Below are 72,089 nucleotides of genomic sequence, written 5' to 3' on the forward strand. Positions count from 1 at the left end.
ACACGTGTCCGATCACATTCTGTATATTGTCACCACCGTAACTCTCTGTTCTATAAGTTCAGACCAACACTGTATGAATGATTTGAACTCGGGATTTCCTTTACACAATTCCCCTCCATGATGTCTGTGGAGATTCTATTGTGTCCATTGTCCTATGTATCCAGCAATGAATTGGATTATCATATATATGTATATAATAAAAACATTTTTTTACAAAAAGCTTTTTACAGTGTTTTTCATCCCAACTCAATTTTGTACTATATATTGTTGCAGATAGAAATGTGACCGCTGATGAAGGTCTGAAATGACCGAAACGTCCGGTCTAGATACTTTGTACATTGAAGAAAAATATTGGGCAATTGGATGAAACTACTGCGAAACAAAAAAATAAAAAAAGTTTGATTGCAACACTAAAAACCTGTGTGCCTCAATTTCCCCATAACAATCCCAGTGATGACCCCACTGAAGACCGAAGTGATGACCCCACTGGTGAGCATAAGGATGGTCCAGTGATGACCCCATAACAATCCCAGTGATGACCCCACTGAAGACCGATGTGATGACCCCACTGAAGACCGAAGTGATGACCCCACTGCTGAGCATAGTAATGGTCACAGTGATGACACCATAACAATCCCAGTGATGACCCCACTGAAGACCGATGTGATGACCCCACTGAAGACCGAAGTGATGACCCCACTGCTGAGCATAGTAATGGTCACAGTGATGACACCATAACAATTCCAGTGATGACCCTACTGAAGACCAAAGTGATGACCCCACTGGTGAGCATAAGGATGGTCCAGTGATGACCCCACTGAAGACCGAAGTCTTGACCCCAGTGGCCGGATCCTGCAGACCCCAATGCTCGCCCTCACACGGCTGATATCATTTAACCCTTACTCAGACGTCAGTGAATCCTGGGCAGCACACGTAGCCATTGATTTTAATGTGTATTCTCACACCCGTGATTTGCCACGGTCCGGGGGGCCGGCACAGACGCACGCCTTATTTGTATCTGTGTGTACGGATCCATCACACATTATCATATACGGGTTCGTGAAAAAACATGGACACAACGCGGATGGAATCCGTGTTTTACGGATCATTGATAGGAGACGCTCTTGAAATGACTTCTCAGCGGAGCAGCGTCCTTCGAACACGGATCCTTCACTGTCACTGACGTGTGAATGAGGCCCTATACTGGGAATCTTCCGCACTGGGCATCAGGCACTGGTGGGGTAGGGAAGGGACAATCTTATGGGGGCGCCTCCTTGTGGATAGGTTTTAGACCCCGGGGCTGGGATTAGTTCTTGCCACAACAATCCCAGATCAGCAGGTGACAGCGACGGGATCCATCACAAGCACAGTGTGGGGCCATGCTGGGACTTGTAGTTCTACAGTACAGCTCTGCATTATTGAGAGCCCCACTGACTGACTCCCAGATCTCCAGGGGACCCTGTGGGCTACAATAAAGGGCCCCAGCGGTGCACAATGTAACAGAGCTTATGATGTGACCAGTAGGGGGCGTGTCCTGTAGAGATGGGTGGGGACCTCAGAATCCGGTCCGACGAGGGCCCAAGGCCCCCCAGTCCCCCACTGCCCATGACTGTGGAGCCTTCACTGACTGGGAGGTCTAGTAGGGGGCCGGTGAGGTTCAGTGTGCTGTGATGTAGCAGAGCCGGCGCTTCCCAGGAGGAGAGGAGTTTGTTCTCTTCCTGTCGCACACATGGATCTCATCAGCAGAGTCTGTGAGGCGGCATCCAATGCTTCTGCGTCTGATCAGCGTCTCCTCCGATCGTGTCAGGAACATGTGCGCCGCACTCGTCATGATTACCGGATGTCGCATACTTCACATTTTTCGGAATCGCTTTGGCGCAATATAACCTGCCCCCCGGCGATATTTTTAGGAGAATAGAATAATGTGATTAGATGATTATCATAAAATAAATGGAAAATTCCAGCACAGATGAAAGAGGCGGCGAGCAGTCTGGGAATCAGCGCAGTTGTCAGCGCAGTTGTCAGCGCAGTTGTCAGCGCTGTCAGGGACCAGAAATGACTCAACGAGCTTTGCCTTGAAAGGAAACAACCGATGAGAAGGCGTTTTCAGGACGCCGGGGGACCGCGCCGGAAAGGACTGTAATCCGACAACTGCCGGATTATCAGACGCTCTGGGTTGTCAGAGTAAGGAGCGGCACTGTACACGTGAAACCTGCTTCTGTCATTTAGTGAAGATGACTGGGGGGGGCTGGGGTCCTCGGGCAGCTTGTGGGGTCCTCGGGCGGCTTGTGGGGTCCTCGGGCGGCTCCTCCGGAAGAACATATGGACCATGCAGGCAGTGGTCATAGGGCCCTGGAAAGGAAGGGGCCCCATTCACATACCAGAGGGGGAGCCCAGACACTTGTTTTCCCCTGTAAGCCCCTCCGGCCCAATGCGCAGGGTGGCGCCCCCCAATGTATGGGTATCCGCTCAGTATTCAGCCGGACACATAACCACCCCATTCATCAGCCGCTGGCCCCAGGAGCTTACAATCTAAGGCTACTTTCACACCTGCGTTTAGGTGCGGATCCGTCCCTATAATGCAAATGCTGGTATCCGTTCAAAACGGATCCGTCTGCATTACTCTGTCCAAAGAAATTTACGTCTAAGTGTAAGAGAAACGGATCCGTCCTGACTTACAATGTGAGTCAATGGGGGACGGATCCGTTTTCACCATATTGTGTCAGTGAAAACGGATCCGTCCCCATTGACTTACATTGTGTGTCAGGACGGATCCGTTTGGCTCCGCATCGCCAGGCGGACATCAAAACGCTGCAAGCGGCCTCCAGAGCGGAATGGAGGCGGAACGGGGGCAAACTGACGCATTCTGAGCGGATCCTTATCCATTTAGAATGCATCGGGACTGAACTGATCCGTTTTGGATCCCACAGGCGGACCCAGAAACGGCAGTGTGATCGTAGCCTGACCCTCCCCCATACTAACATTAGGTTCATGGACGTCGCAGAATTCATATGAATCAAATGTAAAGATTTATAATTCAGGATAACACCCATCATCCACTCAGAAGTCATGTGACCTGAAAAGGGGTAAAATACAAAGTGCTACATTGTTTCATTATTGTAGAGGAGACGCCCATCACTGGTGTAATATTAGGGGGCGTATATGGGGGACCCCAATATAAGGAGGTAATGGGGGGGCTTCAGGACCTTCACCTATTATCCAGAGGGGAGGGATGATGGAGGGGCGGCCACCTGGACCCAAGAGCGGAGGGTTTGTTACAGTGTATCCACCAGTCTAGACAAGACTGATACATTATAACAAATCATCTGGACAGGGATTGTGCAGCTCACAGATGATTATGTGACTGGACACATTGTAACAGACCCTCAGCTATGAGAGCAGGACCAGGTCACTGTGTTATGGTCTTCTATCTACAGACGCAGTGACATCATCAATGTCTGATTGTCTTCTGCAGGATCCGGGGGTCCAGGGCGGAGGGGCAGCGGGAAGCCTCAGGACGCTGCAGTCACCGTCTCCTCTGTGTCGTCCTCACTCTTGGGGCTCGTCCTCTTGTAACTTTTTGGGGTGTCACCAACCCCCACTGTCGGAAAAACACAAAACCAGTAATGTGGGGTCAAGGGTCACAGACTGGAGGAGATCACATCAGCTACTGGATGCCAGTGATTCCCACCCTGAAAGGAGCCCCCCCCCCCCAAAGAGAGACTTCTATACCCAGAACCCCCCAAGAGACATCTTCACCCCCAGCCCCCTGCAAGAGACATCCATACTCAGAGCCCTCCGCAAGAGACATCCATGCTCAGAGCCCCCCGCAAGAGACATCCATGCTCAGAACCCCCCGCAAGAGACATCTTCACCCCCAGCCCCCTGCAAGAGACATCCATACTCAGAGCCCTCCGCAAGAGACATCCATGCTCAGAGCCCCCCGCAAGAGACATCCATGCTCAGAACCCCCCGCAAGAGACATCCATACTCAGAGCCCCCCGCAAGAGACATCCATACTCAGAGCCCTCCGCAAGAGACATCCATGCTCAGAGCCCCCCGCAAGAGACATCCATGCTCAGAACCCCCCGCAAGAGACATCCATACTCAGAGCCCCCCGCAAGAGACATCCATACTCAGAGCCCCCCGCAAGAGACATCCATACTCAGAGCCCTCCGCAAGAGACATCCATACTCAGAGCCCTCCGCAAGAGGGACATCCATACTCAGAGCCCCCCACAAGCGACATCCATACTCAGAGCCCCCGCAAGAGACATCCATACTCAGAGCCCTCCGCAAGAGACATCCATACTCAGAGCCCCCCAAAGCGACATCCATACTCAGAGCCCACCGCAAGAGACATCCATACTCAGAGCCCACCGCAAGAGACATCCATACTCAGAGCCCCCCTCAAGAGACATCCATACTCAGCAGAGCCCCCCGCAAGAGACATCCATACTCAGAACCCCCCACAAGAGACATCCATACTCAGAACCCCCCGCAAGAGACAGCCATACTCAGAGCCCACCGCAAGAGACATCCATACTCAGAGTTCCCCGCAAGAGACATCCATACTCAGAGTTCCCCGCAAGAGACATCCATACTCGGAGCCCCCCGCAAGAGACATCAATACTCGGAGCCCACCGCAAGAGACATCCATACTCAGAGCCCACCGCAAGAGACATCCATACTCAGAGCCCCTGCAAGAGACATCCATACTCAGAGCCCTCCGCAAGAGACATCTAAAATATACATCTTCACCCTCAGCCACCTGCTACAGAGATCTCCACCCTGAGCCGCCTCTACGAGAGATATCTATACCCAGGGCCCCCCGGAGGAGAAATCTTCACCCCGAGCTCCCCTGAAAGAGACATGTTCACCCTCAGGCCCCTGCGAGAGACATCTACAGCCGGAGCAACCCCACAAGAGACATCTCCGCACTCCTACATTGGGGGCCACCCTCGCAGATGCTCCTTTGCCCAGTCTCTGCTCAGTGCACATTTAGTGGGCATGCTCAGTAGCTCCCGGCCACCTGTCTGCACAGCAATAGAAGTGTCACGGTCCCTCAGGTGACTGATGCCTGGAGATCAAGGAGACTGGCTGAGCGTGGAGGAATCTAACAGCCTCCTTGATTTCTCTTGATTCATTGTTGATAGGGTTAATGACCACTTCCCTTGTCTCAGCTGTTGCTCAGTGGTGATCTGTCATGCCACGCCCAGACTATGTGCGGAGGTCGGCCACAATAGCAGCACGAGTTTAGTGTTTTGTTTTGGAGCCGTGCTGGAACCGCCTCTCATCAGGTGCACTGGGTGGGGTCATTTTTATTTTTTTTAATAGGGTGGGGTCATTAGTTTAAATAGCACTCCACCCCAGTGCTCTGAGTGGATTATAGGAATCACTTTGGTCTTGGAAGCTAGGAAGGAAGGTTGTCTGTTCCAGCTCAGAAAGATAAGTGTGATTTCTAGTTTGATTGTTTTGTGTCATCTCTCCCATCCAGGTTCTGTGCGAGCAGGCTGCTCCTATTTCCCCTCTTCACCATATCAGGGAATTTAGGGTGTTTCAGCCCAGGTACGGGGACACATCATACCTACCATCAAGGTCTGCATGTGGGCTGAGCAGTGCAGGGAGAGAGGTCAGGGATTAGCTAGGAGGTGACCTTTCCCCTGCCTCTCGCCTACAGCCTGGTTGGTGGTTTATCTGTTAGTCTGAGTGCACGTCCGTCATGACATTATAATCCGCCCAAAACTTTGACTGTCATTGCTCAGCGGTTTTGTGATGGCGTCAATTGAAGCATTAGTTGACCGCATGCAGGGGCTATCCCTAGAGGTTGCGGAGCTACGTAGTTCGGTCACACGGTGTCAGAATGCTCTGGCATCAGGTGCAGGTCAAGTTTGTGTGGAGCCTAAAGTGTCTCTTCCTGATAGATTTGCAGGGGGTGTGGATGACTTTATCCGTTTTAGAGAGTCTTGCAAATTGTACTTTCGGCTGCGTCCATCGTCGTCAGATGATGAAAGTCAGAGGATAGGTATAATCATTTCTCTGCTTAAAGGGGACGCGCAATCCTGGGCCTTTTCTTTGCCACCTGGTTCTCTGGCCCTCCGGTCGGTGGAGGAAGTTTTTAAGGCCCTGGGATTAATCTACGATGATTCAGATCGGGTCTCGATGGCGGAATCGAGATTACGTAATTTATTTCAGGGTGAACATACTGCAGAGGTTTACTGTGTTGAGTTTAGGAGATGGGCTACAGAGTCAGAGTAGAATGACCCCGCGTTACGTAGTCAGTTTTGTCAGGGGTTATCTGAGAGATTGAAAGATGCCCTTGCTTTTCATGAGTACCCAGACTCTTTGGAGAACGCCATGTCTTTGGCAGTACGGTTAGATAGACGTATTAGAGAGAGGTGTAAAGTTCCCTCCGCGCAAGGTATCCCTTCTGTGAGTGGTTTCGTCTCTACTGCTTCCCCGGGTGATGTTACAGGTAACTCTGGGGTAGGGGAGGAACCCATGCAGCTGGGTCAGGTATCTTGCCATTCTGATAGTAGAGACTTTAGGAAAGTGCACAAACTGTGTTACTATTGTGGTAAGAGGGGTCATTTTATTTTTGCTTGTCCTTATGTTAAACCACAGGTGGAAGAGAAAAAGAAAAAAAAAACTTCCCTGACACTTGGTAGCATGAATGGTGTGGTGGAGCAGACAGGTATGCAAGCTCCCTGCAGTTCCCGTTTTCTCCTTCCAGCCATGGTGGGGCTAGAGTCAAGAAATGTTTTTGTTGAGGTATTCCTTGATTGTGGTGCTGGGGTAAACCTAATTGACTTTCTTTTCCTTCAAAATCTGGGTCTAAGTACTTGCACTTTAGAGAACGAGATTCGTGTTTTTGCAATTGATTCTTCCCCTCTTTCTCAAAGGAGTCTCACTCATATTGCTCATGGTATTCTGTTAAGGGTGGGTGATTCACATGTGGAAATTATGTCTTGTTTTGTCTTGAAGGATTTGCCGGCTCCTATAGTTTTGGGGTTACCATGGTTGACTAAACATAACCCAATTATAGATTGGCAAGCGAGACAAATCATTGGTTGGAGTGAGTTTTGTTTGGATAATTGTCTTGGCACATCTATCTCTGGTGTGTCCACTACGGCTTTACCTCAGTATCTCACGGATTTTGCGGATGTCTTTTTGGAGGGAGGGGCTCAGGAATTGCCCCCTCATCGTGACTATGATTGTCCAGTTAATCTCATCCCAGGGGCTAAGTTGCCAAAGTCTCGGCTTTACAATCCTTCTCAACCTGAAAGAGAGGTCATGCGGAAGTATATCGCCGAGAGTTTGGCAAAGGGTCATATTAGACCATCTAAGTCTCCAGTGGCAGTAGGTTTGTTCTTTGTGAAGAAAAAGGATGGATCACTGAGACCTTGTTTGGATTTCCGGGAATTGAACCGTATTACAGTCCGGGATCCATATCCCCTGCCTTTGATCTCTGATCTTTTTGATCAGATTGTTGGTGCCAAGGTGTTCTCCAAGTTGGATTTGAGAGGAGCCTACAATCTGATCAGAATCAAGGAGGGGGATGAGTGGAAAACGGCCTTCAATACGCACGAGGGTCATTTTGAGAATCTGGTGATGCCTTTTGTGTTGACGAACGCGCCAGCAGTATTTCAGCGATTCATCAATGACATTTTCCATCATTTGGTGGGGAGGTTCATGGTGGTTTACCTGGATGACATTTTAATTTACTCTCCTGATCTGAAGACCCATCAGGATCATGTGAGACAGGTTTTGACGATCCTTCGGGAGAATAAATTATATGCTAAATTGGAGAAATGTTTGTTTTCTGTGCAGGAGCTTCCGTTCTTGGGATATCTGCTTTCTGATTCTGGTTTTCGTATGGACCCCGAAAAGGTCCGGGCGGTTCTGGAGTGGGACCGACCGGAGAATCAGAAAGCTTTGATGCGGTTCTTGGGGTTTACGAATTATTATAGAAAATGTATTTCGAACTATTCTACCATTGTAAGACCTCTCACTGATATGACCAAGAAGGGCGCCGACGTTTCTGTCTGGTCGGATGAGGCATTGCAGGCCTTTTCGGCTATTAAGGAGTGTTTTGCGTTTGCTCCCATTCTGGTGCAGCCGGATGTGTCTCAGACATTCGTGGTGGAGGTTGATGCATCAGAGGTGGGGGTTGGAGCTTTGCTGTCACAGGGTTCATCTCCTGGCAAATGGGTCCCGTGTGCCCTCTTCTCCAAGAAGCTCTCGGTCGCCGAGAGGAATTATGATGTTGGAGATAGAGAGTTGCTGGCCATCAAGTTGGCCTTTGAGGAATGGCGTCACTGGTTGGAGGGGGCGTCTCACTCCGTTACGGTATATACTGACCATAAGAATTTGGCTTACCTGCAATATGCCAAGCGTCTGAACCCTAGGCAGGCCAGATGGTCACTGTTTTTTACCAGGTTCAATTTTGTGGTTACTTTTTGCCCAGGGGTCAAAAACATCAAGGCAGATGCCTTGTCTCGCAGCTTTCCTGGGGGATATGATTCAGAGGATCCTGCTCCAATTTTGGCTGATGGGGTGGTGGTCTCCGCTCTGTACCCCGAATTGGAGATGCAGGGAGGTTGTTTGTTACTGAAGGTCTGCGATACAAGGTATTCAAGGAACATCACGATACTGTCCTTGCTGGACATCCTGGTGGTAAGTCCACCTGTGACCTGGTGTCCCGGAGGTTCTGGTGGCCAGGGTTACGTAAGAGCATTGAGAATTACGTGACAGCTTGTGAAACCTGTGCACGGTCAAAGGTTGCTCATACTCGACCGCCTGGTTCACTTCTTCCATTGTCTATTCCGTCTCGTCCTTGGACGCACTTGTCTATGGACTTTATTACGGATCTGCCGGGTTCCTCCGGGAGAACAGTGATTTTGGTGGTAGTTGACCGTTTCAGTAAAATGGCTGACTTTATATCATTAACTAGTCTGCCTAACACCAAGACTCTTGCGCAGATTTTTGTGGATAATATTGTGAAATTGCATGGTATTCCTTCGGATGTGGTCTCTGATAGGGGCACGCAGTTTGTCTCCAGGTTTTGGAGGGCGTTCTGCTCTCGGCTTGGCATTCAACTTTCGTTCTCTTCGGCTTTTCATCCGCAGTCGAATGGACAGACAGAGCGTACTAATCAAAACCTGGAGACCTACTTGAGGTGCTTTGTGGCTGAGAATCAGGAGGACTGGTCCTCATTCTTGTCCTTAGCAGAATTTGCGTTCAATAACCGTAGGCAGGAGTCCACGGGTAAGTCGCCATTTTTTGGCGCATACGGTTTCCATCCTCAGTTTGGTACCCTTTCTGGGTCTGGTTCCTCCGGGATGCCAGAGGAGGAGAGATTCTCTTCTGCCTTATCCTCCATCTGGCGGGGGATTCAAGGGAATTTGGAGAAGATGGGTGAGAGGTATAAACGAATAGCTGACAAGAGACGTGTGACTGGTCCGGACCTGTGTGTGGGTGATCTGGTGTGGTTGTCTACTAAGAATATCAAATTGAGAGTGCCATCTTGTAAACTGGGTCCAAGATTTATTGGTCCGTATAAAATTTCTGCCGTGGTCAATCCAGTAGCGTTTCGGCTGAATCTTCCGCAGACTTGGAGGATCCATGATGTGTTCCACAGGTCGTTACTAAAAAAATATGTGAAACCGGTGGAACCATCGCCATTGCCTCCTCCTCCTCTTCTAGTCGAGGGAAACTTGGAGTTTGAGATCTCCAGGGTTCTCGACTCTAGAATTATTCAGGGTTCCCTTCAGTACCTGGTGCACTGGAGGGGATACGGCCCTGAGGAAAGGACGTGGGTTCCGGCGCTAGATGTCAGTGCCAGCCGACTGGTGAGAGCCTTTCATAGGTCCCATCCGGATAAGGTTGGTCCGGGGTGTCCGGAGGTCACCCGTAGAGGGGGGGTACTGTCATGCCCCACTCTGGCGATGTGCGGAGGTCGGCCAGGATTGCAGCACGAGTTTAGTGTTTGTTTTGGAGCCGTGCTGGATCCGCCTCCCATCAGGTGCACTGGGTGGGGTCATTAGTTTAAATAGCTCACCATCCCAGTGCTCTGAGCGGATTATAGGAATCACTTTGGTCTTGGAAGCTAGGAAGGAAGGTTGTCTGTTCCATCTCAGAAAGATAAGTGTGGTTTCTAGTTTGATTGTTTTGTGTCATCTCTCCCATCCAGGTTCTGTGCGAGCAGGCTGCTCCTATTTCCCCTCTTCACCATCTCAGGGAATTTAGGGTGTTTTAGCCCAGGTATGGGGACACATCATACCTACCACCAAGGTCTGCATGTGGGCTGAGCAGTGCAGGGAGAGAGGTCAGGGATTAGCTAGGAGGTGACCCTTCCCCTGTCTCTCGCCTAGAGCCTGGTTGGTGGTTTATCTGTTAGTCTGAGTGCACGTCCGTCGTGACATCATCACTTCTACCCGGTATAGTCTGACCCCACCCTTCTGACTATTGGTTTTAGAAAGAGCTGGAGTGTGGTTCTCCCTGAGTTCCTGCTCCTCTTTCTACATCAGAAGCCAAGTGTCTCGCTTGTTTGTATTTTGGCTTTTCCCCTTGGTTGTTACTTGGCCTCAGGGAGACGCTTGTTCCTTCTTTTGGGAAGGAACGGGTTGTCTCAGTCCTGCCAATATCTTTAGGACTTCTCAGGGTCTCCAGGGCTTCCAGGTTCCTGTGTATGGGCATCTCTACCTTCAGGGGGTGCCCATACGGTTAGGAGTCAGGGCCAGGAGTAGGGTTCTTTAGGTGGTGACCCTTTCCCTTCCCTAGCGTTGAGGCCTAGTGGCTTTTCCCTTCCCCCCTGGTTGTCGGTGTGGTGTTTCCTCCTATACCTCATCCGAGACAAGAAGTGAATGGGACGGGGGCTTTGGGGCAGTGATTTATCTGTCCTGGGGGGCAAGTGACCTCTGGCGAGAGGTCATCAATATTTAAGTTCTGGACAACCCCTTTAATACTGAGCCGCAGTGTGTAAGTCTGAATGAGCCCCAAGCTGGACGATCCCATGCAGGGGTGCACCACCAATGAGGCCGGGAGAGGCGATCGCCAGGGAGGGGCAAGCAGGAGAACCAAGGGCAGTGAGCGCTTTCATTGTGGCAAAGAGGTTAGGTTGGGAAATTGGCTTTGGGGGGGGGGACGTTTAAGTTTTCGCCTCAGGCAGCAGAAAGGCTAGGTGCACCCCTGATCCCATGAGATGCCTCCTCTCCGATCACTCACCAGTTAATGAGCGCAGTAATTTCGGCCTGGTCTCGGTTCCTCTGTAGATCACAGACGCGCTCTGTAAAGAAAAGAGCTTGTGTGACCGTGTGTTATACTATACCTACAGGACACGGCCGTCACCTCGGACCCCGCTACATGCAGGAAGCATGGCGGTCACATTCAGCCCCCCCACCTTATCTGGTTGCAGGTTTCTCAGTGACAGGACTCCCCCAAGGGGCGACTATTGGGGGTCTGCACCACCATCGGACAGTGCTCCCTGCAGAATTGCTGCTGCATACAGTGCAGAGGAGAACCTGCAGATCCGCACTGCTCTGCCACCATCTAGTGGTCAAAGTGCAAACTGACACCAGGAAGGTTCACCGTCCACATCTGTCAATGAGCTGCAGTCAGTCAGTGTATGGGAACCCACTCAGCTGAGGGTTTGTTACAATATATCCTCTAGGACAGGTAAACAGACTGATACACTGTAACAGAACCTGCTGCTGCAGCAATCTCACCTGCTTCCTGCTGTCACTGGCACGGAGGCTCTGGTTGCGGCGGATCAGGATTTCCTTGGCTTGTTTGGCCCCGAGATCTGCAGACAGTGTGTGTCTGCTGTACAGCGTGTTCTGTAAGGACAAGAGGAGCGTTCATTAACTGAAAATGCTCCACTCACAGCCAGAGCTGCATTCACAATTCTGTATGCTGCTTATAGCAATGTGTGGACAGATACGCCTCTGACACCTCCAGATAGGCTTTATATCAGCCACAGTGCATTGTGGGAGCCACCAGGGGGCCACAGAGCCATGTGAAGACATACTGCTTCAGAGCTAGCAGGAAAACCAGCAGATTGCAGCTCTGGAGGTAACTGGAGTATAAGATATGATGCAATGTCAGAATTATGACTGCAGCAAAAGACGTGATGTTACATCAGATTTGTAGCTGCAGCTCTGGAGGTGACTGGAGTATAAGATATGATGTAATGTCAGAACTGTGCAGCTCTGGAGGTGACTGGAGTATAAGATATGATGTAATGTCAGAATTGTGAATGCAGCTCTGGAGGTGACTGGAGTATAAGATATGATGCAATGTCAGACTTGTACAGATTAACACAACCAGGTAGATAGATAGTAGTAACCCAATAACTAATGCAGGTGACCTTATGAAGACTTGTATTAACTATACATTCAAATTGGTGAAAAAAGTAAAATACGAGCGAGCACTCACTCTATGGCATGAAATAATTTATTATATATCATATAAAATTCATGCAATGAATAACATCAACTGACATATACACTCAAAATATTAAAATTCCTAGGAAATTGGTCTGGTGTGACCATAGACAATGAATTACAACCACAATAGTGTCTAAATAATATCACTTGTAGCAATGAACAGCAGCAACTGTTAAACAGTAATAATGTGGCAATAAATTAGCAGCTATTACACAAAGGATTATGGCAATATGGAAGAGCTATAATAGCGACAAATAGCGCAGGTACGCAATCGATATCCAAGGATGGCATGTGATGAGGACCACAAAAATTAGTGAAGGTGAAAAAGTGTTCAGTGGTTTATGTCCAAACCAATAGTGGTGGGAGCAAAAATAAAAATAAAAATGAAGATAAATCCCTTTTGTGTCCGTGAAAAAATAAACGAAGTGAAAATAAAGTCACAATATCAAGGTGAATTATGTTGCGGTCCAATACACATCAATGTGCTTAAACCTTCTGTAGTTAGCAGTAATTGTCACAGACACTGTCCCAGTTAATGTCTTTTCATACGGACCATATAATAAGAAACTCTGTGGACTTGTAATTTTTGAACAAGGCTATAATCAGCCGTCTGAAGCAAGCGGTTCACTCAGATGTGAGTGCGGCTAATGTTATTAGGAGAGGAGAAAACCCTTACCTCCTTCCACATATGATTCCGAAATCCCATTCCTAGCTGTGTGCAGCCGATGAAGAGAGGACGCCAATACTTCCTCGCTATTCGTGCTGATCGACAGTCCAGTCTCGTGGTAGCAGGCGCGGGACTTCCGTCCGGTAAGCTAAATCACTGCGCTTAGTTCGTCGATTTATTTGCTGGAACAGCTTGGATTCGGTTCATAGAAACAAAGTCTAGCATGGCCATGCACAGATTAGTTGTTGCGGAGGTTTCACCAGAGTGTCCGATATCCCAGACGCGTTTCGGGATGATTCCACATCCCTTCCTCAGTGGTCATATCCGGCACTCCCAACCTCCTGTTCCTTAAATGCTCCCAAAGTCATCCACAAACCATGGTTAGATAATCCGGGATTCCAAATTCTCAAATTAACTACCTCTTGCGGTTTATGTGCGGTTTTATAGCGTTTTTTTCTTATGGATGCGTTTCTAATGCGTTTTTCCTCTTTTTAAACTTTATGCCTTACGATTTCATAATATATAAAATATGGGCCATATCTGATATTTGTAGATACTTAAAAATATGAAAAATATGAAAATATATATAAACATGTTTATTACAAGGGTTAAAAACATAAATAGTATATTCAATATAATTGTATGAATCACAAGATAAACCTAAAATTAATAAAATGTAGGGTTGAGTATAAAACATCACAATTAGAATGTAAAATAAAATAAAATCTACTTGCAAAATGGAATTGGTCGGAATAGGTCGGGTTCCCAAACCAGAGAGCGGGTCCCAGTGCCGATAAACGGCCAAACATGGGATCCGCCATCGGGAATGGGACTCCGACCTCATAAAAATCCAAACAGCTCCATATCAGAATTCAATCCAAATGGTAATATGGATCCAAATTCATAGATCTGTCTAGATTCTGCTCTAGACATTCTTTGGATAAAATCACCTCCCCTCCAATGTTGCTCTATCTTCTCTAGTCCCATAAATTTTGATCCTTCTGGATTACAGTTGTGTGTTTCTTTGTAGTGTTTCGATAGTGCATGTTTATCATAACCTTTTTTAATATTCGCAATATGTTCATTAATCCTTATTTTCATAACCCGTTTTGTCCGACCTATGTACTGACGGTTGCATGGACATTGAATTAGATATATTACCCCCAATGTATTACAGGAAATACAATCTTCAATATTCCATGTGTAATTGTTTTGGGTTGAACATACCTCTACCGTTTTGCGTGGTAGGTTATTGAATTTGCATCCTATGCATCTCCCACATTTGTAAAATCCTTTCAAGTTTAAAAAGGAACCTAAAGTGTTTGTTTGTTTAATTTTCATTTTATTAGGGACAGACGGTGCTACCTTTAAGCCTAAAAGTGACAAGATGATTGGACACCTCCTACCTCATGCACCAAAAATAACCTTCACTAAAGCCACTAATTTAGGCTTAAAGGTAGCACCGTCTGTCCCTAATAAAATGAAAATTAAACAAACAAACACTTTAGGTTCCTTTTTAAACTTGAAAGGATTTTACAAATGTGGGAGATGCATAGGATGCAAATTCAATAACCTACCACGCAAAACGGTAGAGGTATGTTCAACCCAAAACAATTACACATGGAATATTGAAGATTGTATTTCCTGTAATACATTGGGGGTAATATATCTAATTCAATGTCCATGCAACCGTCAGTACATAGGTCGGACAAAACGGGTTATGAAAATAAGGATTAATGAACATATTGCGAATATTAAAAAAGGTTATGATAAACATGCACTATCGAAACACTACAAAGAAACACACAACTGTAATCCAGAAGGATCAAAATTTATGGGACTAGAGAAGATAGAGCAACATTGGAGGGGAGGTGATTTTATCCAAAGAAGGTCTAGAGCAGAATCTAGACAGATCTATGAATTTGGATCCATATTACCATTTGGATTGAATTCTGATATGGAGCTGTTTGGATTTTTATGAGGTCGGAGTCCCATTCCCGATGGCGGATCCCATGTTTGGCCGTTTATCGGCACTGGGACCCGCTCTCTGGTTTGGGAACCCGACCTATTCCGACCAATTCCATTTTGCAAGTAGATTTTATTTTATTTTACATTCTAATTGTGATGTTTTATACTCAACCCTACATTTTATTAATTTTAGGTTTATCTTGTGATTCATACAATTATATTGAATATACTATTTATGTTTTTAACCCTTGTAATAAACATGTTTATATATATTTTCATATTTTTCATATTTTTAAGTATCTACAAATATCAGATATGGCCCATATTTTATATATTATGAAATCGTAAGGCATAAAGTTTAAAAAGAGGAAAAACGCATTAGAAACGCATCCATAAGAAAAAAACGCTATAAAACCGCACATAAACCGCAAGAGGTAGTTAATTTGAGAATTTGGAATCCCGGATTATCTAACCATGGTTTGTGGATGACTTTGGGAGCATTTAAGGAACAGGAGGTTGGGAGTGCCGGATATGACCACTGAGGAAGGGATGTGGAATCATCCCGAAACGCGTCTGGGATATCGGACACTCTGGTGAAACCTCCGCAACAACTAATCTGTGCATGGCCATGCTAGACTTTGTTTCTATGAACCGAATCCAAGCTGTTCCAGCAAATAAATCGACGAACTAAGCGCAGTGATTTAGCTTACCGGACGGAAGTCCCGCGCCTGCTACCACGAGACTGGACTGTCGATCAGCACGAATAGCGAGGAAGTATTGGCGTCCTCTCTTCATCGGCTGCACACAGCTAGGAATGGGATTTCGGAATCATATGTGGAAGGAGGTAAGGGTTTTCTCCTCTCCTAATAACATTAGCCGCACTCACATCTGAGTGAACCGCTTGCTTCAGACGGCTGATTATAGCCTTGTTCAAAAATTACAAGTCCACAGAGTTTCTTATTATATGGTCCGTATGAAAAGACATTAACTGGGACAGTGTCTGTGACAATTACTGCTAACTACAGAAGGTTTAAGCACATTGATGTGTATTGGACCGCAACATAATTCACCTTGATATTGTGACTTTATTTTCACTTCGTTTATTTTTTCACGGACACAAAAGGGATTTATCTTCATTTTTATTTTTATTTTTATTTTTGCTCCCACCACTATTGGTTTGGACATAAACCACTGAACACTTTTTCACCTTCACTAATTTTTGTGGTCCTCATCACATGCCATCCTTGGATATCGATTGCGTACCTGCGCTATTTGTCGCTATTATAGCTCTTCCATATTGCCATAATCCTTTGTGTAATAGCTGCTAATTTATTGCCACATTATTACTGTTTAACAGTTGCTGCTGTTCATTGCTACAAGTGATATTATTTAGACACTATTGTGGTTGTAATTCATTGTCTATGGTCACACCAGACCAATTTCCTAGGAATTTTAATATTTTGAGTGTATATGTCAGTTGATGTTATTCATTGCATGAATTTTATATGATATATAATAAATTATTTCATGCCATAGAGTGAGTGCTCGCTCGTATTTTACTTTTTTCACTTGTTTTATCAATTGAGGCAGGGTGTCCTCAATCAGAGCTTGTTAGCACCGTACCACCCACAATCAGCGGTGAGCCACTCCATTATATTATACATTCAAATTGGCCCATATTAATTGATACAAATACAATGAAAATTTTTAAGAAAAAAAAATATGAAAAAGAATAAGAAATCAGCACGACCCAACAGGACCAAGACTGAGGACAGTACATAAACTTGAGAGGGGTTAATACCAGGTCTCTACCCTAAGGGTCCGCACCTCCAGAGTGTATCTTCCTATGTGACCCTGGTGGTCCCTTTGCAATGCGGCGATTAAAAGGGATGAAACAAAGCGAAAGCAAACGCCAACTCCACAGAGAGTTCCAGCGCGTTTCAATGGCACGTGCCAAATCACCAGGGGACAATATGACGGCCGCGGCGATGTAGTGCCCAAATCGCCCTAGTGTGGGCTACAAATACCCTCAGCCGTTATACAGTAACATCGTCACAAACAGGTGCACGGTGACATAACGAGCGGTGACTCCTCTGTCCAAGGGTCATATATGTGACATCTCTTCTGGATGGAGTAACTGCCTCAATCCCCATGAACCTCATTTTAGATGGATCGCCACCATGCAAAGTTTCTACCAATCTGTCCCGTAGACTGGGACCCCTCGATGGATAATTTGCGGGGTCTCTGAGACCACTTTTTTAACATCTGGGTCTAGTTGGAGAATGCCCCAATGCTTCGATAGGACCCCCCTCACCTCTCAGTATCAGATTGCCCTCCACTTCCTTGTCTTTAGGATGCAAGAGTTCTGCGCGATCCGCAGTGCGGACCCTCTTTAGGATACCCCTTTTCACGGAATCTCTGCTGCAGGTCAACAGCCTGTGTCTTAAAATCCCAAAAGGCTGAACAATTCCTTCTCATCCTGAGGTATTGTCCAAAGGGTGAGGTCCCATTCAGCAGAGAGTTTGTGGATGTGTTTGGATCTCGCCGTGAGAGTCTCTTATAATGTCAATGTCAAGAAACGGAAATGTCTCGAAAATCGGAGGTAAATCTCCGGCCGATGTTATTGACGTTCAGCGCTCTCACAGATTCTTCAAACTGACCCTCATCACCTTTCCAGATCAGATCGACATCATCTATGAATCTGACTCCTGATGTGTGCAGTGGGCGCGTCTCCAAATACAGTAGTCCTTTCCCAGGAACAGATGTGCGTACGATGGGGCACATGAAGTCCCCATCGCGGTGCCCCCGAGCTGGTGGTAGAAGGTGGCACCAAACAGACAGAATTAGAGGTTAAAGTAAACTCTGAGTGCGTTCCGCATCCGTTGCTCCTTTCCGTGGCCCTGCAAAAATTATGAGTCCTGTCCTATTCTTGTCCGTTTTGCGGACAAGAATAGGCATTTCTATAATAGGCCTCCTGTTTTGTTCCACAAATTGCAGAAGGCACACGGGCGGCATCCATTTTTTGCAGATCCGCAATTTGCGGACGGCAAAAAACAGCACGGTCGTGTGAACGAGCCCAAAGTGAGGGTATACCGCAGAAAGGCCCCTTTACAAACCTTACAAATACAAAAGTCTTAAACTTCCACCCCTGGGAGACCCAACTGCATAGAGGTCTTTGCGAGTCAGGTCTCCCGTGATCTGGAGAACCTTACAATCAAACGACCGTGTTTCAATTCTACTAAACCTGAGTATAAAGGACAGAACAATACAACCCTCTGACAAATGGGGGGACATTGTGATTATGGACACTACAAGAAGATGTGTCTCATCCTGTTGGGGATAGAAACTCCTCGGAGAAGCTCACGTCTCATCCTACCCCATCTCAGCAAAAGAAATTGTTGAAAATCCTACATGCGGCCAAAGCGGACGATTTAATTTCGGAAGAATAGTTTGACTTCATGTATAAAAAACATCCCACGATAGCAACCTTTTACAGCCTACCCAAAATCCACCAGGGAGTGCCCCCGTTATATGGCCGCCCCATTGTGTCAGGCGTAAATAGCCTTAGTCAAAATGTAGGGATTTACGTGGATCGTGTTCTCGCATCGATTGTAAGAGCACTGCCCTCATGCATTAGAGACACAGGCGATCCTGGATGGTGTCTCATTAGAACAAGATGCATCCTTTGCATCTACTGACGTTGCGGCGCTCCACTCCTCTGTCCGGGGCGCTCCACTCCTCTGTCCGGGGCGCTCCACTCCTCTGTCCGGGGCGCTCCACTCCTCTGACCGGGGCGCTCCACTCCTCTGTCCGGGGCGCTCCACTCCTCTGTCCGGGGCGCTCCACTCCTCTGTCCGGGGCGCTCCACTCCTCTGTCCGGGGCGCTCCACTCCTCTGTCCCGGCGCTCCACTCCTCCTTCCGGCGCTGTACTCCTCTGTCCGGGGAGCTCCACTCCTCTGTCCGGGGCACTCCACTCCTCTGTCCGGGGCGCTCCACTCCTCTGTCCGGGGCGCTCCACTCCTCTGTCCGGGGCGCTCCACTCCTCTGTCCGGGGCGCTCCACTCCTCTGTCCGGGGCGCTCCACTCCTCTGACCGGGGCGCTCCACTCCTCTGTCCGGGGCGCTCCACTCCTCTGTCCGGGGCGCTCCACTCCTCTGTCCGGGGCGCTCCACTCCTCTGTCCGGGGCGCTCCACTCCTCTGTCCGGGGCGCTCCACTCCTCTGTCCGGGGCGCTCCACTCCTCTGACCGGGGCGCTCCACTCCTCTGTCCGGGGCGCTCCACTCCTCTGTCCGGGGCGCTCCACTCCTCTGTCCGGGGCGCTCCACTCCTCTGTCCGGGGCGCTCCACTCCTCTGTCCGGGGCGCTCCACTCCTCTGTCCCGGCGCTCCACTCCTCCTTCCGGCGCTGTACTCCTCTATCCCACACAATCTGGGTCTTAAGGCGGTGGAAACTCTTCTTATGACAAGAGGTTGTCACTACTATGCACATAACCAAGCGGTATTACAACTCTTGGAGTTTACTTTAACCTCTAATTTCTTTCTGTTTGGCGGCACCTTTTACCACCAGCGATGGGGCACCACGATGGGGACTTCATGTGCCCCATCGTACGCAAATCTGTTCCTGGGCTGGTGGGAAAGGACTATTGTAGCTCTGGAGGTGACTGGAGTATAAGATATGATGTAATGTCAGAATTGTGACTGCAGCTCTGGAGGTGACTGGAGTATGAGATATGATGTAATGTCAGAATTGTGAGTGCAGCTCTGGAGGTGACCGGGGTACTCTGAATCAGCACGGGCTTCGCACATTAGTAGCTGTAAGAAATATTGACTTTCACCCGCATCCAGTTTTGCGGCTGTTCACACCATGCGGTTCCAGTCACATAACTGCGCTCACCGTTTTCCTGATCTTGTACAGACTCGTGGACAGGATTTTCTGGATGTCGTCCTTCTCCCTCGCAGAAAATCGGATTCTGCTCTGTGACTTGTCATAATGTCGCCTAAAAGGAACAGAAAAAAGAAAGATTTAAAGGGCCGGTACAAGTAACACAGCTGGATCACTGACTTCTGCAACTTTCTAATTCCTTTTTAGAATCTCTGCTTGCTGGAAGTGAATAGGTGCATTCTTGTTTATACCCAGAGGCTAAGAACCCGCAGTAACCTCATACTAGTAACAGCTGAGGGTCTGTTACAGTTGGATCCAGTTTGGACAATTATCCCCTCTTCCTGGTACCTCTGTACGTACAGCACCTGCCGCCGTGTCGGGTGTTTGACACCTGACAACCCTCACAATAAAATGTAATAGGAAATATGAACTTTTCTTATGACTCATTCCCCTTTAAGACCAGTGGCACCAGGTGACTCGCTGGTTACAATGTATCATCAGAAGGCTCCGCCCACCTGACGGCCGCAGCAGGCGACATATATGACAGCTGTCCGCTCTCGGCGAGCTCGATGGCGTGCTTCTTCTCCAGCTTCTCGTACAGGAGGACGATGCTGGACTTCGGCTGATGATCTCGCAGTAGAATCCTCCTCAGACACAGGCTGTCAAACTGTTCAAACCTGGAGACCCAATCAACAGGCGATCAGCCCGATCAGTGGCATAGATAGCATTGCCTCAGCTAGATACCCATGGTGCCAATCCCCCCTGCTGTACCAGTTTACCCGGCTGCAGCAGTGATGTACCCTATACCCACAGCAGCTGATAACTGGCCGGGGTGGTATATGGCACAAGACCACTGATACCAGTGACTGGCTGCAACAGTGAGATGCCCTTATACCCACATGACCCACGGAACAAGACGAGTGACTGGCTGCAGTGGTGACATGCCTGTATATCCACATGACTGCAGCAGCTGATAACTGGCCAGGGTGGTATATGGCACAAGACCACTGATACCAGTGACTGGCTGCAGTGGTGACATTCCTGTATACCCACATAATCGCAGCAGCAGATAACTGCCCGGGGCGGTATACGGCAGGAGACCACTGATACTAGTGACTGGCTGCAGCGGTGACATGCCTATATACCCACATAACCGCAGCAGCAGATAACTGACTGGGGCGGTATACGGCACGAGACCACTGAAACTAGTGACTGGCTGCAGCGGTGACATGCCTATATACCCACATAACCGCAGCAGCAGATAACTGCCCGGGGCGGTATACGGCAGGAGACCAATGATACCAGTGACTGGCTGCAGCGGTGACATGCCTGTATACCCACATAACCGCAGCAGCAGATAACTGCCCGGGGCGGTATACGGCAGGAGACCAATGATACCAGTGACTGGCTGCAGCGGTGACATGCCTGTATACCCACATAACCGCAGCAGCAGATAACTGCCCGGGGCGGTATACGGCAGGAGACCACTGATACCAGTGACTGGCTGCAGCGGTGACATGCCTGTATACCCACATAACCGCAGCAGCAGATAACTGCCCGGGGCGGTATACGGCAGGAGACCACTGATACCAGTGACTGGCTGCAGCGGTGACATACCTGTATACCCACATAACCGCTGCAGCAGATAACTGACTGGGGCGGTATACGGCAGGAGAACACTGATACCAGTGACTGGCTGCAGCGGTGACATGCCTATATACCCACATAACCGCAGCAGCAGATAACTGCCCGGGCGGTATAAGGTGATTGCGAAGCGGTATTGGTATCATGTCGGAGTCTTCCTCTTACTTGTCTCTCCAGTACATCTGCCCCCCGCGGCCGCACACGTCCTCCATTCCGGCGATCAGGTGATCCATCAGCTGCGGACAGGACAAAATTTATATCTCATGAGGGGACAATACCAACAACTAGAGGGGGCATGGTGGGAGTAGTAGTTCTATGAAATCTATAAGCATGGTGGTGGTAGTATCTCTTTAACAGCTGGAGACATGATGGGAGTAGTATCTGTAACAGCTGGAGACATGATGGGAGTAGTATCTGTAACAGCTGGAGACATGATGGGAGTAGTATCTGTAACAGCTGGAGGCATGATGGGAGTAGTATCTGTAACAGCTGGAGGCATGATGGGAGTAGTATCTGTAACAGCTGGAGACATGATGGGAGTAGTATCTGTAACAGCTGGAGACATGATGGGAGTAGTATCTGTAACAGCTGGAGGCATGATGGGAGTAGTATCTGTAACAGCTGGAGACATGATGGGAGTAGTATCTGTAACAGCTGGAGGCATGATGGGAGTAGTATCTGTAACAGCTGGAGGCATGATGGGAGTAGTATCTGTAACAGCTGGAGACATGATGGGAGTAGTATCTGTAACAGCTGGAGGCATGATGGGAGTAGTATCTGTAACAGCTGGAGGCATGATGGGAGTAGTATCTGTAACAGCTGGAGACATGATGGGAGTAGTATCTAAAATAATTTTAGACATGTGTGAGTAGTATGTCTAAAACAGCTAGAGTCATGGTGGGAGTTGTAGTTCTAATGGATATAGAAGCTGTAGCGTCTGCAGATCTGTCCCGTGACACTGGCTGACCCGTGTTGGTCCCGTGTTCCTAGATGCCCGCATTGCTGAGAAAGACAATGTTTTATTATGTGCAAATGAACCTCTAGGAGCAATAAGAGCGTTGCTGTTACACCTGGCGGCGCTGCTTTCTCTGCACTTTGACAGGATTACTAGGTGTAACGCCAACGCCCCCATTGCTCCTAGAGGCTCATTTGCATATATTTTTCTCAGCAATGCGGGTACATATGAACATGGGACGCCTTCAGCTGCCAGGAGCACATGTAACAGGTCAGCCGGTGTCATAGGGACAAAACTGCTGACAGATGCCCTTTAAATTACATTTAATAGACAATAGGGCCACGCTGAGAGTTGTAGTCTCACAATCTCAACGTCACAGGTTGGCTCCAACTGTCCAACATCAGAAGAGCTTCAGTCTGAGGACATTACAGAAAACAACCAGAGGGCAGAGGGGTGACCACAGGGTGGACACCAAATCCAAACCCTCACCATACAGGATCCCTACTGTGCAGTCACTGGGGGAGGGTACTGGTGTGAGGCTGCCCACCGCAACTAATCAGAGGGAGCCTTCCGTTTAGGAGCTGTGACAGGTGGCATCTGATTGGTTGCTGTGGGCAATGAGACAGTTTTAGTTTTTTGCTTTTAAAATCCCCCATTATGTGGAGGCATGCATCCAGATCAGGAGTCGGGGCTGAAGTCAGGGCAGGAGTCAGTGTAGGAGTCAGGGGCAGTAGTCGGTGTGGCGAAACCAACCTCGCCACTGGGTTTTGGAGAGGACTGGCTGCTGGCCTCTTGCCTCAGGATTATGGGCCATATACTAACTTTTAAACCCCTGCACCGATTCAAGTGAATTTTGGATAGGTTTGTCCCCAAGTTATACTGTTTGAATTGATGTTAGATATATGTATGGCCAATGTAAACTCACAAAGTTGTAACAATTTATAATAAGTGTAACTTGTCAGCTTGGGAGGAATATGCTGGGTGTGTTTCTATTGTGCCATTGTCCCATTGTGTGTTTAAAGGGTGATGTCTGTTCTGTTGTCCTCACATGTGTATTGGCGATTTCTCTTTGTCTTGAGAGATAATTGGATTACGCCTCGGTTGTCTCGAGGGCAGAGAGGAGGAAACCATGATGCATTGTGGGGATGTGTTGTGTCTGTGTGTCCTAAGTGCTGTTTATCTGTCCTATGTCACAGTCTTCATTCTGGTCCCCTAGGGGCGTGTACACCAGATGGGCTGTACTTACATTGTATGTGTTGTAAATTACTGATTGGTTGCATTTCAAACCCCTGTGGGCAGTACTATGTTTGTGGTTTATGAATAAAAGAGGCTGTACGTGAAGTACAGTCAGACCACTGTTTGACCCTCAACACGGAGCCTTGTCTCGTTATTGGGGGGATTCACTGTATGCTGTTAGAGGACCGATTGCCAGGATTGTATGCTTTTCCTGTTCGTCTGCTAGCAGCTATTCGTGAGGTTCCAGTTTGGAGTGCTACTTTGTATCCAGTTCGGGACATTGGTGTATCCTGCAGTAGCTGTGCCTGTCTCTCAGAAAGGGGCTTATCGCCTAAACGGATTTTAACCCCTTGTCTGCTGAAACGTGCCGTTACAGTCGGTATTGTAGTCTGTGCTGTAGTCAGGGCTGCAGTCAGGTGCTGTAGTCGGGGCTGCAGTCAGGTGCTGTAGTCGGGGCAGTAGTCAGGTGCTGTAGTCGGGGCAGTAGTCAGGGGCTGTAGTCGGTACTGTAGTCTGTGCTGTAGTCAGGGCAGTAGTCAGACCTGTAGTCGGGGCTGCAGTCGGTGCTGTAGTCGGGGCAGTAGTCAGGGGCAGTAGTCAGGGGCAGTAGTCAGGTGCTGTAGTCAGGTGCTGTAGTCAGGGCAGTAGTCAGGTGCTGTAGTCAAGTAGTCAGGGGCTGTAGTCAAGTAGTCAGGGGCTGTATTTGGGGCAGTAGTCAGGACTGTAGTCAGGACTGTAGTCGGTGCTGTAGTAAGGCCAGTAGTCAGAACTGTAGTCAGGGGCAGTAGTTAGGACTGTAGTCAGGAAAGTAGTCAGGTGCAGTAGTCAGGACTGTATTTGGGGCTGTATTGCGGGAAGTAATTAGGACTGTAGTCAAGGGCAGTAGTTAGGACTGTAGTCAAGGGCAGTAGTTAGGACTGTATGGATCACTTTGACCTTTGTTTTTTATTTTCATATTTGAGACAGATGTTGTGATCCGTGAATAAACTATTGCGAGTAGCGGGTCGGGGTCAGGAGCTCAAGTTCAACAGGAGAGGCGTGAACAGTATCCTTTGCTTCTTCGCAGAGGACCGCACCAACACAATGGCACATTCTGCTTTATGGAGACTGCAAATAATGGGGTGGATGAGAATTGAGCAGAGGAGGATGAGAATATAGCAGAGGAGGATGAGAATATAGCAGAGGAGAAGGAGAGTATAGCAGGGGAGGAGGAGGAGGAGAATACAGCAGAGGAGAAGGAGAATACAGCAGAGGAGAAGGAGGAGAATACAGCAGAGGAGAAGGAGGAGAATACAGCAGAGGAGAAGGAGGAGAATACAGCAGAGGAGAAGGAGAATACAGCAGAGGAGAAGGAGGAGAATACAGCAGAGGAGAAGGAGGAGAATACAGCAGAGGAGAAGGAGAATACAGCAGAGGAGAAGGAGAATACAGCAGAGGAGAAGGAGGAGAATACAGCAGAGGTGGAGGAGAATTGAGCAGAGGAGGAGGAGAATATAGCAGAGGAGGATGAGAATATAGCAGAGGAGGAAGAGAATATAGCAGAGGAGGAAGAGAATATAGCAGAGGAGAAGGAGAGTATAGCAGGGGAGGAGGAGGAGAATACAGCAGAGGAGGATGAGAATATAGCAGAGGAGGATGAGAATATAGCAGAGGAGGATGAGAATATAGCAGAGGAGAAGGAGAGTATAGCAGGGGAGGAGGAGGAGAATACAGCAAAGAAGGAGGAGAATACAGCAGAGGGGAGGAGAATACAGCAGAGGAGAAGGAGGAGAATACAGCAGAGGTGGAGGAGAATATAGCAGAGGGGGAGGAGAATATGTAACTCCCTCAAATGGCATTACCACTCCTACACCCTGCTTCTGCCTGTATATGCAATAACCAATTCATCTTAAGCCTTTATTCCAGGTCCTCCAAGTAGTGTGCATTTCCTCCTATGCATTTGTATTGTTCATGCAATAACCTGGTTCCCCAGCGGGTGGCTCTCTTTTACTCTCCTCCAAGGAGCAAGTACGATCTTGGTAGAACCAGTTAGTTCCTGTACTCCATGCTATAGGGAGAAAAGCAGACACTCGTCCCTGGTGGGACTGAGCTCTGCCTAAAAGCCGACCAGGACCAGAAGTTCCTAGGATCATAGTGGGAAACAGACTTAGAACAACAGCATTAAGCAAAAAGGAAAGCATTCCAATTTAATATTGCTGACATAGCAGGACTGAGAGAGTACACTACAGATTCAGCAGAGAGGTTTGTTTTGCAGAAGTTGTTTGCCTGCCAAAGTCCTGCTAAAACCTGTTGGGAACCAAGACAAGTTATGTGGATTGTTTGAATTATCATTTTTTCAAAGTAAAGCAACTTCCATACAACCAAGTCTGGACTACACTTTATTTCTACACTATCCAAGTTAACTACCCTTTTGCACTGCTTCGGACGGCCACGTCTGGGATCCAACCGTATCCAGGTAAGGAACACCGTGACACGTGCAACATAACATCTTCAGGGATATTGTGGTCACTTCTACACTGCCCTGGCAATCCTACAGCTAGGTACCAACACTTCACTCAAAGGGAGGTTTGTTCTTCCGTTGCTTCACTGCAACTGGTGTCACGACAGCTTTCTCTGTCAGAGGGAACTTCTTAAAGGGTAAGGGATACCCCAGACGCTGAACTCGGCTGTTGCAGATACAGCAGAGGGGGAGGAGAATATAGCAGAGGAGGAGGAGAATACAGCAGAGGGGGAGGAGAATACAGCAGAGGGGGAGGAGAATACAGCAGAGGGGGAGGAGAATACAGCAGAGGGGGAGGAGAATACAGCAGAGGGGGAGGATAATACAGCAGAGGAGGAGGAGAATACAGCAGAGGAGGAGGAGAATACAGCAGAGGGGGAGAAGAATACAGTAGAGGAGGAGGAGAATACAGCAGAGGGGGAGGAGAATACAGCAGAGGAGGAGGAGAATACAGCAGAGGAGGAGGAGAATACAGCAGGGGGGAATGAGAATACAGAAGAGGGGGAGGAGAATACAGAAGAGGGGGAGGAGAATACAGAAGAGGGGGAGGAGAATAAAGAAGAGGGGGAGGAGAATACAGCAGTGGGGGAGGAGGAGAAGACAGCAGAGGAGGAGAAGAATACAGCAGAGGGGGAGAAGAATACAGTAGAGGGGGAGGAGAATACAGAGGAGGAGAAGAATACAGCAGAGGGGGAGAAGAATACAGCAGAGGGGGAGAATACAGCAGAGGGGGAGGAGAATACAGAGGAGGAGAAGAATACAGCAGAGGGGGAGGAAAGTCTTCATATTGTTAGCAGATTTTTGCTACAATGTGGCAGCGTCACTTACCCGGATGTTGACCTGTTCGCTGACGGTGGAGGAGGTTTTGTTCCGTTTCTTCACTTCTAGCAGCTCCACCAGCGGCCGGATGGTCATTCCCTGTGTGAATACGACCCAGAGATGAGATATTTGCACAGTATAGGGCGTCACCCTCTCGTCTAATCATTCAGGCGGCATCTCTGTGAAATCACTGACGGCAGCCTCGTTGGTTCATGTATAAAGCCGATGAACAGGTGCGTCTCGGGGCCCCACACTGGGCTCTGCACAGAAGCACGTGGATGGCTCCTTTCACATCCTGAGCCCTTATTTTACAAATAGATTCCTGAGCCTCCATGATTTAATCCGTAGCTGGCACATCCACCCATGAGGGTCTCTGCGGATCGTGAGGGTTCGCTGCATTTGTGGCTATTAAATGGAATAGGGTGGAATCGACTGCAGCATCAACAGAGCAAGTGAGTCAGTGGTAGAAACAGTAAGAATCGGGAGAAGGTTCCTGCAGAGGATAAAGCAGCAGACATGGAGGGGGGCAGACTGCAGCTCCTCAGGGGAGGGGCTAAAGTACATGCTTGTGAAGGAGGTAGAGCTCCTTTGTAGTAACCTCAGCCCTACCTGCTGTGCTCTCCTTTACTCTAACACATGGACATTTAAACAGCGGTTCAGAACTGACCTGGACGAAGACGGTGAAGAGGATGACCGCGCTGGTGGCCGCAGTAAACATATGCTTTGGTTTTATCTCGGGAAGAAGAAAAACCAGTGAGAAGCAGATGGCTCCACGTAGACCACCATAGGAGATGATGAACTGATCCTTCCGGGAGACGATGTTCAGGCAGAACTTGTTCAAAATGCTTGTAAGTACTACTACCCCTATAATAAATGCAATCATCAGTACTACTACCCCTATAATAAATGCAATCATCAGTACTACTACCCCTGTAATAAACACAATCATCAGTACTACTACCCCTGTAATAAATACAATCATCAGTACTACTACCCCTATAATAAATACAATCATCAGTCATCAGTACTACTACCTCCGTAATAAATGCAATCATCAGTACTACTACCTTCGTAATAAATGCAATCATCAGTACTACTACCCCTGTAATAAATGCAATCATCAGTACTACTACCCCTATAATAAATGCAATCATCAGTACTACTACCCCTGTAATAAACACAATCATCAGTACTACTACCCCTATAATAAATGCAATCATCAGTACTACTATCCCTATAATAAATACAATCATCAGTACTACTACTACCCCTATAATAAATACAATCGTCAGTACTACTACTACCCCTATAATAAATTCAATCATCAGTACTACTACTACCCCTATAATAAATACAATCATCAGTACTACTACTACCCCTATAATAAATACAATCGTCAGTACTACTACTATCCCTATAATAAATACAATCATCAGTACTACTACCCCTGTAATAAATACAATCAGTACTACTACCCCTGTAATAAACACAATCATCAGTACTACTACCCCTATAATAAATTCAATCATCAGTACTACTACCCCTGTAATAAACACAAAATAATCAGTACAACTACCCCTGTAATAAATGCAATCACCAGTACTACTACCCCTGTAATAAATACAATCATCAGTACTACTACCCCTGTAATAAATACAATCATCAGTACTACTACCCCTGTAATAAATGCAATCATCAGTACTACTACCCCTGTAATAAATACAATCACCAGTACTACTACCCCTGTAATAAATGCAATCACCAGAACTACTACCCCTGTAATAAATACAATCAACAGTACTACTACCCCTGTAATCAATACAATCAATGATCAGTACTACTACCCCTATATTCAATACAATCATCAGTACTACTACCCCTATAATAAATACAATCAGTACTACTTTCCCTATAATAACTTGCCTACAAAATGATCTCCCACAAAATACCACCATATAGTGACCATATAATACCTCCATACAGTGCACACATACCACCATACAGTGACCATATAATACCTCCATACAGTGCACACATACCACCATATAGTGACCATATAATACCTCCATACAGTGAACACATACCACCATATAATACCACCATACAGTGCACACATACCACCATATAGTGACCGTATAATACCTCCATACAGTGCACACATACGACCATATAGCACCTCTATACAGTGCACACATACCACCATATAGTGACCATATAATACCTCCATACAGTGCACACATACCACCATATAGTGACCATATAATACCTCCATACAGTGCACACATACCACCATATAGTCACCATATAATACCTCCATACAGTGCACACATACCACCATATAGTGACCATATAATAGATCCATACAGTGCACACATACCACCATATAGTGACCATATAACAGCTCCATACAGTGCACACATACCACCATATAGTGACCATATAATACCACCATACAGTGCACACATACCACCATATAGTGACCATATAATAGCTCCATACAGTGCACACATACCACCATATAGTGACCATATAATAGCTCCATACAGTGCACACATACCACCATATAGTGACCATATAATACCTCCATACAGTGCACACATACCACCATATAGTGACCATATAATACCTCCATACAGTGCACACATACCACCATATAGTGACCATATAGCACCTCCATACAGTGCACACATACCACCATATAGTGACCATATAATACCTCCATACAGTGCACACATACCACCATATAGTGACCATATAATACCTCCATACAGTGCACACATACCACCATATAGTGACCATATAATACCTCCATACAGTGCACACATACCACCATATAGTGACCATATAGCACCTCCATACAGTGCACACATACCACCATATAGTGACCATATAATGCCTCCATACAGTGCACACATACCACCATATAGTGACCATATAATACCACCATACAGTGCACACATACCACCATATAGTGACCATATAGCACCTCCATACAGTGCACACATACCACCATATAGTGACCATATAGCACCTCTATACAGTGCACACATACCACCATATAGTGACCATATAATACCTCCATACAGTGCACACATACCACCATATAGTGACCGTATAATACCTCCACACAGTGCACACATACCACCATATAGTGACCATATAGCACCTCCATACAGTGCACACATACCACCATATAGTGACCATATAATACCTCCATACAGTGCACACATACCACCATATAATGCCTCCATACAGTGCACACATACCACCATATAGTGACCGTATAATAGCTCCATACAGTGCACACATACCACCATATAGTGACCGTATAATACCTCCATACAGTGCACACATACCACCATATAGTGACCATATAATACCTCCATACAGTGCACACATACCACCATATAGTGACCATATAATAGCTCCATACAGTGCACACATACCACCATATAGTGACCATACAGTGCACACATACCACCATATAGTGACCATATAATACCTCCATACAGTGCACACATACCACCATATAGTGACCATATAATACCTCCATACAGTGCACACATACCACCATATAGTGACCATATAATAGCTCCATACAGTGCACACATACCACCATATAATGCCTACATACAGTGCACACATGCCCCCATATAGTGACCATATAATACCTCCATACAGTGCACACATACCACTATATAGTGACCATATAATACCTCCATACAGTGCACACATACCACCATATAGTGACCATATAATAGCTCCATACAGTGCACACATACCTCCATATAGTGACCATATAATAGCTCCATACAGTGCACACATACCACCATATAGTGACCGTATAATACCTCCATACAGTGCACACATACCACCATATAGTGACCATATAATACCTCCATACAGTGCACACATACCACCATATAGTGACCATATAATAGCTCCATACAGTGCACACATACCACCATATAATGCCTACATACAGTGCACACATGCCCCCATATAGTGACCATATAGCACCTCCATACAGTGCACACATGCCCCCATATAGTGACCATATAATACCTCCATACAGTGCACACATACCACTATATAGTGACCATATAATACCTCCATACAGTGCACACATACCACCATATAGTGACCATATAATAGCTCCATACAGTGCACACATACCTCCATATAGTGACCATATAATACCTCCATACAGTGCACACATACCTCCATACAGTGCACACATACCTCCATACAGTGCACACATACCACCATATAGTGACCATATAATACCTCCATACAGTGCACACATACCACCATATAGTGACCATACAGTGCACACATACCCCCATATAGTGACCATATAATACCTCCATACAGTGCACACATACCACCATATAGTGACCATATAATACTTCCATACAGTGCACACATACCACCATATAGTGACCATATAATACCTCCATACAGTGCACACATACCACCATATAGTGACCGTATAATACCTCCATACAGTGCACACATACCACCATACAGTGACTGTATAGCAGCGCTGTATACCTGATGCTCGCCAGAACAGGCAGCAGACGATGGTGAGGAGGGTGAAGGGCCAGTTCCACTCGTGATTACTTTTCACGGTATAGAAGCCGAGGAAGAAGAAGATGAGCGTCTCGCTGAGGCTGCTCCACATCTTCATGAAGTACTTCACGGTGGTGGACGACTTCTGCGAGATGTTGGCCTCCACGTAGCGCTTCATACTCACGGAGCAGGAGATGAGGCTGCGGAGAGTTAGCGCTGACACCGGTTATTGTTCTGGCGTCATATTTACCATCTGCTGGCGCTGCAGCCGGTGAGAACACTGAAATGCTGCAGCAGAGTGCAGGCTACACAGTTCTCCCAGCAGGTGGCGCTGTCCTACCAGGCATGAAATTCACATCTGGGGAGCAGTGCTGTCATATAAAGCATCCAGCAATCTCATGGCTTCCACACATACTGGAGACAGACTGTGCAGTCGCAATGGGGCCCCTGCAGGGCAGGACCCCGGCCTAGGTGGCCTCGTCCCCTACACACAACTCCATGTTCCAATATTAGGAACAGAGAGAGTGGCACAAATGTTATGTAAGGAGAAAGGGTAAAGCACAGCGGCCGCCCCGGGGGTCATACAGCCCAGCACCAGCAGGGGGAGGTGTGGGGCTCTGCTCCTCTACACATACCCCAGCAGGGAGGACAGGATTTCAGACTCCGCCACCATACTTACGCCATAATCCCGGACATCTGGAAGATTTCTGCCGTCAGATAAGCCAGGTAGCTGTAGAGGAAAACAAAGAGCGGCTCGATAATTCGGATGTTCTCCGTAAAACGCGTGGTAAAGGCCGCCAAAAACCCAAATATCAGTCCAACCAGAATCCCACCGATGCCAACCACAAATATGCTGCCAACTCCGAGAAAGATGTCCCCCAGCAGGATGTCCGCCATGCCATGCCAGGCTTTGAAGAGATTATACAGAACCTGTGGAAGTACGGAAAACCATAGAAATGTGAGAAAAAACATCTCCTGCTGAAAAGAATCCTTAAACCCTAGAACCGTAACCTTATAATGTGCATATAGTGCCGTACAGTGCCCACCCTGATCAAACACTGCAATACAGTGCCCACCCTGATCAAACACTGCCATACAGTGCCCACCCTGATCAAACATTGCCGTACAGTGCCCACCCTGATCAAACACTGCCATACAGTGCCCACCCTGATCAAACACTGCCATACAGTGCCCACCCTGATCAAACACTGCCATACAGTGCCCACCCTGATCAAACACTGCAATACAGTGCCCACCCTGATCAAACACTGCAATACAGTGCCCACCCTGATCAAACACTGCAATACAGTGCCCACCCTGATCAAACACTGCAATACAGTGCCCACCCTGATCAAACACTGCCATACAGTGCCCACCCCGATCAAACACTGCTTTACAGCATCCATATACTGCACATAGTGCACAGATAGATCATATAGTGCCATACAGCATCCATATACTGCACACAGTGCACAGATAGATCATATAGTGCCATACAGCATCCATATACTGCACACAGTGCACAGATAGATCATATAGTGCCATACAGCATCCATATACTGCACACAGCGCACAGATAGATCATATAGTGCCATACAGCATCCATATACTGCACATAGTGCACAGATAGATCATATAGTGCCATACAGCATCCATATACTGCACACAGTGCACAGATAGATCATATAGTTCCATACAGCGTCCATATACTGCACACAGTGCACAGATAGATCATATAGTGCCATACAGCATCCATATACTGCACATAGTGCACAGATAGATCATATAGCGCCATACAGCATCCATATACTGCACACAGCGCACAGATAGATCATATAGCGCCATACAGCGTCCATATACTGCACACAGTGCACAGATAGATCATATAGTGCCATACAGCGTCCATATACTGCACATAGTGCACAGATAGATCATATAGCGCCATACAGCATCCATATACTGCACACAGTGCACAGATAGATCATATAGTTCCATACAGCGTCCATATACTGCACACAGCGCACAGATAGATCATATAGCGCCATACAGCATCCATATACTGCACACAGCGCACAGAGAGATCATATAGCGCCATACAGCGTCCATATACTGCCCACAGCGCACAGATAGATCATATAGCGCCATACAGCATCCATATACTGCACACAGCGCACAGATAGATCATCTAGTGCCATACAGCATCCATATACTGCACACAGTGCAAAGATAGATCATATAGTGCCATACAGCATCCATATACTGCACACAGCGCACAGATAGATCATCTAGTGCCATACAGCGTCCATATACTGTATCTCACAGAAGTCAGTGCACCCCTATATACAGTATCTCACAGAAGTCAGTGCACCCCTATATACAGTATCTCGCAGAAGTCAGTGCACCCCTATATACAGTATCTCACAGAAGTCAGTGCACCCCTATATACAGTATCTCACAGAAGTCAGTGCACCCCTATATACAGTATCTCACAGAAGTCAGTGCACCCCTATATACAGTATCTCACAGAAGTCAGTGCACCCCTATATACAGTATCTGACAAAAGTCAGTGTACCCCTATATTCAGTATCTCACAGAAGTCATTACACCCCTATATACAGTATCTCACAGAAGTCAGTACACCCATATATACAGTATCTCACAGAAGTCAGTGCACCCCTATATACAGTATCTCACAGAAGTCAGTGCACCCCTATATACAGTATCTCACAGAAGTCAGTGCACCCATATATACAGTATCTCACAGAAGTCAGTGCACCCCTATATACAGTATCTCACAGAAGTCAGTGCACCCCTATATACAGTATCTCACAGAAGTCAGTGCACCCCTATATACAGTATCTGACAAAAGTCAGTGTACCCCTATATTCAGTATCTCACAGAAGTCATTACACCCCTATATACAGTATCTCACAGAAGTCAGTACACCCATATATACAGTATCTCACAGAAGTCAGTGCACCCCTATATACAGTATCTCACAGAAGTCAGTGCACCCCTATATACAGTATCTCACAGAAGTCAGTGCACCCATATATACAGTATCTCACAGAAGTCAGTGCACCCCTATATACAGTATCTCACAGAAGTCAGTGCACCCCTATATACAGTATCTCACAGAAGTCAGTGCACCCCTATATACAGTATCTGACAAAAGTCAGTGTACCCCTATATTCAGTATCTCACAGAAGTCATTACACCCCTATATACAGTATCTCACAGAAGTCAGTGCACCCCTATATACAGTATCTCTCAGAAGTCAGTGCACCCCTATATACAGTATCTCACAGAAGTCAGTGCACCCCTATATTCAGTATCTCACAGAAGGCAGTGCACCCCTATATTCAGTATCTCACAGAAGTCATTACACCCCTATATACAGTATCTCACAAAAGTCATTACACCCCTATATACAGTATCTCACAGAAGTCAGTGCACCCCTATATTCAGTATCTCACAGAAGTCAGTGCACCCCTATATACAGTATCTCACAAAAGTCATTACACCCCTATATACAGTATCTCACAGAAGTCAGTGCACCCCTATATACAGTATCTCTCAGAAGTCAGTGCACCCCTATATTCAGTATCTCACAGAAGTCAGTGCACCCCTATATTCAGTATCTCACAGAAGTCATTACACCCCTATATACAGTATCTCACAGAGGTCAGTACACCCCTATATACAGTATCTCACAGAAGTCAGTGCACCCCTATACACAGTATCTCACAAAAGTCAGTACACCCCTATATACAGTGTCTCACAGTAGTCAGTGCACCCCTATATACAGTATCACAGAAGTCAGTGCACCCCTATATTCAGTATCTCACAGTAGTCAGTACACCCCTATATACAGTATCTCACAGAAGTCAGTGCACCCCTATATACAGTATCTTACAGAAGTCAGTGCACCCCTATATACAGTATCTCACAGAAGTCAGGGCACCCCTATATACAGTATATCACAGAAGTCAGTGCACCCCTATACACAGTATCTCACAAAAGGCATTACACCCCTATATACAGTATCTCACAGAAGTCAGTACACACCTATATACGGTATCTCGCAGAAGTCAGTGCACCCCTATATACAGTATCTCTCAGAAGTCAGTGCACCCCTATATTCAGTATCTCACAGAAGTCAGTGCACCCCTATATTCAGTATCTCACAGAAGTCATTACACCCCTATATACAGTATAACAGAAGTCATTACACCCCTATATACAGTAAATCACAGAAGTCAGTACACCCTTATATACAGTAAATCACAGAAGTCAGTACACCCCTATATACAGTATCTCACAGAAGTCAGTGCACCCCTATATACAGTATAACAGAAGTCATTACACCCCTATATACAGTAAATCACAGAAGTCAGTACACCCCTATATACAGTATCTCACAGAAGTCAGTGCACCCCTATATACAGTATCTCACAGAAGTCAGTGCACCCCTATATACAGTATCTCACAGAAGTCAGTGCACCCCTATATACAGTATCTCTCAGAAGTCAGTGCACCCCTATATACAGTATCTCACAGAAGTCAGTGCACCCCTATATACAGTATCTCACAGAAGTCAGTGCACCCCTATATACAGTATCTCTCAGAAGTCAGTGCACCCCTATATTCAGTATCTCACAGAAGTCAGTGCACCCCTATATTCAGTATCTCACAGAAGTCATTACACCCCTATATACAGTATCTCTCAGAAGTCAGTGCACCCCTATACACAGTATCTCACAAAAGTCATTACACCCCTATATACAGTATCTCACAGAAGTCAGTACACACCTATATACAGTATCTCTCAGAAGTCAGTGCACCCCTATATTCAGTATCTCACAGAAGTCAGTGCACCCCTATATTCAGTATCTCACAGAAGTCATTACACCCCTATATACAGTATATCACAGAGGTCAGTACACCCCTATATACAGTATCTTTCAGAAGTCAGTGCACCCCTATACACAGTATCTCACAAAAGTCAGTGCACCCCTATATACAGTGTCTCACAGTAGTCAGTGCACCGCTATATACAGTATCACAGAAGTCAGTGCACCCCTATATACAGTATCTCACAGTAGTCAGTACACCCCTATATACAGTATCTCACAGAAGTCAGTGAACCCCTATATACAGTATCTTACAGAAGTCAGTGCCCCCCTATATTCAGTATCTCACAGAAGTCAGTGCACCCCTATATTCAGTATCTCACAGAAGTCATTACACCCCTATATACAGTATCTCACAGAGGTCAGTACACCCCTATATACAGTATCTCACAGAAGTCAGTGCACCCCTATACACAGTATCTCACAAAAGTCAGTGCACCCCTATATACAGTATCTCACAGAAGTCAGTGCACCCCTATATACAGTGTCTCACAGTAGTCAGTGCACCCCTATATACAGTATTACAGAAGTCAGTGCACCCCTTTATACAGTATCTCACAGAAGTCAGTGCACCCCTATATACAGTATCTCACAGAAGTCAGTGCACCCCTATATACAGTATCTCACAGAAGTCAGTGCACCGCTATATACAGTATCTCACAGAAGTCAGTGCACCCCTATATACAGTATCTCACAGAAGTCAGTGCACCCCTATATACAGTATATCACAGAAGTCAGTGCACCGCTATATACAGTATCTCACAGAAGTCAGTGCACCCCTATATACAGTATATCACAGAAGTCAGTGCACCCCTATATACAGTATTTCACAGAAGTCAGTACACCCCTATATACAGTATCTCTCAGAAGTCAGTGCACCCCTATATACAGTATCACACAGAAGTCAGTACACCCCTATATACAGTATCTCACAGAAGTCAGTGCACCCCTATATACAGTATCTCACAGTAGTCAGTGCACCCCTATATACAGTATCTCACCGAAGTCAGTGCACCCCTATATACAGCATCTCACAGAAGTCAGCGCACCCCTATATACAGTCTCTCCCAGAAGTCAGTGCACCCCTATATACAGTATCTCACAGAAGTCAGTGCACCCCTATATACAGTATCTCACAGAAGTCAGTGCACCTCTATATACAGTATCTCACAGAAGTCAGTGCACCCCTATATACAGTATTACACAGAAGTCAGTACACCCCTATATACAGTATCTCACAGAAGTCAGTGCACCCCTATATACAGTATCTCACAGTAGTCAGTGCACCCCTATATACAGTGTCTCACAGAAGTCAGTGCACCCCTATATACAGTCTCTCCCAGAAGTCAGTGCACCCCTAAATACAGTATATCACAGAAGTCAGTGCACCCCTATATACAGTATCTCACAGAAGTCAGTGCACCTCTATATACAGTATCTCACAGAAGTCAGTGCACCTCTATATACAGTATCTCCCAGAAGTCAGTGCACCCCTATATACAGTATCTCACAAAAGTCAGTGCACCCCTATATACAGTATATCACAGAAGTCAGTGCACCCCTATATACAGTATTTCACAGAAGTCAGTACACCCCTATATACAGTATCTCACAGAAGTCAGTGCACCCCTATATACAGTATCACACAGAAGTCAGTACACCCCTATATACAGTATCTCACAGAAGTCAGTGCACCCCTATATACAGTATCTCACAGTAGTCAGTGCACCCCTATATACAGTGTCTCACAGAAGTCAGTGCACCCCTATATACAGTCTCTCCCAGAAGTCAGTGCACCCCTATATACAGTATCTCACAGAAGTCAGTGCACCCCTATATACAGTATCTCACAGAAGTCAGTGCACCTCTATATACAGTATCTCACAAAAGTCAGTGCACCCCTATATACAGTATCACACAGAAGTCAGTACACCCCTATATACAGTATCTCACAGAAGTCAGTGCACCCCTATATACAGTATCTCACAGTAGTCAGTGCACCCCTATATACAGTGTCTCACAGAAGTCAGTGCACCCCTATATACAGTCTCTCCCAGAAGTCAGTGCACCCCTATATACAGTATCTCACAGAAGTCAGTGCACCCCTATATACAGTATCTCACAGAAGTTAGTGCACCCCTATATACAGTATAACAGAAGTCAGTGCACCCCTATATACAGTATCTCACAGTAGTCAGTGCACCCCTATATACAGTCTCTCACAGAAGTCAGTGCACCCCTATATACAGTATCACAGAAGTCATTACACCCCTATATACTGTGTCTCACAGAAGTCAGTGCACCCCTATATACAGTCTCTCACAGAAGTCATTACACCCCTATATACAGTATCTCACAGAAGTCAGTGCACCCCTATATACAGTCTCTCACAGAAGTCAGTACACCCCTATATACAGTATCTCACAGAAGTCAGTGCACCCCTATATACAGTATCTCACAGTAGTCAGTGCACCCCTATATACAGTGTCTCACAGAAGTCAGTGCACCCCTATATACCGTATCACAGAAGTCAGTGCACCCCTATATACAGTATCTCACAGACATCATTACACCCCTATATACAGTATCTCACAGAAGTCAGTGCACCCCTATATACAGTCTCTCACAGAAGTCATTACACCCCTATATACAGTCTCTCACAGAAGTCAGTGCACCCCTCCCTATACACAGTATCTCACAGAAGTCAGTACACCCTTATATACAGTATCTCACAGAAGTCAGTGCACCCCTATATACAGTATCTCACAGAAGTCAGTGCACCCCTATATACAGTATCTCACAGAAGTCAGTGCACCCCTATATACAGTATCTCACAGAAGTCAGTACACCCCTATATACAGTATCACACAGAAGTCAGTACACCCCTATATACAGTATCTCACAGAAGTCAGTGCACCCCTATATACAGTATCTCACAGAAGTCAGTACACCCCTATATACAGTATCTCACAGAAGTCAGTGCACCCCTATATACAGTATAACAGAAGTCAGTGCACCCCTATATACAGTATCTCACAGAAGTCAGTGCACCCCTATATACAGTATCTCACAGAAGTCAGTGCACCCCTATATACAGTATAACAGAAGTCAGTGCACCCCTATATACAGTATCTCACAGTAGTCAGTGCACCCCTATATACAGTGTCTCACAGAAGTCAGTGCACCCCTATATACCGTATCACAGAAGTCAGTGCACCCCTATATACAGTATCTCACAGACATCATTACACCCCTATATACAGTATCTCACAGAAGTCAGTGCACCCCTATATACAGTCTCTCACAGAAGTCATTACACCCCTATATACAGTCTCTCACAGAAGTCAGTGCACCCCTCCCTATACACAGTATCTCACAGAAGTCAGTGCACCCCTATATACAGTATCTCACAGACATCATTACACCCCTATATACAGTATCTTACAGAAGTCAGTGCACCCCTATATACAGTCTCTCACAGAAGTCAGTGCACCCCTCCCTATACACAGTATCTCACAGAAGTCAGTGCACCCCTATATACAGTATCTCACAGACATCATTACACCCCTATATACAGTATCTTACAGAAGTCAGTGCACCCCTATATACAGTCTCTCACAGAAGTCAGTGCACCCCTCCCTATACACAGTATCTCACAGAAGTCAGTGCACCCCTATATACAGTATCTCACAGAAGTCAGTGCACCCCTATATACAGTATCTCACAGAAGTCAGTACACCCCTGATCTATGGGACCTCACCTCCGATGTGGGACCTCAGAAACCACTGACAGTTCACACACATCTACTGTTACTGAATGTACTGTGAATGTATGAATTGTCTTTTTAATAATAAATATTTGCATGGTGAACATTATGGATTTATAAATTGTGATTCCTGCATGCGTGTGCCTTCCGATAGTAGCATTAATGGCGGTGTGCTGAGGTATTTTGAGGGCACGCCTGTTATACAAGCCGCCCACTGACTACGTTACATTGTATCACAGGGTCAGTCCTTCAGTGCTGTCCGAGGAAAAGATAGGAGAAAATATTTACAAAAATGTCAGGGGTGTTCGACAACAAGCAAACTCCATGTAGTCTGGTCCCGCGGTCCTACTATTCTCCATGTAGTCTGGTCCTGCGGTCCTACTATTCTCCATGTAGTCTGGTCCTGCAGTCCTACTATTCTCCATGTAGTCTGGTCCTGCGGTCCTACTATTCTCCATGTCGTCTGGTCCCGCGGTCCTACTATTCTCCATGTAGTCTGGTCCTGCGGTCCTACTATTCTCCATGTAGTCTGGTCCCGCGGTCCTACTATTCTCCATGTAGTCTGGTCCTGCGGTCCTACTATTCTCCATGTAGTCTGGTCCTGCGGTCCTACTATTCTCCATGTAGTCTGGTCCTGCGGTCCTACTATTCTCCATGTAGTCTGGTCTCGCAGTCCTACTATTCTCCATGTAGTCTGGTCCCGCGGTCCTACTATTCTCCATGTAGTCTGGTCCCGCGGTCCTACTATTCTCCATGTAGTCTGGTCCCGCGGTCCTACTATTCTCCATGTAGTCTGGTCCCGCGGTCCTACTATTCTCCATGTAGTCTGGTCCCGCGGTCCTACTATTCTCCATGTTGTCTGGTCCTGCGGTCCTACTATTCTCCATGTAGTCTGGTCCCGCGGTCCTACTATTCTCCATGTAGTCTGGTCCCGCGGTCCTACTATTCTCCATGTAGTCTGGTCCCGCGGTCCTACTATTCTCCATGTAGTCTGGTCCCGCGGTCCTACTATTCTCCATGTAGTCTGGTCCCGCGGTCCTACTATTCTCCATGTTGTCTGGTCCCGCGGTCCTACTATTCTCCATGTAGTCTGGTCCCGCGGTCCTACTATTCTCCATGTTGTCTGGTCCCGCAATCCTACTATTCTCCATGTAGTCTGGTCCCGCAGTCCTACTATTCTCCATGTAGTCTGGTCCCGCGGTCCTACTATTCTCCATGTAGTCTGGTCCCGCGGTCCTACTATTCTCCATGTCGTCTGGTCCTGCGGTCCTACTATTCTCCATGTAGTCTGGTCCCGCGGTCCTACTATTCTCCATGTTGTCTGGTCCCGCGGTCCTACTATTCTCCATGTTGTCTGGTCCCGCGGTCCTACTATTCTCCATGTAGTCTGGTCCCGCAGTCCTACTATTCTCCATGTAGTCTGGTCCCGCGGTCCTACTATTCTCCATGTCGTCTGGTCCTGCGGTCCTACTATTCTCCATGTAGTCTGGTCCTGCAGTCCTACTATTCTCCATGTAGTCTGATCCCACGGTCCTACTATTCTCCATGTAGTCTGGTCCTGCGGTCCTACTATTCTCCATGTAGTCTGGTCCTGCGGTCCTACTATTCTCCATGTAGTCTGGTCCCGCAGTCCTACTATTCTCCATGTAGTCTGGTCCCGCGGTCCTACTATTCTCCATGTAGTCTGGTCCCGCGGTCCTACTATTCTCCATGTAGTCTGGTCCTGCGGTCCTACTATTCTCCATGTAGTCTGGTCCCGCGGTCCTACTATTCTCCATGTAGTCTGGTCCCGCGGTCCTACTATTCTCCATGTAGTCTGGTCCTGCGGTCCTACTATTCTCCATGTTGTCTGGTCCTGCGGTCCTACTATTCTCCATGTAGTCTGGTCCCGCGGTCCTACTATTCTCCATGTCGTCTGGTCCTGCGGTCCTACTATTCTCCATGTAGTCTGGTCCTACTATTCTCCATGTAGTCTGGTCCTGCGGTCCTACTATTCTCCATGTAGTCTGGTCCTGCGGTCCTACTATTCTCCATGTAGTCTGGTCCTGCGGTCCTACTATTCTCCATGTAGTCTGGTCCCGCGGTCCTACTATTCTCCATGTAGTCTGGTCCTGCGGTCCTACTATTCTCCATGTAGTCTGGTCCTGCGGTCCTACTATTCTCCATGTAGTCTGGTCCCGCGGTCCTACTATTCTCCATGTAGTCTGGTCCCGCGGTCCTACTATTCTCCATGTAGTCTGGTCCTGCGGTCCTACTATTCTCCATGTAGTCTGGTCCTGCAGTCCTACTATTCTCCATGTAGTCTGGTCCTACTATTCTCCATGTAATCTGGTCCTACTATTCTCCATGTAGTCTGGTCCTGCGGTCCTACTATTCTCCATGTAGTCTGATCCCACGGTCCTACTATTCTCCATGTAGTCTGGTCTGATCGCTCGCTGGTCAGGACGAGCCCCCTATAGACTGGGCCGTCAGCTCGGCTGCTCATATATAGCACTGTGACACCAGTACGTGTCACCGTAGGGCAGGTTTACGAAGCGGGACGCCCCAGGTCGTGTGCCCCCTATAATCCCGCCCCCCGGGAACTCACCACAGTGACTGCGTCGTTGAGCAGAGATTCTCCGAACACCAGGATATAAAGCTTTTCATTCACGTGAATCTCCTCAAACACCGACAAAATGGAGACTGGATCGACGGCGGCGATGAGACTACCGAACCACAGGGCGTGCATCAGCGAGAGGTCTGCCACGCCCAACGCCCGCACCTGACATATGCCGTAGAGGGACAGTCCGATAGCAGCAACGTTCCACAGGGTCCCCAGGACGGCGTACAACAGGATGGGGCCCAAGTTGTCAAAGAAGGGGCGAATAGGGAGAAAGTAACCGGCGTCCAGGACGATGGGCGGCAGGAGGTAGAGGAAGAAGACGCTGCTGTTCACCTCCGGGACCTCGTGGTTCATAACCGTGATGATCCCCCCAAAGATGAGGCCCAAGATGAGGAGGACGCAGCTCTCCGGGACCACCGAGCGGGCTCTGGGGGAGAAGTGGAAACCTGCAGAGATAAGAAGGACACTGGATCAGCTCCTCCCCCCACAGCTGGGGGCTTGTTACAGTGTGTCAGTGCAGCTAAGAGCTTCAACCTAGACTCCAGGACAGGATAGAGACTTATGTGGCTGCACTGATACATTGCAACAAGCCCTCAGCTAAGAGAAGTGTTAGGCCTCGACAGATCCTGCACCCCTCCGCTTCTATACCTATCTGCGTCCTACGCATGTGCCCCATCCCCCTACTGTGCCTGGGTATAACGGTGAATGTCAGCATTCACTGACTGCAAGCAGAGATCTTGACAATGAGGAGGAATTGCAACACAAAGTCTATTACAAGGACACAGAACTTCTACATTTATGAATCTTTCTGCAGAAGACCGAACAGCAAGCAGAGATCTGGGATGGGGCCCCAGGGCCACTAGTCCACCCCCTCCCCCTCCTCACCCGCCGGCACCTCTGGGTGTCATCCCTGGAGAAGTGTCACCTCTTACCAATCTTAGCGAGTGACGCCAGCAAAATGGCCAGGGTGATCTCGAAGGGCACCTGCACATGGTGGTACGCCAGGGAGAAGATCTGATGGCCGGACGAGTTCACCTCCATGGGGGAAGCAAACAACAGCTGAGCGCAGAAGAGCAGCACTCCCATCATCTTCATGCCTTCGCCTCCTGTGTTCAGACTGACTCCGGAGGGGAGATCAGCGGTGCAGCATCCCATCTAATATCCCTGGAACTTCTCCAACAGAAGCCTCAGATCCGGAAAATTCCACAAGTCATGAAAAGAAAACCATTATCTCCTGGATTTAATGACACGATGAAGCGAGTGCTCCAGCTCTGCGGCCAAATGGGGTGAGTGCACACTAATAGCACACAACTGGCACAGGGCGGGCACCGCCACATAACAGGCAGTATAGAGAGGGGTCTGCATACAGGGTGGTGCACTGGAGTCCTGGCTGTGAGCCGCAGCCATGTTAGTATGACAGCGGGCAGATCACAACCCCCATCATCTCCACTGAGACACCAGCTATGTGAGCAGACAATATGTTGAAAGCAAAGCCATAAATCAGTGCTGGCGCTCCCTGCTGGGTGATCACTGATAGTGCACCTACTGGACCGTCAGTAATGGAGCCCCCTACTGGACCATTAGTAATGGAGCCCCCTACTGGACCGTCAGTATTGGAGCCCCCTACTGGACCGTCAGTAATGGAGCCCCCTACTGGACCGTCAGTAATGGGGCCCCCGACTGGACCATCAGTAATGGGGCCCCCTACTGGACCGTCAGTAATGGGGCCCCCTACTGGACCATCAGTAATGGGGCCCCCTACTGGACCGTCAGTAATGGGGCCCCCTACTGGACCGTCAGTAATGGGGCCCCCTACTGGACCGTCAGTAATGGGGCCCCCTACTGGACCGTCAGTAATGGGGCCCCCTACTGGACCGTCTGTAATGGGGCCCCCTACTGGACCGTCTGTAATGGGGCCCCCTACTGGACCGTCTGTAATGGGGCCCCCTACTGGACCGTCTGTAATGGGGCCCCCTACTGGACCGTCTGTAATGGGGCCCCCTACTGGACCGTCTGTAATGGGGCCCCCTACTGGACCGTCTGTAATGGGGCCCCCTACTGGACCGTCAGTAATGGGGCCCCCTACTGGACCGTCAGTAATGGGGCCCCCTACTGGACCGTCAGTAATGGGGCCCCCTACTGGACCGTCAGTAATGGGGCCCCCTACTGGACCATTAGTAATGGAGCCCCCTACTGGACTGTCGGTAACACTGCCCCCTACTGGACCATCAGTAACACTGCCCCCTACTGGACCATCAGTAACACTGCCCCCTACTGGACCATCAGTAATTGAGCCCCCTACTGGACCGTCAGTAATGGAGCCCCCTACTGGACCGTCAGTAATGGGGCCCCCTACTGGACCGTCAGTAATGGGGCCCCCTACTGGACCGTCAGTAATGGGGCCCCTTACTGGACCGTCAGTAATGGGGCCCCCTACTGGACCTCCAAAGTCAGCAGACAATATCCGAAGTACTTGCTTCAGCAGAACACAGGTCCAGTGAAAAGATATCACACAAGTGAAGATACTCAAGCGAGAGAGAGATACAGCTCAAATGAAAAGTATAATCCGCACCCTACAAAGGAGGAGGGGTGATTTAAAGGCAGAGAAATCAAACACAGGAGGGACAGCTGGGAGGAAGGAAACAGAAAGTAAAGACCTCATCACAGGGGCGGAGAAACAGAGCAGAGAGAACTCCTCCAAGCTCTAGTAGTGACATCATCACAGGGGTGGAGAAACAGAGCTGTGAGAACGTCTCAAAGCTCTGGTAGTGACAGTACCCCCCCACCTCTACGGGTTGACTCCGGACACCCAGGACCCACCTTCTCAGGATGAGCCCTATGAAATGCCCTGATGAGGCGAGTGGCTTTAATGTCCGACACCGGAACCCACATCCTCTCCTCAGGACCATAACCCTTCCAATGAACGAAGTACTGAAGAGAACCGCGGACAATGCGAGAGTCTACAATTCTGGAAACCTCAAACTCCAGATTGCCATCAACCAAAATCGGAGGAGGAGGCAAAGAGGAGGGTACCGTGGACTGGACATATGGTTTTAAGAGAGATCTGTGAAATACATTATGTATCTTCCAAACCCGTGGAAGATCAAGACGGAAGGCAACAGGATTGACGACTGACAAGATTTTATAAGGCCCAATAAACTTGGGACCCAATTTCCAAGAGGGAACCTTCAGTTTAATATTTCTTGTAGACAACCACACCAGATCACCCACATTCAGGTCCGGACCAGGCACACGTCTCTTATCAGCCACGCGCTTATATCTCTCACTCATCCTCTTCAGATTACCCTGAATCTTTTGCCAAATGGTAGACAAAGACGAGGAAAATCTCTCCTCCTCAGGTAAACCAGAAAGAGCCCCTCCCGAGAATGTCCCAAACTGCGGATGGAACCCATATGCACCAAAGAATGGTGACTTATCAGAAGATTCCTGACGACGGTTGTTCAGAGCAAACTCAGCAAGAGGGAGAAATGAACACCAATCCTCCTGGTTCTCTGCCACAAAACAGCGCAAATATGTCTCCAGATTCTGATTGAGGCGCTCAGTCTGACCATTCGACTGCGGGTGAAAAGCAGAAGAGAAGGACAGCCGAACCCCCAGGCGAGAACAGAAAGCCTTCCAGAATCTGGACACAAACTGCGTGCCTCTATCGGAAACAATATCAGAGGGAATGCCGTGCAATTTAACAATATGGTCGACAAAAGCTTGCGCCAATGTTTTAGCATTGGGTAAACCAGGGAAGGGTACGAAATGAGCCATCTTGCTAAAACGGTCCACCACCACCAGGATCACCGACTTCCCTGAGGAACGAGGAAGATCCGTGATAAAGTCCATGGACAGGTGTGTCCAAGGACGGGAAGGTATGGGTAACGGGAGAAGGGGACCTGAAGGCCGTGAACGAGGGACCTTAGCGCGAGCGCACGTCTCACAAGCAGCCACAAAACCCTCCACCGACTTACGAAGAGCCGGCCACCAAAATCTCCGAGCAATGAGATCTACCGTGGCTCTACTCCCGGGGTGACCAGCAAGAACAGTATCATGATGCTCCTTGAAGAGTTTGTGACGTAACTCAGGAGGCACAAACAACTTCCCAGAAGGACAACGGGCAGGTGCCTCAGTCTGGGAAGCCTGGACCTCGGCCTCCAAATCAGAATACAGAGCAGAAACAACTACCCCCTCCGCCAAAATGGGACCCGGGTCCTCGGAGTTTCCTCCTCCCGGAAAACAGCGAGAGAGAGCATCAGCCTTCACATTTTTGATCCCAGGGCGGAATGTAACGACAAAATTGAATCTGGAGAAGAACAGAGACCATCTGGCCTGTCTCGGATTCATACGCCTGGCCGACTCCAAGTACACCAGATTCTTATTGTCGGTAAAAACGGTGATAGGGTGCCTGGCCCCCTCCAACCAATGGCGCCATTCCTCGAAAGCCAACTTGATGGCCAACAACTCCCTATCTCCCACATCATAGTTTTTCTCTGCCGGGGAGAGTTTTTTTTAGAGAAAAAGGCACAGGGTCGCCATTTGGCAGGAGAAGGGCCCTGGGACAAAACCGCACCCACACCCACCTCGGAAGCATCCACCTCAACAATAAAAGGTAAGGAAACATCGGGATGCACCAAGACGGGAGCAGACGCAAAACTCTCTTTAATTTTAGAAAAAGCTGCAAGCGCCTCCTCCGACCAAGAGGAAAAATCCGCCCTCTTTTTTGTCATGTCAGTGAGGGGTTTGACAACAGAGGAATAATTCAAAATGAACTTTCTGTAATAGTTCACAAAACCCAGAAAGCGCATCAATGCCTTCTGATTCTCAGGAAGCTCCCAATCAAGTACAGCATGGACCTTCTCCGGATCCATGCGAAAACCAGAAGCAGAGAGGAGAAAACCCAGAAATTGAATCTCCGATACCATAAAAAGACATTTCTCCAGCTTGGCGTACAATTTATTTTCCCGCAGAATCCGCAGAACCTGAAAAAGATGATCCTGATGGGTCTGAACATCAGGGGAAAAAAATCAAAATATCATCAAGATACACCAATACAAATTTCCCCATTAAATGGTAGAAAATACTGTTAACAAAATCCTGAAAGACGGCCGGAGCATTCATCAGGCCGAAAGGCATAACGAGATTCTCGAAATGCCCGTAAGGGGTATTAAAGGCCGTTTTCCATTCATCCCCCTCTCTGACCCTGACCAGGTTGTACGCGCCTCTCAAATCCAATTTGGAAAAAACCTTGGCCCCAACAATTTGGTTGAAGAGGTCCGGGATCAGAGGAAGGGGATAGGGATCGCGAATCGTGATACGGTTCAGCTCCCTAAAATCTAGGCAAGGTCTCAGAGAGCCATCTTTTTTTTTAACAAAAAAAAACCCGCGGCCACAGGTGACTTTGAGGGACGAATATGCCCCTTCTCGAGACTCTCAGAGATATAAGTTCGCATTGCGATTCTTTCCGGTTGTGAGAGATTGTAGAGGCGTGCTTTTGGCAGCTTGGCGCCGGGAATGAGGTTAATGGGACAGTCAAACTCCCGGTGAGGAGGTAGCTCCTGAACACCGCTCTCGGAAAACACGTCCGAGAAATCAGAGAGAAATGATGGCACCGTTTTAGTAGACACCTCTGCAAAAGTCGCTGTGAGACAATTCTCTCTACAAAAGTCACTCCACTCATTTATTTGCCTTCCTTGCCAATCAATAGTGGGGTTATGTCTAGTGAGCCAGGGTAACCCCAAAACTAGAGGAGAAGGCAATCCGTTAAGGACAAAACAAGATATATCCTCTACATGAGTGTCACCTACCGCTAACCGGATATTGTGAACAATGCCCTTCAGAGATCTCTGCGAGAGTGGAGCAGAGTCAATAGCAAAAACAGGTATATCCTTTTCTAATGTGCAAACCTGAAAACCATGCATGGCTACAAATTGAGTGTCAATAAGATTGACGGCCGCTCCACTATCGACAAAAATTTCACAAGAAATGACTTTGCTCCCTAGCGCCACCCTGGCAGAAAGGAGAAAACGGGAACTGCAGGTCAGAGGAAAAGCATCAATTCCTACATCAACTTTGCCCAAAGTAGCAGATGAAGCACAGTTTGATGATTTACCTTTTGAGGTTTTTCTCTTATTATCACTCTTAGTACAGTTCATGAATTTCCTAGACGGACAAACATTTGCCAAATGACCTATGCCCCCACAACAAAAACACACCATACTCTGAGGACTAAATCCTCTTCTATCAGGGGCAAGTCGACCTAGCTGCATGGGCTCCTCCTCAGAGGGGACCGAGACAGGATGAGGCCCCTGCACACTGAATGAGTCCGCACCACTGCCCCTAGACTGAGAATGGCTGAACAGAGAGGTCTCGTTTCTTTCTCTTAGACGCCTGTCAAGGCGTACCGCCAATGACATGGCAGACTCTAAGGACGTTGGTCTCTCATGGAAAGCAAACGCATCTTTCAATCTCTCTGAGAGACCATGACAGAACTGACTCCGGAGTGCAGCATCATTCCAACCTGAATCAGCTGCCCATCTCCGAAATTCAGAACAATAAAGCTCCGCAGACAGTTTGTTCTGGCATAAAAAAACGTAAGTTAGATTCGGCCAGAGCAACACGATCCGGGTCATCATATATCTGCCCCAGGGCCACAAAAAATCTTTCCACGGATCGAAGGGAGGGATCCCCTGATGGCAGCGAAAAAGCCCAAGTCTGAGCATTACCCCTGAGCAGGGAGATGACAATCCTCACCCTCTGCTCCTCACTACCAGAGGAATGGGGACACAAGCAAAAATGGAGTTTGCATGCCTCCCTGAAGCGAACAAAACTCTCACTGCCCCCGGAGAACGTTTCCGGAAGTGAGACCTTTGGCTCGCAACAGACTCCATGGGCCGGAGCAGAGCCCAATGCTTGAAGCTGAGTCATAGATTGACGGAGATCCGCTACCTCCAAAGAAAGACCCTGCATGCGGTCAACCAGGTCAGAAAGCGGATTCATGTCAAAAAGGACGGTTTAGGCGGATTATAATGTCACAACTGTATGTGAGCAACTAGAGCATACACAGTAAATAGAGCCACTGACCGGACCCAAACTAGGGAGGATAAAGGGTGACCCCTGTCAGACCCTAAAAGCTCTCCCTATGCTGCTAAGCACATGTCCAGATCCAGATGGTGGATCGAGACATGCCCGCGTACCTAAGGCTGATGACCACTGTAACCCCTACAATAGTGGAAGGGGCACGGCCACCGGTGCCCTGCTCAGTATATGGACGGAACCGGGGTCACCTCGGATCCAGTCAGCAAACAAACAGAAACACACAATGTCGGAGCTTGACCGCGGACTGGATGGCAGCCTGAGAGAGCTCTCTCCTGCCGAGTACAAGCACTGGCATTAAAAACAGCATTAATTCGCCAAAATTATGGGCAAAGTTGGCAGATATCAGCCAGGGGAAGACGAAGGAGCCGCTAGGTCGAAGATGAACCAGGCAGCGGTAACGAAACTCTTTGCAAAGAGGAATACGCAATCTCCCGCCTCACAAACTAAGATGGCGCCGGAACCTCCTGAGAAGAGAGAATCGGAGGAGGAACGCCGCTCTAGCAGTGAAGATGAACAGACCCCGGACGATACACTCACCGCGGCTGTGCTAAAAAGAACCCTGACCCAGGCACTGAGACCGGTAAGGGAAGATCTTGCTGATATTAAGACTGACTTACATGCTCTGGGCTTCAGAACGGAGGCCCTTGAGACGACATGTTCAGAGCTCACTGCACACGCCACAGGCCTAGCGACCAGAACAGAGCAATTGGAAGCTCATGTAAATACGGCGTACACATTAATAGAAGACCAGGAGAATAGAAGTCGCCGTAAAAATATCAGGTTTAAGGGGTTGCCTGAATCATGGGCTAATGAGGCACTTCCTAAGGTGGCAAAATAAATATTTGTGGAGCTATTGGGGCCAGACCGAGGCCTAGGAATAGTGATAGAACGCATACATAGAGCCCTCCGCTCAAAACCAAAGCCCAGTGATCCACCGCGTGATGTAATTTGTGGACTACTCTCATTTGTGGACACAGCAGCGATACTGAGTTCGGCCAGAGAAAAGAGCCCTATCTCATATGAAGGAACCGAGATTTCTCTTTACCAGGATATCGCCCCTTCTACCCTCCAGAAGCGGCGGATGTTGCGGCCGTTATTGGAAAAATTACGGGCTAAACACCTACAATATGCCTGGCTGTTTACATTTGGGATCTCCATAATGAAAAATGAGAAGAGAGTGATCATAAAAACGCCTGCTGATCTTGAGAACGCGTGGTCTATCCTGGGTATAGAACCCATAGAGATTCCATCATGGTCGCCGGCAGTAGATCTGATAAGGTTACCACTCTTACCTCAGCTAGAGGAATGGCACACATCTTCTCGCCCTAAACCCCAGAGAATGAAGAGATCAACATCTCACAACAAGTCGCCACATCGTTGACCCAAGGACTTACTATGCTATACCTTGCTATTTCTCTCACCCTGATTTGGCACCGGACGTTTCACAGACAGCTCGATCGGAGCTGAATCGGTTCCAGTTAACATAATGGAATAGACACTTCACCTTGTTTTGGAGAAGATCGTTTGAGGCAAAGTTCCAGATGACTGCTAGCTAGGCTTATTAATGCTGATTTATCCTCTCATTCTCCTTCTTTCCCCTTTCTTTTTCCCTATTCCCTCCCCTTCCTTCCTTTCTTATTTCTCCTCCTTGGTCTTCACCTAGACGCTGGACGGCAAGACATGGAAAAAGGACTCTATTCTGGTCTGATATTTAATAATACATAAGTATAATGAATGCCCCGTATTACTAAGCTGGTAAATATGTCTGTTTGTAAGGAAGTTTTGTACACCCCTCTTTCCAACCCTTCCCTCCCCCTTTCTTTACTTTACTCTTAATTATAGACAGTTGAGAGGTAGCTGTAAGCTATAAGACTCAGGAATAGTTGTAAGAAATAAGGGTCTGTGAACATAAAGTAACACAGCTAGATAGCTCAGAAGAGATCTCATCTTATTGTCTTATACAGCTGCAGGTTAATGTCTTAGCTTAGTGTGTACCACAGAAATTCTATTACTCTCTTATGTTATATATTATATTATTTTTACCTCATATGTAGATGACTTATCTACAGCTTTACCTAAATGCCTAATGATAGGTTTTAGCAGCAGTATCTAAACTGATACTCTACTAGTTTTCAGTTACCAGATAGACCAAATACAAAGAGTTTACCTCTCCACCCCCTTCTTCTTTTCACCCCCTCCCTTCTTTCCCATGTGTTTTTCTAGCTAAATAAGCTTATACTTATATTACTGGATGTTGTTGGTACCATATGCCATAATCAGGGGTTACATCAGTTGGCGAGTTGCCCTTTTTGATTAACATAATGTTAGTGCTTGTACACCACAGGTCAAGAATTGTTCTTAACTTGAACACCTGTTCTCTCCACCCTGAGTTTTTACCTCACACAAAAACTCATTTACTTGCTTCAAAGTTTGAGGCTCATATTATACTTTACCCCTCACGCCAGGTCTCCCTTTTTGGCTTATAGCCTTATTGGTTTTCATACTTGGGTACTGAGTGAGGTGAAGTTTGTTCACACGCTACTATTTTTATTTTTATTGTTTTGTTTTTACCTCCCTTCCCCTTCCCATTTCTACTCCTGCACCCTCCCTGCAAGGTTGGTGGTAAAGTCAAGGTATGAGTGAAATCAAGTGTGTAACCTTTAACGTAAGGGGCCTAAATACCCCTAACAAGCGGCATCACGTACTGGATATGCTCAAGAAACTTAAAGCTTCTATTCTCTTTTTACAAGAGACTCATTTTAAAAAAGATAAAATTCCCAAGTTACCCTCTAAATATTACACAAACTGGTGCCACTCCTGTCACACCACTTCGGCTTCTAAAGGTGTGTCGATAGCAGTACACAAATCAGTTCCTATAAAAATTATGAAACAGCACACAGACTTAGAGGGTAGAATGCTGTTTTTGAGAGTGCAAATTTATAATACAAAACTTACTTTAGCAAATTTATATGCGCCTAATCACGGTCAAGTTCCTTGGCTTCTTGACGCATTAGATAAACTTAAAGTATTTGCAGATGGACCTATAATTTTGGGTGGGGACTTGAATGTAACTTTAAATCCGTTATTGGATTCCTCTACAAATAAGTCGAGCGCTTCCCATCATGCTTTGGCTAGATTACGCTCTAAACTTTCTGAACTTTTTCTTTCAGACATTTGGCGGCTGCAGAATCCCTCCGCTCGGGGATTATTCCTACTTTTCTTCAGTACACAACTCGCATCAAAGACTGGACTACCTAATGGTCCATGCTTCTCTATTGCCATGGGTAACGACCACAGGTATTTCGAGCATAACACTCTCAGACCATGCACCAGTCCATTTTTCCCTCACATTGTCAGATGTTATTCCCGCAACTTGGAGATGGCGCTTGAATGAGCAAATTTTAGAAAATACTAATGCATTCTTAGATATACAGTCGCAACTTAAGTTCTTTTTCGAAATAAACAAAAATTCAGGACCAAAGAGTCCAATAATATGGGAATCTCATAAAGCTTTTGTCAGAGGGCTATTTATTTCATGGGGCTCTAAGTTAAAAAAGGAAAGGCAAAAAGTCACAGATGATCTGTTAGAACAAATTTCAATATTAGAGAAAGAACATAAAAATAGCAGTCTAAGGGAAACGCAAGAGAAACTGAGAATCTTGAGAGAAAAGCTCCTCACTCATTTGCAAAATAAATCGGCCAAAGCTTACTTGCATTTTAGACACAAATTATATGCACACGGAAATAAAGGGGGGAAGCTTATGACGGCACTGCTTAAAAAAGAGAAAGCTAAGCAACACATCCATAAAATTAAGGATCATACGGGGAAAGTAACTTCATCTCTCCCAGAGATGGCTGCAGCGTTCCAAAAATATTATTTAGAATTATACAATATAGACAAAACTAACACTACATATAGTGACAGACAGAAGAAAAGCCTAATAGATAACTTCTTACAAGGTATTTCCTTACCAAAATTAGACAAAGCAATGACAAACTCCCTTCTTACTCCTATAACACAGAAGGAAGTTTCTGTGGTCCTCGCCTCCTTCCCCCCGGGAAAAAGCCCAGGGCCGGATGGTCTGCCTTTGCTCTATTACAAAAAATTGCAAGATGTAATCATGCCTCATCTTGTGGATCTCTGCTCTTCATTATTTGAGGGTACACCACTACCTAGACAAACTCAAGAAGCTCATATTACCCTTATAGCAAAAGAGGGAAAAAATCTAGAAGAATGTGGGAGCTATAGACCTATCTCACTTCTAAATTTAGACTTAAAAATATGGGCTAAGCTTTTATCCTTAAGAATAAAGAAACTTTTACCTCATTTGATAGGTGAGGAACAGTCAGGTTTTGTCCCGGGGAGGGAGGGGAGGACCAACACGATTAAGCTTCTTACCGCTATTCACCAAGCACATGCAGAAAATAGATCATTGGTCCTTCTCGGAGTAGATGCCGAGAAGGCCTTTGATAGGGTGAGTTGGATTTTTATGCGCTCCACTCTCATAAAGTTTGGTTTCCCAGAAAGCTTCATAGAAGCTATATTTTCGCTATATTCTCAACCTTCAGCTTCTCTGCTGGTAAATGATTATTTATCATCTCCCTTTGAGATAGCGAATGGCACCAGGCAGGGTTGCCCTCTCTCTCCAACTTTGTTTGTTCTGGTTATGGAGACATTGCTTCAGAGGGTAAGACAACACCCGCACATTAAAGGATTCCCTACTCCTGAAGGTGAATTAAAGACATTAGCTTTTGCAGATGATCTACTATTTTTGTTGCCCGAACCGGAGGTTGGGTTGCCCTGCCTGGTGGATCTGTTTGAGGCTTTTGGAGTAATCTCAAATTTCAAAGTGAACGTTACAAAATCGGAACTGTTAAATATTTCCCTCACTAAACAAAAATATAATAAAGTTAAAGATATCTCCCCCTTCATATGGGCCTCCTCTTCACTTAAATACTTAGGGGTGCACATTCCTTCGGCTATTCACAAAATATATGACATAAACTTTCGCCCGCTCCTTACTGAAATTCAAAAAATACTCTCAGAATATGACCTACCTCTAATCTCATGGTTCGGTAGGAAAAATGTCATCCAAACGTATATACTCCCCAAGATCCTATATAAAATGCAAATGTTACCGATTGCTTTACCACAAACATTTTTCACCAAATTAAGAACACTGTTCTCGAGTTACATATGGAAACAGAAACGTCCCAGACTGGCACATGAACTTCTGGTTAAAACTAGAGAGAAGGGAGGTATAGGCTTACCAGATATGCATACACTATATAAAGCAATTCAATTGAGAAGATGGATTAGTTTAGCTGGCTTCTCTGACCAGCAGAATATGTTCAGATGGTCTAAGAGAGCTTACAAAGGTGACTTACTGAGAGATCTGTGGATTCCAGCCAAAACAGGTAGGAAGTTTGACCCATCAGATAATAACTTACTTTTCAAAGGTGCTGTAGTAACCTGGACTTCTTTGTCACCTTCTCTAGCCCCTAAGATTTCACCGTTATTACCTTCCAGCTTAATACCTGTGGTCGTTGGTAGGGAATCTTTGACCTTTAAACCCATGTGGGAGCAGCTGGGACATGTGACAGTCTCAAAACTATTCCCGAGCGGAGGGATTCCAGACCTCACAGAGTTAGGGGAGCTACTTCCAAACTTTGCTCTCACTTTTTTGCATGCTTCACACTTTAACAGATGTTGTGAGATCTTTCTACAAAACAACTACCCCTTCAGAGAACTTACTGAGTTTGAAAGGAACCTTTATTCTGTGAGACCGGAGTTTGGTAAGCTTTCTAGGATGATATCTGTAGTGAGGGAAACCAAAAGTTTGCTTGATCCTGGGTATATTGCGTCCTGGGAAAAGGAACTAGGTCTATCCTTTTCTGAAAATGATAAGCGTCAAATACTCCAGAAGTCACATGGCCATTCTAGATGTGTACGTTTACAAGAAACACATTACAAGATTTTAGCTCGATGGTATAAAACGCCTGAGTTTCTGTATGCTCACTGTTTATCTCCATCAAACTTATGCTGGAGGTGTAACTCTCAGGTTGGTACGCATGCACATATATGGTGGGAGTGTGTGCTCATACGCCCCTTTTGGTCTGAGATTGAAGGTAAATTAAAAGACATCTTGGGCATAAAGCTAACATTGACCCCGACCCTGGTTTTACTTGGGCTCCCTTTATCAGACAGAAGTCAACAGCCCTTAGTTTTAATTAACCATTTTCTTGCAGCAGCCAAATCTCTAATCCCCTTGAAATGGTTAAGTATTACTCCTCCTTCTGTTAGTGAATGGATTGAAAAAGTACATCAAATATGCAGATTTGAAGAGATGTCCAGTAGGTCATGTCGCACACATCATAAGTTTCTCAAAATTTGGGATGCTTGGCTGAATTCTTCATATTGTGGAGAAACACGACCAACTGTCCCGCCTAATGCATGAGCTCAGCGTGTAGAAATAATCTGAAATAATCTGATGAAACACACTTACCACCCACCTCCTCCCATACCACCTCTCCTCCCCCCCCCCCCCCTCTCTTACATTATATTTTTATTTTTATATTTGTTATACTATGCATATTCTACATTAAGGGTACTTCAACTTCTTATCTAGTGGATAGATATAAATAAAGTTGATGCTCGATAAGATGTCATCAGAATATGCAATCTATAGTTGATGTAAAACTACTCATACATTGTACTGAGATTGTGTCATGTAAACTATTGTTACTTGGATCCCGTTTGGGAATGTTTGTAATCTGTCATGACATTGTTAAATGGCTTTCTTTAGCTATTCAAATTAATAAAAACACAGATGATAAAAAAGAAACACACAATGTCTGCACACTTAACTGAAGGAGCTGCAGCAGCAGTGAAAACAGATCCAAAGTCAGCAGACAATATCCGAAGTACTTGCTTCAGCAGAACACAGGTCCAGTGAAAAGATATCACACAAGTGAAGATACTCAAGCGAGAGATACAGCTCAAATGAAAAGTATAATCCGCACCCTACAAAGGAGGAGGGGTGATTTAAAGGCAGAGAAATCAAACACAGGAGGGACAGCTGGGAGGAAGGAAACAGAAAGTAAAGACCTCATCACAGGGGCGGAGAAACAGAGCAGAGAGAACTCCTCCAAGCTCTAGTAGTGACATTATCACAGGGGTGGAGAAACAGAGCTGTGAGAACGTCTCAAAGCTCTGGTAGTCACACACTGCCCCCTACTGGACCATCAGTAACACTGTCCCCTACTGGACCTTCAGTAACACTGCCCCCTACTGGACCATCAGTAACGGAGCCCCCTACTGGACCATTAGTAATGGAGCCCACTACTGGACCATCAGTAATTAGACCATCAGTAACACTGCCCCCTACTGGACCATCAGTAACACTGCCCCCTACTGGACCATCAGTAACGGAGCCCCCTACTGGACCATTAGTAATACAGCCCACTACTGGACCATCAGTAATTAGACCATCAGTAACACTGCCCCCTACTGGACCATCAGTAACACTGCCCCCTACTGGACCATCAGTAACACTGCCCCCTACTGGACCATCAGTAACACTGCCCCCTACTGGACCATCAGTAACACTGCCCCCTACTGGACCATCAGTAACACTGCCCCCTAATTGACAATCAGTAACACTGCCCCCTACTGGACCATCAGTAACACTGCCCCCTACTGGACCATCAGTAACACTGCCCCCTACTGGACCATCAGTAACACTGCCCCCTACTGGACCATCAGTAACACTGCCCCCTACTGGACCATCAGTAACACTGCCCCCTACTGGACCATCAGTAACACTGCCCCCTACTGGACCATCAGTAACACTGCCCCCTACTGGACCATCAGTAACACTGCCCCATACTGGACCATCAGTAACACTGCCCCCTACTGGACCATCAGTAACACTGCCCCCTACTGGACCATCAGTAACACTGCCCCCTACTGGACCATCAGTAACACTGCCCCCTACTGGACCATCAGTAACACTGCCCCCTACTGGACCATCAGTAACACTGCCCCCTACTGGACCATCAGTAACACTGCCCCCTACTGGACCATCAGTAACACTGCCCCCTAGTTAATTCCAATTAATGGAAAACATAATGAAGTAGAAGACAATTCTCCCCGTCCGGCAATGAGAACAACTCTGTGAATCAGTGACCCTACTAAGGAGACTTTCACATTTGCGCTTTCTTCTCTGGTATTAATAGGATCTCAAAAACGCTTCAGTTTTGTCCCCATTTATTATCATTAGGGACAAAACAGAACGGAACGGAGTACACAGAATGCGTTCTGCTTTGTTGCATTCCCACGCCGCACACAAAACCACTGCGAGCAGCGTTTATGTGTGCGTCATGGGATACCGATCAAGACAGCGCGAAACACAATGGTCAATGGTGCGAGACACGAGAGATAAAACAACCGGATCCGTTCAGAATGGATGCAGCTGGTTATATTATCATAACGGAAGTGCTTTTGCTCATCCATGATGGATCCAGTAAATATGCAGATGTCAACTTAGCCTAAAATTATCACACTCCAGAAATATACCCAACACCATCGAGCTGATCTACTGAGTCCTCAATCACAACTTCTAGCAGATATTCACACAGTTTCACTGCTCTTACAGTACAGAGTCCATAGTCTCACTGCTCTTACAGTATAGAGTCCATAGTCTCACTGCTCTTACAGTAAAGAGTCCATAGTCTCACTGCTCTTACAGTATAGAGTCCATAGTCTCACTGCTCTTACCGTAAAGAGTCCATAGTCTCACTGCTCTTACAGTAAAGAGTCCATAGTCTCACTGATCTTACAGTAAAGAGCTCCATAGTCTCACTGCTCTTACAGTAGAGTCCATAGTCTCACTGCTCTTACAGTAAAGAGTCCATAGTCTCACGGCTCTTACAGTAGAGTCCATAGTCTCACTGCTCTTACAGTAGAGTCCATAGTCTCACTGCTCTTACAGTAAAGAGTCCATAGTCTCACGGCTCTTACAGTAAAGAGTCCATAGTCTCACTGCTCTTACAGTACAGAGTCCATAGTCTCACTGCTCTTACAGTATAAAGTCCATAGTCTGACTGCTCTTACAGTATAGAGCCCATAGTCTCACTGCTCTTACAGTAAAGAGTCCATAGTCTCACTGCTCTTACAGTAAAGAGTCCATAGTCTCACTGCTCTTACAGTACAGAGTCCATAGTCTCACTGCTCTTACAGTATAAAGTCCATAGTCTCACTGCTCTTACAGTAAAGAGTCCATAGTCTGACTGCTCTTACAGTATAGAGCCCATAGTCTCACTGCTCTTACAGTAAAGAGTCCATAGTCTCACTGCTCTTACAGTATAGAGTCCATAGTCTCACTGCTCTTACAGTAAAGAGTCCATAGTCTCACTGCTCTTACAGTATAGAGTCCATAGTCTCACTGCTCTTACAGTAAAGAGTCCATAGTCTCACTGCTCTTACAGTATAGAGTCCATAGTCTCACTGCTCTTACAGTAAAGAGTCCATAGTCTCACTGCTCTTACAGTAAAGAGTCCATAGTCTCACTGCTCTTACAGTATAGAGTCCATAGTCTCACTGCTCTTACAGTATAGAGTCCATAGTCTCACTGCTCTTACAGTAAAGAGTCCATAGTCTCACTGCTCTTACAGTAAAGAGTACATAGTCTCACTGCTCTTACAGTATAGAGTCCATAGTCTCACTGCTCTTACAGTAAAGAGTCCATAGTCTCACTGCTCTTACAGTAAAGAGTCCATGGTCTCACTGCTCTTACAGTAAAGAGTCCATAGTCTGACTGCTCTTACAGTAAAGAGTCCATAGTCTGACTGCTCTTACAGTATAGAGCCCATAGTCTCACTGCTCTTACAGTAAAGAGTCCATAGTCTCACTGCTCTTACAGTATAGAGTCCATAGTCTCACTGCTCTTACAGTAAAGAGTCCATAGTCTCACTGCTCTTACAGTATAGAGTCCATAGTCTCACTGCTCTTACAGTAAAGAGTCCATAGTCTCACTGCTCTTACAGTATAGAGTCCATAGTCTCACTGCTCTTACAGTAAAGAGTCCATAGTCTCACTGCTCTTACAGTAAAGAGTCCATAGTCTCACTGCTCTTACAGTATAGAGTCCATAGTCTCACTGCTCTTACAGTATAGAGTCCATAGTCTCACTGCTCTTACAGTAAAGAGTCCATAGTCTCACTGCTCTTACAGTAAAGAGTACATAGTCTCACTGCTCTTACAGTATAGAGTCCATAGTCTCACTGCTCTTACAGTAAAGAGTCCATAGTCTCACTGCTCTTACAGTAAAGAGTCCATGGTCTCACTGCTCTTACAGTAAAGAGTCCATAGTCTCACTGCTCTTACAGTATAGAGTCCATAGTCTCACTGCTCTTACAGTAAAGAGTCCATAGTCTCACTGCTCTTACAGTAAAGAGTCCATAGTCTCACTGCTCTTACAGTATAGAGTCCATAGTCTCACTGCTCTTACAGTATAGAGTCCATAGTCTCACTGCTCTTACAGTAAAGAGTCCATAGTCTCACTGCTCTTACAGTATAGAGTCCATAGTCTCACTGCTCTTACAGTAAAGTCCATAGTCTCACTGCTCTTACAGTAAAGAGTCCATAGTCTCACTGCTCTTACAGTATAGAGTCCATAGTCTCACTGCTCTTACAGTAAAGAGTCCATAGTCTCACTGCTCTTACAGTATAGAGTCCATAGTCTCACTGCTCTTACAGTAAAGAGTCCATAGTCTCACTGCTCTTACAGTAAAGAGTCCATGGTCTCACTGCTCTTACAGTAAAGAGTCCATAGTCTCACTGCTCTTACAGTATAGAGTCCATAGTCTCACTGCTCTTACAGTATAGAGTCCATAGTCTCACTGCTCTTACAGTATAGAGTCCATAGTCTCACTGCTCTTACAGTAAAGAGTCCATAGTCTCACTGCTCTTACAGTAAAGAGTCCATAGTCTCACTGCTCTTACAGTATAGAGTCCATAGTCTCGCTGCTCTTACAGTATAGAGTCCATAGTCTCACTGCTCTTACAGTAAAGAGTCCATAGTCTCACTGCTCTTACAGTATAGAGTCCATAGTCTCACTGCTCTTACAGTATAGAGTCCATAGTCTCACTGCTCTTACAGTAAAGAGTCCATAGTCTCACTGCTCTTACAGTAAAGAGTCCATAGTCTCACTGCTCTTACAGTATAGAGTCCATAGTCTCACTGCTCTTACAGTAAAGAGTCCATAGTCTCACTGCTCTTACAGTAAAGAGTCCATAGTCGCACTGCTCTTACAGTAAAGAGTCCATAGTCTCACTGCTCTTACAGTAAAGTCCATAGTCTCACTGCTCTTACAGTAAAGAGTCCATAGTCTCACTGCTCTTACAGTATAGAGTCCATAGTCTCACTGCTCTTACAGTAAAGAGTCCATAGTCTCACTGCTCTTACAGTATAAAGTCCATAGTCTGACTGCTCTTACAGTATAGAGTCCATAGTCTCAGTGCTCTTACAGTAAAGAGTCCATAGTCTCACTGCTCTTACAGTAAAGAGTCCATAGTCTCACTGCTCTTACAGTATAAAGTCCATAGTCTGACTGCTCTTACAGTATAGAGTCCATAGTCTCACTGCTCCTACAGTAAAGAGTCCATAGTCTCACTGCTCTTACAGTAAAGAGTCCATAGTCTCACTGCTCTTACAGTATAAAGTCCATAGTCTGACTGCTCTTACAGTATAGAGTCCATAGTCTCACTGCTCTTACAGTAAAGAGTCCATAGTCTCACTGCTCTTACAGTAAAGAGTCCATAGTCTCACTGCTCTTACAGTAAAGAGTCCATAGTCTCACTGCTCTTACAGTAAAGAGTCCATAGTCTCACTGCTCTTACAGTAAAGAGTCCATAGTCTCACTGCTCTTACAGTATAGAGTCCATAGTCTCACTGCTCTTACAGTAAAGAGTCCATAGTCTCACTGCTCTTACAGTAAAGAGTCCATAGTCTCACTGCTCTTACAGTAAAGAGTCCATAGTCTCACTGCTCTTACAGTAAAGAGTCCATAGTCTCACTGCTCTTACAGTAAAGAGTCCATAGTCTCACTGCTCTTACAGTAAAGAGTCCATAGTCTCACTGCTCTTACAGTATAGAGTCCATAGTCTCACTGCTCTTACAGTAAAGAGTCCACAGTCTCACTGCTCTTACAGTATATAGTCCACAGTCTCACTGCTCTTACAGTAAAGAGTCCATAGTCTCACTGCTCTTACAGTATAGAGTCCATAGTCTCACTGCTCTTACAGTAAAGAGTCCATAGTCTCACTGCTCTTACAGTAAAGAGTCCATAGTCTCACTGCTCTTACAGTAAAGAGTCCATAGTCTCACTGCTCTTACAGTAAAGAGTCCATAGTCTCACTGCTCTTACAGTATAGAGTCCATAGTCTCACTGCTCTTACAGTAAAGAGTCCATAGTCTCACTGCTCTTACCGTAAAGAGTCCATAGTCTCACTGCTCTTACAGTATAGAGTCCATAGTCTCACTGCTCTTACAGTAAAGAGTCCATAGTCTCACTGCTCTTACAGTAAAGAGTCCATAGTCTCACTGCTCTTACAGTAAAGAGTCCATAGTCTCACTGCTCTTACAGTAAAGAGTCCATAGTCTCACTGCTCTTACAGTAAAGAGTCCATAGTCTCACTGCTCTTACTGTAAAGAGTCCATAGTCTCACTGCTCTTACTGTAAAGAGTCCACAGTCTCACTGCTCTTACAGTAAAGAGTCCATAGTCTCACTGCTCTTACAGTAAAGAGTCCATAGTCTCACTGCTCTTACAGTATAGAGTCCATAGTCTCACTGCTCTTACAGTAAAGAGTCCATAGTCTCACCGCTCTTACAGTAAAGAGTCCATAGTCTCACTGCTCTTACAGTAGAGTCCATAGTCTCACTGCTCTTACAGTATAGAGTCCATAGTCTCACTGCTCTTACAGTAAAGAGTCCATAGTCTCACTGCTCTTACAGTAAAGAGTCCATAGTCTCACTGCTCTTACAGTATAGAGTCCATAGTCTCACTGCTCTTACAGTAAAGAGTCCATAGTCTCACTGCTCTTACAGTAAAGAGTCCATAGTCGCACTGCTCTTACAGTAAAGAGTCCATAGTCTCACTGCTCTTACAGTAAAGTCCATAGTCTCACTGCTCTTACAGTAAAGAGTCCATAGTCTCACTGCTCTTACAGTATAGAGTCCATAGTCTCACTGCTCTTACAGTAAAGAGTCCATAGTCTCACTGCTCTTACAGTATAAAGTCCATAGTCTGACTGCTCTTACAGTATAGAGTCCATAGTCTCAGTGCTCTTACAGTAAAGAGTCCATAGTCTCACTGCTCTTACAGTAAAGAGTCCATAGTCTCACTGCTCTTACAGTATAAAGTCCATAGTCTGACTGCTCTTACAGTATAGAGTCCATAGTCTCACTGCTCCTACAGTAAAGAGTCCATAGTCTCACTGCTCTTACAGTAAAGAGTCCATAGTCTCACTGCTCTTACAGTATAAAGTCCATAGTCTGACTGCTCTTACAGTATAGAGTCCATAGTCTCACTGCTCTTACAGTAAAGAGTCCATAGTCTCACTGCTCTTACAGTAAAGAGTCCATAGTCTCACTGCTCTTACAGTAAAGAGTCCATAGTCTCACTGCTCTTACAGTAAAGAGTCCATAGTCTCACTGCTCTTACAGTAAAGAGTCCATAGTCTCACTGCTCTTACAGTATAGAGTCCATAGTCTCACTGCTCTTACAGTAAAGAGTCCATAGTCTCACTGCTCTTACAGTAAAGAGTCCATAGTCTCACTGCTCTTACAGTAAAGAGTCCATAGTCTCACTGCTCTTACAGTAAAGAGTCCATAGTCTCACTGCTCTTACAGTAAAGAGTCCATAGTCTCACTGCTCTTACAGTAAAGAGTCCATAGTCTCACTGCTCTTACAGTATAGAGTCCATAGTCTCACTGCTCTTACAGTAAAGAGTCCACAGTCTCACTGCTCTTACAGTATATAGTCCACAGTCTCACTGCTCTTACAGTAAAGAGTCCATAGTCTCACTGCTCTTACAGTATAGAGTCCATAGTCTCACTGCTCTTACAGTAAAGAGTCCATAGTCTCACTGCTCTTACAGTAAAGAGTCCATAGTCTCACTGCTCTTACAGTAAAGAGTCCATAGTCTCACTGCTCTTACAGTAAAGAGTCCATAGTCTCACTGCTCTTACAGTATAGAGTCCATAGTCTCACTGCTCTTACAGTAAAGAGTCCATAGTCTCACTGCTCTTACCGTAAAGAGTCCATAGTCTCACTGCTCTTACAGTATAGAGTCCATAGTCTCACTGCTCTTACAGTAAAGAGTCCATAGTCTCACTGCTCTTACAGTAAAGAGTCCATAGTCTCACTGCTCTTACAGTAAAGAGTCCATAGTCTCACTGCTCTTACAGTAAAGAGTCCATAGTCTCACTGCTCTTACAGTAAAGAGTCCATAGTCTCACTGCTCTTACTGTAAAGAGTCCATAGTCTCACTGCTCTTACTGTAAAGAGTCCACAGTCTCACTGCTCTTACAGTAAAGAGTCCATAGTCTCACTGCTCTTACAGTAAAGAGTCCATAGTCTCACTGCTCTTACAGTATAGAGTCCATAGTCTCACTGCTCTTACAGTAAAGAGTCCATAGTCTCACCGCTCTTACAGTAAAGAGTCCATAGTCTCACTGCTCTTACAGTAGAGTCCATAGTCTCACTGCTCTTACAGTAAAGAGTCCATAGTCTCACTGCTCTTACAGTAAAGAGTCCATAGTCTCACTGCTCTTACAGTAAAGAGTCCATAGTCTCACTGCTCTTACAGTAAAGAGACCATAGTCTCACTGCTCTTACAGTAAAGAGTCCATAGTCTCACTGCTCTTACAGTAAAGAGTCCATAGTCTCACTGCTCTTACAGTAAAGAGTCCATAGTCTCACTGCTCTTACAGTATAGAGTCCATAGTCTCACTGCTCTTACAGTAAAGAGTCCATAGTCTCACTGCTCTTACAGTAAAGAGTCCATAGTCTCACTGCCCTTACAGTATATAGTCCATAGTCTCACTGCTCTTACAGTCAGGAGAGCCCCCTACTGGACAATCTCTGGAAATATCTTTATATGAAGATGAACACATAGAATATTGATTAATCTGCAAGGAGAAAATAAGGAGAAATCCTTCCCCCGCTAATGGTTCTGTCCTCAGGAGCCTCAGATTCTGAATAATTCAGAGTAGAAAAGTGAGAGACATGAAATATAGAAGAGAAATATCACCAAAGCAGCAGATGGACTGAGAATAACAAGACAGGAGGATAACCCCCAACTATCAACACTGCAAGGCAGCACAAGTCATGTACCCGACCCAAATAACGGAACCAGACACACACAAAAAAAATAAAAGAAATGACAGCAGAAAAGAGTATCATACCGCCAGACTAATACAGTATTATATAGAAAATAGAATAGGCACTCTTATATCTGGTTCAGTAGGTAGGCAATGCGACTCAAACAATATGATAATACTGGGTAGATTTATTGATAGCAGTATATGACAATGTGCAATTAATAATGCAAACCTAATACCTCATTTCTCAAAATAAATGGATAAAACACACTTAAAATTGATATAAAATCCACATAAAATCATCCACTGTTATAACTAGTGGAAAGCCAGAGGTCCAGTCCAACTTGGATAGGAGGGACACGATGTTAGTCCACTATCTAGAGCAGCGGCTAGCAGCAAGTAAACTTCCAGAGAACTATGTGAATAAATATGTTCAAATAAATAAAAATTTCTTATGTGACGTGTTAAAACTGGTGACTAAGTGACCAATATATAAAAGTGACAAGGTATATAGAATCAAACATATAGTGCAAACACTAAAAGTGAATTAATATATATATAAATGAATATAACTAAATAGGTAAGTATCTCTGGTGAATCAATATAATTGCTAACTTCCGCTAGTAATGGTGTTCCACAAGAATATCACTATCAATTAGAAAGCGTGTGGTCTGGATCGCTATTTAATCCCCATGCTTGTCCGCAAATAGAATCTATTAGAGCAAGTAGGCTGTATCTATGGACGGCCACGGCAATAGTATGGATGTATCCAATAGTATGGCAATTCAATAACGAAATAATGTCAGTGTAGCAAACCATGTACCGGAATACCTGGACAGCAGTGCGTATGTATCCAGCTATATTGTGTCAATCCACATATGTCGGAGCTGCTAGCTTTTACTCACATATATTCCCACCGTGGCGTCCCACGAGGTATAAGTTCGGGTAAGCTTGCTTCTCTATAGCGTAGCTGCGCTTAGACGCTTGTAGTGCTGTCTCTCTCCGGCTGTGAATACAAATGCTGGCTATGTCGCAATAGCAGTCCACGTCCGGTTTCTTTAGTTGGAATCAATGTTCCACCTGTCTAGGTCAATGCTAGTGCCGGAACATCAGATGCATCAATCAATTTTAACGGCTCCAAGTAGCTCCGCAGCTCAGTTTGCTTTCAGAGCTGCATTCCTGGCATCCTTAAGAAAGCGCTTTCTCAATAACATATAAGATTATTGCCGGTGTGTTGTCAGGTCCAAATGTCCTTTGCCAGACGCGTTTCAAAGGCTACCTGCCTTCTTCCTCAGTGGCTAATTTGGAACTGACTCGCTGGCCGGCTTTTTATCCTCCATCAGGTTCTTTAGTAAACCTGCAATGGACCCAAATGGATCTGGGTTTCACAGACGCATTTAGTTGGTATTGCGATAGTCATGCGGTATATATGCGGTTTCTTGTACAGCCGTGCGGTTTTTTATTATACAGCATTGCGTTTTTTTGTCTTCTGTGTCCCTATATTCACCTGCATCATTCCACATAATAGATATTTTATTTTTCTAATTGTGGTTAGATCTTATATGAATAAAATCCTATTATATAATATATTCATATCATGTGACTTACTAAAATACAATATTTATACATCTTTATTATATTAAAACCATATTAAATAATTAAGAGCTTCTGTATTAGGTCTAAAATGTATATAAAACAGCTAAAAATATAAATAACAATGAAAGTAAAAAATAAAATAGAATGGTTTCGGCATTATATTCAACAGATGCAAATATAAATGTTCTTTTGCTGTACAGCAGACTATACCTTGTGGGGCTCATCAGCCATGGCTGGTTTTAATATAATAAAGATGTATAAATATTGTATTTTAGTAAGTCACATGATATGAATATATTATATAATAGGATTTTATTCATATAAGATCTAACCACAATTAGAAAAATAAAATATCTATTATGTGGAATGATGCAGGTGAATATAGGGACACAGAAGACAAAAAAACGCAATGCTGTATAATAAAAAACCGCACGGCTGTACAAGAAACCGCATATATACCGCATGACTATCGCAATACCAACTAAATGCGTCTGTGAAACCCAGATCCATTTGGGTCCATTGCAGGTTTACTAAAGAACCTGATGGAGGATAAAAAGCCGGCCAGCGAGTCAGTTCCAAATTAGCCACTGAGGAAGAAGGCAGGTAGCCTTTGAAACGCGTCTGGCAAAGGACATTTGGACCTGACAACACACCGGCAATAATCTTATATGTTATTGAGAAAGCGCTTTCTTAAGGATGCCAGGAATGCAGCTCTGAAAGCAAACTGAGCTGCGGAGCTACTTGGAGCCGTTAAAATTGATTGATGCATCTGATGTTCCGGCACTAGCATTGACCTAGACAGGTGGAACATTGATTCCAACTAAAGAAACCGGACGTGGACTGCTATTGCGACATAGCCAGCATTTGTATTCACAGCCGGAGAGAGACAGCACTACAAGCGTCTAAGCGCAGCTACGCTATAGAGAAGCAAGCTTACCCGAACTTATACCTCGTGGGACGCCACGGTGGGAATATATGTGAGTAAAAGCTAGCAGCTCCGACATATGTGGATTGACACAATATAGCTGGATACATACGCACTGCTGTCCAGGTATTCCGGTACATGGTTTGCTACACTGACATTATTTCGTTATTGAATTGCCATACTATTGGATACATCCATACTATTGCCGTGGCCGTCCATAGATACAGCCTACTTGCTCTAATAGATTCTATTTGCGGACAAGCATGGGGATTAAATAGCGATCCAGACCACACGCTTTCTAATTGATAGTGATATTCTTGTGGAACACCATTACTAGCGGAAGTTAGCAATTATATTGATTCACCAGAGATACTTACCTATTTAGTTATATTCATTTATATATATATTAATTCACTTTTAGTGTTTGCACTATATGTTTGATTCTATATACCTTGTCACTTTTATATATTGGTCACTTAGTCACCAGTTTTAACACGTCACATAAGAAATTTTTATTTATTTGAACATATTTATTCACATAGTTCTCTGGAAGTTTACTTGCTGCTAGCCGCTGCTCTAGATAGTGGACTAACATCGTGTCCCTCCTATCCAAGTTGGACTGGACCTCTGGCTTTCCACTAGTTATAACAGTGGATGATTTTATGTGGATTTTATATCAATTTTAAGTGTGTTTTATCCATTTATTTTGAGAAATGAGGTATTAGGTTTGCATTATTAATTGCACATTGTCATATACTGCTATCAATAAATCTACCCAGTATTATCATATTGTTTGAGTCGCATTGCCTACCTACTGAACCAGATATAAGAGTGCCTATTCTATTTTCTATACAATTGTTTTTTTTTTGGTGATTGGGTACAACATCAGTTTGGTGCACCTTACCATCATAAAATCAGAGGTGAGCCGTCCCCTATTTCTCTAATACAGTATTATAGTAGTTATATTCTTGTACATCGCAGGCAGTATTATAGTAGGTATATTCTTGTACATAGGAGCAGTATTATAGTAGTTATATTCTTGTACATAGGAGCAGTATTATAGTAGTTATATTCTTGTACATAGGAGCAGTATTATAGTAGTTATATTTTTGCACATAGGAGCAGTATTATAGTAGTTATATTCTTGTACATAGGAGCAGTATTATAGTAGTTATATTCTTGTACATAGGAGGCAGTATTATAGTAGTTATATTCTTGTACATAGGAGGCAGTATTATAGCAGTTATATTCTTGTACATAGTAGGCAGTATTATAGTAGTTATATTCCTGTACATAGGAGGCAGTATTATAGTAGTTATATTCTTGTACATAGGAGCAGTATTATAGTAGTTATATTCTTGTACATAGGAGCAGTATTATAGTAGTTATATTCTTGTACATAGGAGCAGTATTATAGTAGTTATATTCTTGTACATAGGAGGCAGTATTATAGTAGTTATATTCTTGTACATAGGAGCAGTATTATAGTAGTTATATTCTTGTACATAGGAGGCAGTATTATAGTAGTTATATTCTTGTACATAGGAGCAGTATTATAGTAGTTATATTCTTGTACATAGGAGCAGTATTATACTAGTTATATTCTTGTATATAGGAGGCAGTATTATAGTAGTTATATTCTTGTACATAGGAGCAGTATTATAGTAGTTATATTCTTGTACATAGGAGGCAGTATTATAGTAGATATATTCTTGGACATAGGAGGCAGTATTATAGTAGTTATATTCTTGTACATAGGAGACAGTATTATAGTAGTTATATTCTTGTACATAGGAGGCAGTATTATCGTAGTTATATTCTTGTACATAGGAGCAGTATTATAGTAGTTATATTCTTGTACATAGGAGCAGTATTATAGTAGTTATATTCTTGTATATAGGAGGCAGTATTATAGTAGTTATATTCTTGTACATAGGAGCAGTATTATAGTAGTTATATTCTTGTACATAGGAGCAGTATTATAGTAGTTATATTCTTGTACATAGGAGGCAGTATTATAGTAGTTATATCCTTGTACATAGGAGCAGTATTATAGTAGTTATATTCTTGTACATAGGAGCAGTATTATAGTAGTTATATTCTTGTATATAGGAGCAGTATTATAGTAGTTATATTCTTGTACATAGGAGCAGTATTATAGTAGTTATATTCTTGTACATAGGAGCAGTATTATAGTAGTTATATTCTTGTACATAGGAGGCAGTATTATAGTAGTTATATTCCTGTACATAGGAGGCAGTATTATAGTAGTTATATTCTTGTACATAGGAGGCAGTATTATAGTAGTTATATTCCTGTACATAGGAGCAGTATTATAGTAGTTATATTCTTGTACATAGGAGGCAGTATTATAGTAGTTATATTCTTGTACATAGGAGCAGTATTATAGTAGTTATATTCTTGTACATAGGAGCAGTATTATAGTAGTTATATTCTTGTACATAGGAGCAGTATTATAGTAGTTATATTCTTGTACATACTGTAGGAGGCAGTATTATAGTAGTTATATCCTTGTACATAGGAGGCAGTATTATAGTAATATAATATAAACAGTAAATGTGCTTGACATTTTGCAAAATATAAATGTCCTGGATTATTGTAATGTGTGATATTAGTATTTTATTTGAGTTTTTAGCTGACTAGAACTGACGGATTCAGTGGTAGAAGGATAACCGGAGCTTTCATCTTCACCGTCCAGCTCAGTGCACAGCCCGCAGCAGCACAGAGCAGATGCTGTAACTTTCCACAACTGTCAGCTCAATCCCACAGAAGTCCAGCAATGTCTTTGTTCATGTTATGGGATATTTTTTGCCTCATTCTTCACTATTTTTGTATTGACACAGCTCCATCCAGGGGTGTAACTTCTAATGACTGGGCCCTGGGGCCCCGGTCCTGCAGAGGCACAGTAGAGCAGCGGGGATCAGGTAAGTGTCATGCCCACCGCGGGTTCGGCTTCGCTAGGAGTCTCTGAAAGAAAAGTGGAAGACCCCTTTATTAATAGAGTATCTTAATAGGCCTCCCACAGCAGTGAGAACACCCCAGAACGCCGTCAGCAGCGCTTGCAGGGCAGTCGGGATTATTCATGAGCCCTGATCCCTCTTGTTCCCATTCTCTGATGTCACTGATGGACAGGTTAGTGACAGACACAGGGACACTCCGCCCAGACTTACAGACACCTCAGTGCTCAGAGACTCCGCTCAGGATGACCACGTACTGCACTGCGCTCCTCTAACGGTACTAAACTGTTTCGGGGCGGGCATTGTATAGAAGTTCATAGCGGTGGCTGGTAGTTGGTTACCAGAGCCCGGTGCTTCCGAGTCCTGACACCAGCGCAGCGCAGCACTCAGCCACACCCCAAAAAGAGGGACACCACACTCCAAAAAGAGGGACACCGCACCCCAAAAAGAGGGACACCGCACCCCAAAAAGAGGGACACCGCACCCCAAAAAGAGGGACACCGCACCCCAAAAAGAGGGACACCGCACCCCGAAAAGAGGGACATCACACCCCAAAAAGAGGGACATCACACCCCAAAATGAGGGACATCACACCCCAAAATGAGGGACATCACAACCCAAAATGAGGGACATCACCCCCCAAAGAAGGACATCACACCCGGGGCAGTGGGTGACGATGCAATGCACAGAATGGAAGCCGTACTCTATATACCGGCGCCGGAGGACATGACTCCAGAAATCTATAACAAAAATCATCACTTTACGTTACCCGACACCTCCTCTGATATTTAACAGCTCGCTGCCTCCAAGAGATTGTTATTTGACATTGTAATGTATTGTCATATGTACCCTGTATATTCCTATCACAGGCTGGCAGGGTGTTATTCCAACCCTTCACCCCTAGGTGGTGCTATCATCACTTAGCTAGAACAGGAAATAGGAAGTAGTTCGCAGTGTCAGCTGAGGTGTGTGTCGGAGAGGAGTCAGGAGAGGAGCAGTATGTAACAGTCCTACAGGCTCACCTGAGTCAGAGGACCGCTGGCTGGAGGTAGGAGTGGAGCCCAGTGGCAAGGACCGCAGGCAGGTAGTAGGTGCAGGAAGTCTGGCAGAGGCGTAGTCGGTAGGCAGGTGG

General features: G+C 45.8%; 1 protein-coding gene across 1 annotated transcript; it reads right to left on the minus strand.

The window, feature by feature from the left end:
• Window positions 1–3,171: 3,171 nt before the first annotated feature.
• Window positions 3,172–44,065, minus strand: LOC120978217 (sodium/hydrogen exchanger 2-like). Its single transcript, XM_040406442.1, has 12 exons — window positions 43,903–44,065; window positions 42,956–43,416; window positions 32,369–32,619; window positions 31,672–31,889; window positions 27,785–27,981; window positions 27,127–27,216; window positions 21,773–21,843; window positions 20,479–20,640; window positions 19,976–20,078; window positions 11,726–11,836; window positions 11,226–11,286; window positions 3,172–3,601 (listed from the first exon to the last, which is right to left on the minus strand). The coding sequence occupies exons 1-12, from the start codon at window positions 44,063–44,065 to the stop codon at window positions 3,513–3,515; spliced, it is 1,977 nt and encodes a 658-aa protein (XP_040262376.1). The 3' UTR covers window positions 3,172–3,512.
• Between the last annotated feature and the right edge of the window lie 28,024 nt (window positions 44,066–72,089).

Source organism: Bufo bufo, chromosome 8 (assembly GCF_905171765.1).
Source record: "Bufo bufo chromosome 8, aBufBuf1.1, whole genome shotgun sequence".
In the NCBI taxonomy this organism is placed as follows: domain Eukaryota; kingdom Metazoa; phylum Chordata; class Amphibia; order Anura; family Bufonidae; genus Bufo; species Bufo bufo.

What these genes read in the sequence shown, in the direction of transcription:
- LOC120978217 (XM_040406442.1), bottom strand. Translation starts at nt 44,065, where the DNA reads ATGAAGATGATGGGAGTGCTGCTCTTCTGCGCTCAGCTGTTGTTTGCT. An exon ending in TCAACGACGCAGTCACTGTG is followed by an intron (nt 32,620 to 42,955) that starts GTGAGTTCCCGG and finishes GTACTTCCACAG; the next exon opens with GTTCTGTATAATCTCTTCAA. An exon ending in TCTTCACCGTCTTCGTCCAG is followed by an intron (nt 27,217 to 27,784) that starts GTCAGTTCTGAA and finishes GTATTCACACAG; the next exon opens with GGAATGACCATCCGGCCGCT.